The sequence below is a fragment of the Camellia sinensis genome, unplaced genomic scaffold (genome assembly GCF_055761805.1).
Source record: "Camellia sinensis isolate YWXY unplaced genomic scaffold, ASM5576180v1 Unanchor3, whole genome shotgun sequence".
NCBI classification, from domain to species: Eukaryota; Viridiplantae; Streptophyta; class Magnoliopsida; order Ericales; family Theaceae; genus Camellia; species Camellia sinensis.
The window spans coordinates 18,543,680-18,615,768 of NW_028129178.1; the positions used below are offsets into that span (position 1 = coordinate 18,543,680).

The following is a 72,089-nucleotide window of genomic DNA, read 5'->3' on the forward strand; positions in this document are numbered from 1 at the left end:
GCATGTCATGCAGAACAGGTTCAATCATGCAATGCAGCTAGATAAACATAAAGAACAACAAGAGTAAATCAAGAATCTAACCTCAATACACGAATATAACGGGTTGATCTCTAGGAATCAAGCTCGAAAGGTCACTCTCTCACTCTAAAACTTCTTCTTCTTCCTAGAGCTTCTCTCTCTCTCTACAAGGCAAAGATATAATGCAAAATGTATATTTTCTAGGTCTGTCGGCTGACTTAACCCTTTGCAGGGGTACGTGGCAAGGGCTGGTTGGCTCTACTCAAAAAGGTGACTGAGTGAAAAGGCTAGACTATGACAAAGTGTACTCAACAAGCTATGCGGCAAGAGCACTCTGACAAGTAACGACATCGGCTAATAACAAGACTTCGGCAAGCAAGGGGAAAGGACATCGGCTAGAAAGGACAACACTTGGCCTAGCTGTGCCACACCTTGGCCTAGATGTGCCACACCTCGGTCTAGGTCGTACCAATCCAGGAGTAAGGTCACTTGGGTTCAAGGGTAACATCTCGGCCTAGATAATACACATCTTGGCCGCGGCGATGAACACCTCGGCCTAGATAGTGACATCTCGGTCAACATGTCAGAGCGAAGGTGGAGTCAACCAAAGAAAATTCCAAGATGGTCTTAGATGCTAGAGGTTCAAAACTGACCTAGGCTGAGGGTGACCTCGGCTAAACCCACGCCGAGTAAGGTACAAAGCATGCTGTAACACTTAAGTGAACAAAGACAAGACTTGAAATGCAAGCTTAACAAGACAGAATCATATGAATGCATATGAGTATGGTTAGGATAGTATGAGAATTATTACAAGAACTTTTGCAGACATTGGTGTCAGCGTCAAGCCATGTAGTTTGACATTCAGCTCGAGCGTCCGAAGTCACGCTGGGGCATATTAATGAGCTAACCTACACTTTTGCAAACAAAATGGGTCCGCTCGACCGAGGAAACCTACGCTCGAGCGAGGAGCCCAGTTTCAGAAATTTTGTAAAAATGTTTTGTGTTTCATTTTCCGTTCTCTTTTATTTCTAAGCACTCTTAGGCATGCATTAAACATTGTAAATGTATTAAAAAGATAAGAATGAAGCCTAAGAGGGATATATGAATTAAGAACGGATTGAATCGTTTGTGAGACATTATGTTCATGAAATCTGTAGGGTCAAGCACAAGGGCAAACCATCCGGTTGATCACTGTGAGTAATATTTTAGTAGAGATATTTTGAAGTTCGTCATTTGTCCTATTGCTTATTCCTATAAAAGTTTTGTAAGCTTGTTAATATGAATTCTAGACAAATATCTGTTATGCCATATGATTGGGCCAAAGGCCGTTTGACATGAATGATTGGGCCTAAGGCCGTTTGATATGAATGAATTAGGCCAAAGGCCATTTGACATGAATGAATTGGGCCAAAGGCCGTTTGATATGAATGATTGGGCCAAAGGCCGTTTGATATGAATGATTGGGCCAAAGGCCGTTGGATATGAATAAATTGGGCCAAAAGCCGTTTGACATGAATGAATTCAGCCGAAGGCCGTTTGACATGAATAATTTGGCCCAAGGCCGTTTGATATAACTGTTTCAAAGTTCGTTCATGTATCTTCTTAACTTGATATTATTCACTGGGCTTTCGCTCACTCTTATTCATGTGTCTGTAGGTGAGCCAAGAAATGTCCAAACCCAACCTCAGTGAAGTATATGAGAAACAGTCAAAGTTTTGAAGCGTCAGCCCAAACGTCTCACACACAAGACTTGTCTTCGCCTCTTTGACCTTTTGTTATAATTTTGCTATATTGGCAGAATGTTGGATCACTTTTGTATATAAGTTTTGGGTTTGACTGAAACTTGAATGATCCTGTATATATAGAACTTGGGTTATTTTCCTTTTGATGTGAGTTAGTAACGAATAAATGTGAAATCTTATAATATGCCATATAAGCACGGCTCTATGGACAAAATTTTCGGTTGCTTCTGTTTGGCCCCTTTAATCTGATGGAGTGTATTTTATTTGGTTTGATGCCGTAGGTAATCTCTTGATTACTGGCCGGTTATGACCTTAATCCCATGGGGGCGGGTTCGGGTCATGACAGAGTGGTATCAGAGCACGAGTTAATAACTCACACACTTGTCCAAATTAGCAATAAGAGTCTAGAAAAAACTTAGGATGCATTCATGTGGTAAGTTTGAATCTAAAAGCATTAAGAATATGCCTAGATGTTTAAAAGTAAACGATTATGTACTACAAGTTTGTGATTTGCTTGCATTGCAAATTATTTGAATATGTGTGCTCTTTAGTATATGCATACTTGTGAATCTCTGGATAAAGAATAATGCAAGTCTAATCAGATGGTGAGAATAAGAGGTGATGAGATAGAGGAGTCTTCTACTGCCAGAATAGATAGAATGGAAAGATTGATTCAGGAAATAGCAGAAATGTTGAGGCAACAACATCAGTGGTAACAACAGTGGCAACAACCACATCCTCCGCCTCCTCCTCCAGTACCACCTGTGCAAGGTAATCAGAACGATGACCGAATAATAGTTCTCACCAAAGAATTTAAGAAAATGAAACCGCCACAGTTTCATGGGGGATTGGATTCGTTAAAAGCTGAAGCATGGGTTCTCGGCATTGAAAAGCTATTTGAGGTGTTTCCTTGTTCAGAGACACAGAAAGTACTTCTAGCCACCTTTATGCTAGAATATGAAGCAAGAAGATGGTGGATGTTAATGCGTGAGAATCATAAAGACATTGGTTGGGCAAAATTCCTGGAAGTTTTCTACGGTTAGTACTTCCCTCAATGTGTCCGTGACAAGAAAGTATCGGAGTTCATGGAACTTAAACAAGACAGCATGACAGTAGCTGAGCATAAGGCCAAATTTACTGAATTGGCCAGGTTTGCCCCACATGTGATTGATACCGACTACAAGAAAGCGAGGCATTTTAAAGGTGGGCTTCGAGGTGACATTTTAGAAAGCGTAAATGTTCTCAAGATGGAAACCTATATTGGGGTGCTAGACCGGGCAATAATATCAAAGGCTAACATAGCTAGACAGGCCAAATCAACAACTAACTGGAAAGGTAGTAAAAGACAGGGCATCTTTTCGTGGAAGAAATTTTCAAAGAAACAGAATACGAGCTCCTCGAGTATTTCGAATTCTTCCCGAGATACATCTCCAATGTGCAATATCTGTAGTGAAAGGCATCGTGGAGTTTGTTACCGTGTGCCAGGAGCCTGCTTTAAATGTGGTAAAACAGGGCACATGGCCAAAGATTGCAATCAAAACAGTGGAAAATTAGCTGCTAGCTCAATGGCATATGTCCCAAAACCAAGAAATACTGTGAGATCTACTACCACCGGAGATACCGTGAGGCAAGGGAGAGTTTTTGCGCTTGTTCCGGGTGATACACGGAATGCTGCAGCCGTTGTCTCAAGTACTATCTCTATATGTAATCAGGATGCTTTTGTACTAATTAACTCTGGATCAACACGCTCCTTCGTAACTTGTGCATTTGCACCTAGACTGAGTAGACCTCTAGAACCATTGTCATATTTGCTATGTGTATGCGCTCCATCCGGGGAATCTGTATTGTTTGAATCTGTATATCGTTTTTGTGACATGCGTATTGGGAATGTTATTCTGCATGTAGATTTGTTGCCCTTGAACTTTAAGCACTTTGATATAATTCTGGGCATTGATTGGTTAACTAAATATTGTGTCACCATTGATTGTGTAACAAAACGGGTTGTGTTTAAACCACCGGAACAGGAAGAAATTGTGTTTGTGGGTAACGGGATAGTGCCTCCACCTTACTTAATATCTGCAATGAAAGCATGTAAATTAATCAAGAAGGGGTGCTAGTGTTACTTGTGTTGCGTGTTATCTAAACAAATTGTGACTGATAAATTAAGTAGCATCCCTATTGTTAGTGAATTCCCAGATGTGTTTCCAAGTGAATTACCAGGGGAATTGGTGGATAGGGAGATAGAGTTTACTATTGAAATTGTGCCAGGCACTACCCTACAGAATGGCTACTGCTGAAATGAAAGAATTGAAGGAACAGTTACAAGATTTACTAGATAAAGGGTTTATTCGACCTAGTACTTCACCATGGGGTGCACCGATATTATTTGTGAAGAAGAAAGATGGAACCTTGCGTTTGTGTATTAACTACTGAGAACTGAATAAGGTAACAGTAAAGAATAAATATCCCTTACCTCGTATTGATGACCTATTTAACTAGTTGCAAGGATCACAAGTGTTTTCCAAAATTGATTTAAGATCCGGGTATCACCAGCTGAAAGTGAAAGTAGAAGATGTTGAGAAAACCGCATTTCGGACAAGGTATGGCCATTATGAATTTCTTGTTATGCCATTTGGGATGACTAATGCTCCTGTAGCATTTATGGACCTAATGAACCGAATATTTAAGACTCACCTCAATGATTTTGTTGTGGTCTTTATTGATGATATCTTGATATATTCAAAGAATAGACTTGAACATGAACATCACTTAAGAACTGTCTTGCAAACACTTAGAGAAAAGAAATTATTTGCTAAACTAAAGAAATGTGAGTTTTGGTTAGATGAAGTTATTTTCTTAGGGCATGTTATCAACAAAGAGGGGATTTCAGTGGACCCGCAGAAAATAGAGGCAATTGTGAATTGGCCTACACCGACAAATGTAACAGAAGTCCGCAGTTTCATGGGCTTAGCTGGGTACTGCAGGAGGTTTGTGAAAGACTTTTCGAGAATAGCTGTGCCTCTTACCCAACTAACACGCAAAGGGAAACCATTTGAATAGAATGACGAAAGAGAATCTGTCTTTCATGAACTAAAAACGAGATTGACCACTGCACCAGTTTTGACACTACCATCAGGTATGGAAAACTTTGTGACTTATAGTGATGTGTCTTATAAAGGTTTGGGTTGTGTATTAATGCAGAATGGAAGGGTGATTGCCTACGCCTCTCGACAGTTGAGGCCACATGAGAAGAACTATCCAACATATGATTTAGAGTTGGTCGCAGTCGTATTTGTTTTGAAAATCTGGCGGCATTATTTGTATGGGGCAACGTGTGAAGTCTACACAGATCACAAAAGTCTGAAATACTTCTTTACACATAAAGAGTTAAATATACGACAGAGAAGATGGCTCGAATTGATAAAAGACTATGATCTTGAGATTCAGTATCACCCTGGGAAAGCCAATATAGTTGCTGACACCTTGAGCAGAAAATCAACAAAGAGTTTGGCTTGTTTACTCACCGAACAGAGAGAGATTTTACAAGATTTTGAGAAGTTCGGAATTGAAGTGGTATTGTGTGAACATGGCGGATTGATGGCCGCCATTTCAGCCGAACCAGCAATTATTAGTGAGATTAAACAGAAACAGAAGGAAGATGAATTCCTTAAAAAGATAGTTGGCAAACTTGAAATGAATCCGAAACCGGAATATAGTGTCGTAAATGGGGTGCTGAGATTCTAAGACAGATTGTGCGTTCCAAACATTCTCGAGTTAAAGAAGAGAATTCTAGATGAAGCCCATAAGTCAGTATTTGCTATGCATCCGGGTAATAATAAAATGTATCGGGATTTGAAACAAAGCTATTGGTGGCCCAAAATGAAGAAAGAGATTGCAGAGTATGTGTCCAAGTGCCTTTAATGTCAACAGGTTAAGGCTGAACACCAGAAACCAGGCAGTCTACTTCAGTCTCTCCCTATTCCTGAATGGAAGTGGGAGCATGTGACTATGGATTTTGTCGTTGGTCTACCTCAAACTCCTCGAGGTATGGATTCTATTTGGGTTGTAGTTGATAGATTGACTAAATCTGCACATTTTCTACCAGTTAAAACTACATTTGATGCTTATAGACTGGCTACTATATATGTTGATGAGATTGTCTATTTACACAAAGTTCTAGTATCTATTGTGTCGGATAGAGAACCAAAATTTGTATCCAAATTGTGGAAGAGCCTACAGAAAGCTATGGGAACAGAATTGAGATTCAGTACTGCATTCCATCCACAAACAGATAGACAATCAAAACGGACCATACAAACTTTTAAAGACATGCTCAGAATGTGTGCTTGGATTTTCAAGGGAGTTGGGAAGATTATTTGCCATTAGCAGAGTTTGCATACAATAACAGCTTCCACTCTAGCATCGGTATGGCACCATACGAGGCTTTGTATGGTAGAAGGTGTAGATCACCAATTTGTTGGACAGAAGTCGGGGATAGGGCTCTTCTTGGGCCTGAAATTGTGCAAGACACTTTTGAGAAGATCGAAACTATTATGCAAAGGCTCAAAACAACTCAGGACCGATAGAAGAATTATGCAAATGTTTGAAGAAGACCTCTCGAGTACGAGATTGGTGACCATGTGTTTATCCGTGTGACTCCAATGAAGGGCCAAGTAAGGTTCGGTAAGAAAGGGAAATTGTCACCTCGTTACATTGGGTCGTTTCAGATTCTGGAAAAACTTGGTCCAGTTGCTTATAGAGTTGCTTTGCCACCGGGATTCGAGCAAATCCATAATGTGTTTCATGTGTCGATGTTGAGGGGTTATTTTTGGGATCCGTTTCATGTGATTGATTATCACCGGATAGCTCTTGATGAAAATATGGAATACGCAGAATGGCCGGAACGAATCATTGACCGGCAAGTGAAACAGTTAAAAAACAAGTCCATCCCGATGGTGAAAGTGGAATGGAAAGAACACTATGGGACGGACGCTACATGGGAAAAAGAAGATGAAATGCGACTACGCTATCCACATTTATTCCCGACGAAGGTAAAATAAGTTTGGAGGACCAAACTTCCTAAATGAGGGAAGACTGTGATAACCCTGGTCCGTATTATGCTAATTAATCTTAGTTATGATTGTGATTATGTGTTTGATATGATTTTGAGTGCCATTTATATGAATATATGTGGTTTTGAATTTCTATCTGTTCATCGTAGGAAAATCTGTTTGATTATCTGCTTTAGAATTTAAATTGAAGGCCTTATCGGCCACAGAAACCAAAATTGACTACGTCATTACGATTGGCAAAATTTTTAGAACCTACGGTGAAATTTAATTAGAAATTGATTCGGATCAAAATAATTAGATTCAGAACGATTAAATTAAGCCCAATTGCTTAGCCTTAATCAATTTGATTAAGAGAGCCTATAAATAGGCCTCTATATACACTTAATTCCTCTCCTTTGAGTTCATTTTTGTTGAGATTACACTCTGTAGAGAGAGTGTGTGCCTTTTAGAGAGAGAGAGAGAGCTCAAGTTTGAAGACCAATTCAAGAATTAACCATAATCTGGGTGATTAGAGCTCCTAGGTAAGCATTTGAGTATAAATTCATGTGTATAAGTTTGTAATTTTGTGAATTCAAAGTTAGATGGCAATCAAGAGCATGAGTTGTGTTGATTATGATGAATTGGGTGCCTATATGCACATGCATTTATAGAAATTGCCATGATTTTACACATTCAAGCATGGAGCATGTCGAACATGATGAATTGGGCACCAAATCTCACATGCATGCATAATTCTCATGAGTTTCATGATTATAAGCATCATTAGTGCCAGTTGAGATGGTATTGGAGTCAAAAATTTACATGCATGCTTGATTGATGGAGATAGGAGGCTTGTGTGAAGTTTGAATGCATGAATTTTGGTCATGCAATAGAAATGTTGATTAATTTGAGAATTAAATCATGATTTGAACAATTGGTCTCATATTGCTTACATCCTCATGATACATAATGCATTTCCACGTTTTTGAACCAAGAACATGAGTTTTGGGCCTTTGAATGTCGAGTTTGAAGTTCAAAACCAGTTCTAGAAATTTCAGAATTTGGCATGTCCGCTCGAGCAGGAAAAGGGCCGCTCGAGCATGGAATGTTGGTTCCCAGAACTTTTGCAGACATTGGTATCCACTTGAGCGGGAAGATTCATGCTCGAGCGTCAAGCCATGTAGTTTAACATTCAGCTTGAGCATCCGAAGTCACGCTTGAGCGTATTAATGAGCTAACCAGCTCTTTTGCAGACAAAAAGGGTCCGCTCGAGCAGGGAAACCTACACTCGAGCAGGGAGCCCTGTTTCTGAAATTTTGTAAAAATGTTTTGTGTTTCATTTTCCGTTCTTTTTTATTTCTAAGCACTCTTAGGCATGCATTAAACATTGTAAATGTATTAAAAAGATAAGAATGAAGCCTAAGATGGATATATGAATTAAGAACGGATTGAATCATTTGTGACCCATTATGTTCATGAAATGTGTAGGGTCAAGCACAAGGGCAAACCATCCGGTAGATCACTGTGAGTAATATTTTAGTAGAGATATTTTGAAGGACATTATTTGTCCTATTGCTTATTCCTATAAAAGTTTTGTAAGCTTGTTAATTTGAATTGTGGAAAAATATCTGTTATGCCATATGATTGGGCCAAAGGCCGTTTGACATGAATGATTAGGCCTAAGGCCGTTTGATATGAATGAATTGGGACCAAAGGCCGTTTCAGATGAATGAATTGGACCAAAGGCCGTTTGATATGAATGATTGGGCCAAAGGTCGTTCGATATGAATGATTGGGCTAAAGACCGTTGGATATGAATGAATTGGGCCAAAGGCTGTTTGACATGAATGAATTCGGCCAAAGGCCGTTTGACCTGAATAATTGGGCCCAAGGTCGTTTGATATAACTGTTTCAAAGTTCGTTCATGTATCTTCTATACTTGATATTATTCACTAGATTTTCGCTCACTCTCATTCACGTGTCTGTAGATGAGCTAAGAGATGTCCAAACCCAGCCTCAATGAAGTTTGTGAGAAACAGTCAAAGTTTTTAAGAGTCAACCCAAACGTCTCACTCACGAGACTTGTCTTCGCCTCTTTTGTCCTTTTGTTATAATTTTGCTATATTAGCGGAATGTTGGATCACTTTTGTATATAAATTTTGGGTTTGACTGACTTAGACTTGAATGATCCTATAAGTATAGAACTTGGGTTATTTTCCTTTTGATGTGAGTTATTAACGAATAAATGTGAAATGTTATGATATGCCATGTAAGCACGGCTCTATGGATAAAATTTTCAGTTGCTTCCGTTTGGCCCCTTAACTCTAATGGAGTATATTTTATTTGGTTTGAGGTCATAGGTAATCTCTTGATTACTGACCGGTTATGACCTTAATCCCATGGGGGCAGGTTCGGGTCATGACATCGAAGCCTTTGGAATGGTTTTCCAACTCTTCCAAAACAATTTTCCAACCCTTAACAATGAAGAGGGGAGGCGTATAAGGGAGGTGTATATATAGACTTTTTGAGGCAAAAAAAAAATATCTATGATATTTTGGGAAAGATATTTATGGAGTTATCTACAATATTTGTGGAAGATATTTGCGGAGGCAAAATATCTCCGGAAAATATCTCTAAAATATATCTTTGAAAATATTTTCGAAAAATATCTCTAAAAAATATCTTACATGCATGGAAGCTAAACGCAAATTATCTAGATATTTGTACAAAGCTTATAGAGGCAGCTAAATGTGAAATTATCTTGGATATTTGAAGAAAAAGCTAAAATTTTTGAAAATGCTCTGTACCCGAACAATTTAGTCGGTCGGGCGCACCATTATTCAACTGACCGACTACATTTTGTATCCGGTCATAAATTGTTGGATGTCCAGATAAAAAATATATCGTTAGGTTAATAGGGTAAAGTTAGCATGATTTGACATGAGAAACAGGTATTTTAGAGGATTTCACCCCTTCCATCTATTCTCACTATATCCCTTGCTCGGTCTACTGAAAAAGACAACATTTGGAGTTTGAAAAGGCAAGCCTCAAAACATTATAGAAATGTTTGGAATTGCACAAGCAAAATATTTTAAAAAACAAAGGTCAAAAATAGTTTCCAAAACGGGTGTAAGGTTGGGATTAAAGCTTGAACCCGGCTCTCTTACTGAGGAATTCGTAAAATAACACATTTCAACTTTCGTCATCATGTGTTCGGAAGAAACTGCCCAAGTCTTAGGGCCGGTCAAAATTGGGCGTCTACAACTTCCCAGGATACTCTCCCTATGTAAGACCCTCATTGTCACCATTATACCATACATAATCTGTTAAACAGCCATAATGCCTCCTGTGCCATATCAGGGTATGAAAAAACACTTGCACAAGGCTTAACTCCAAAGGAAATGTGCTCCAACTCTGAAAGAACATGTCCTACCAAATTTTATTGCAACATCAACACTTACAATTTATAATTATATTTCCAAAACAATACTAAAACATTACTGGTGAACACAAGCCAATTTACCGCATGAGGATCCTCTCCTTGCAGCTCTTGTACTTGCGCCCGTCCTTGCAGGCCTTTGGGTCTACTTTTAGGCCTAATTTTGATAATCCGAACCGTTCATATTTTATGATTTATTCAGTATATCATACCTGTAAAAAATCAAGTTGATCGGATATCAGAAAGTCTGTGTTCGAAAAATTGAACTAAAAACTATTTTTTAAAGAATTTAATAAACAGTTTTCCGAACATATGCTTTCTGATATCCGATCAACTGGATTTTTTATAGGTATGATATACTGAATAAATCATAAAATATGAACGGTTCGGATTATTAAAATTAGGCCTAAAAGTAGATCCGAAGGCCTGCAAGGACGAGCGCAAGTACGAGACTGCAAGGAGAGAACCTTGGCTCCAATTTACCACCCCAATTAGGCTTCCTCTTTCGTTAAGTGTACGGTGAAGCACAGTTAGCAATGACAAGTAAACAATTATATGAAAAGTAAGCCAACTAGAACATAAGTAAACAATGATATGTTAAGGGCCCAATTAATATCATGGCATCAATTCAAATATGAAACAAGGTATAACCACATTACATCTCGAGGGCACACAATTATACAAGTACATGCACGAAATTTCAGCAGTGATTTATATGAAAGAAAATTATGAAATTCATACCAAATGAAGTCCGATCACAATATTTTTACTGGAGCTAGTTCAGTTAGTTATGAAGATATGTCTAGAAGAACTCCAGAGCTAAAACTGATTTTAAGATAGGGATTTTAATTTCGGGAGAAAACTGGTCATTCAAGCAGTGGTTTCCAGCCAGGTTCAGAATAATATCCCGGTTTAGAAAAATAAATAGAGGTATCAAATGACATCAAAAAGAGGTGAGGTCTGATCCATTTGAAAGATATTTAAGTTAGTGATATTTTATGAGCTCGAAGCCAAAAAATCACAGAAAAATGGTTAAAATACTGTTTCAAGCAAGGCCAGTTTGTTTCTGTCCCATTTTGGTAAAATCGTCATAACTCTCTTAATACTGAATAGTTTTTGGTAGCAGTTGTGGTCATAGAATGGTATCTCATATATCTAAAATTTGGCACTAGTATCACTCAAGAAGGAGTTTTTTTAAAGAAAATGGCATAAGAACAAAGGGGTAGCTGTTACTTTTAGAAATCTGCAAAGTTCAACCGTAAGGACAAGAGGTTTTCAAAACCCAAAACACCTCCCATGATCTTACAAAAATTCAATTATACAAATAAAACTTTCAGAGCCAAAGGATTTTTGTGTGAAGTTTAGAAAATCGGCCAAGTTGCTGCATATGCACAGAATCTGTGCAAAGTAGGCTGAAAATCATATCAAGATGTTATGCTCTACTCCTATTCAATCAAGTTCACCATAGAACATGCATAATACAAAAATAGACAACCCAAATAACAAGATAGAAGAGGTGGTAAAGGAGAAAGGAAAGGTTTAAAGGAGTTCTTACAATGTTACACAAGCTCTCTTCTTTTCTTTTTCTCTCTTTTCTTCCTCTCCTTCTCTTTTCTTTTTTCTTTTTCTTTCTTTTTTTTTTTTCCTTCTCTCTTTTACTCCCATTTGGCTGGTTATACAAAAAAAATGAGGGAATCCTCTCATATTTATAGCTAAAAAAAATGGTGAAAGGTCCTAAATGCCTTTGGTTGGAATTGGATTTGGATGGAACAAATTTGCGTTTAATTTGAATGAAATGGGGTGAAAATGGATTAGGGTGTTAATCAAGGCTTTAATTAGGGATTTAAACATACTTTGGTTGGATGGAAACTAAATGGATTAAAGGGTACAAAACATGTTCCCATAAATTGAGGAATTGGGAAGACTTTTGGAGATTTTCTTCTTCTTTTATTTTTTGCTTGGCCATCAGGACAACAAATTCACTATGTGCAATATATATATATATATATATATATGTATATACTAGTGAAAAAGGCTCACGTAAGGCACGGGTTGGTATGACTTTTTATTTTAATATTTTATTGAGTTTATTAAATGAAATGGGATAATATGCATTTTTTTTTTTTGAAAATATTTATTTTATATTTGACTCATTCAAAAAATAATAAAAAGTATATTGTAAAAAAAAATATTTCATAGAAAACAAAAAATAATCATTTCATTCCATTGCACTTTATTCCATTCCACTGCATGAACTTTTGCTCCAAAAATAAGATTAGTTTTTTTATCAAATTAAATAGAATCAATGATTAAATATATGATAGAAATTTTAATTTCTATTATAAATTACAATTATGGAATAAATAGATGAGATAAAATTTTAGTTCAAATGAGTGAATTATTTTTTATTATTTTTTTTTTAGGATAGAATAATCGAATGGTGATATTACACGCCAGTGATTATATGGCGTTACCGTTAAACTTTGATTTTGTTTCATTTATAAAAATATATATATATATATATATATTTGTAGACCTGTGCCAGGCACATACTATTCCTATGATAAATTTATATTTCCATAATGCAAATCTAATAACAAATTGTTTTCTTTGGTTCGATTTTTTAAAAATTATTTTTAAATGAATTTTCATTTGTTTTAATAATTTTTTTTCGTATTTTTTTAAATTGCTTATTTTTTATAATTTGTTTCTATTTATTCTGTTAAATTAAAAATTTAATAACGAATAGTTGTAATTTCTAGCATTGTAGGGACATTTCATATTTTAAATAAATCTCAGGAGTGTATTTGTAATTTATCCAAAACTAACATATTTGTGTGTCATAACTGATTAAGAATCTTTGCATTATTACAAAAAACCCTTCACTCAAATTAATTCCATCAATATTGTTAAATAATACCAAAGAATAGGGTAAAATGGGAAAGTCAAATTATAGGTTACTTTTAGTAAATTATACAAAATGAAAGGGCAAAATAGGAAAGGAAACCTCAGGGGTGTATTTATAATTTGATGATTCTACTTACACCACTACTTTACCTCTTTACACCCTCCATATGAGTTTTTTTTTTTTTTTTTTTTTTTTTTTAATCCATGTGTGAAATTACATTTAAGGATAAAACACTAAAATTAAAAATATTTTGTTATCTCATTACACCCATTGGTCTTCAATCCCTACTTCTCTTTTTCATTTCTTAATTTTTCTTTTCTCTTACATATTTCTTTTCAAAATGTGAGAATCATAGTATTTTGATCATTAAAAAAAGCAATGGATAAAGAAACGGTGGTAAAGAACTATCAAAAAGTGAAATGGTGAGTTTTTTATTTATTTGGTAAGTTTTTGTTTGGTTTTTCAAGACTGGTGTTCGATTTTCGTTCGGTGGTTCGAAATTGAATAAACTAAAATAGTCCGACATCACATTGCCGAACAAAAAATATAAGTCTGGTAACCAACTATTGAGTAAAAGATACATTTTCGGTAACCCCAAACCGAATTTTTTTAATTTGTTTGACTTCTCATTACCATATATTTTCAGTTTCATTTTTTTTTATATTTTTTATTTTTTTGCGTAGAAGGATTATACTTATACTCATTGCAACAACACAAGTACTGCAATATTAGTGGATTCTAGTCATGAATTCATTACAAATGAGATTTGTTAAGTTTTTTTTTATTATTATTTTTTTATTTTTTATGAATACGATTTTTTTTATTTTTAATTTGTATTGAGTTTTATTAATAATTTGACGTATGAATATATTTATTATCTTTAGATTTTTAGTAATCATGAAGCATTAATTAAATGGGCTACTACGTTGGGAAAAAGATTAGATTTGTCATTGTTATAAAGACATCAGATGCTGGAGGCAATGGCAGAAAATCAAAACTTACACTTGCTTGTAAAAAGAAGTGGTTACTATAAAGACAATAGGAAGATCAAGGGAGAACAATTAAAGTTGACAAGTTCTGAAAAGTGTAGAATTCTATTTCTATTAAGGGAAAAAATTACCTACAAATTATTAAGACGAATTGTGATAACATATTTGATTGATGGATGTAAACTGTAATGATCCAAAAATAAAATATATATGTATGTATATATATATAAATAAAAATAAGTAAATAAATAAAAGTCGGGATCACGAATGATGATTTAAGGGAGCACACAGATGGCATTTATTAAAAGGGAATTTGAGGGGTTGACGGAAGGCATATCTAAAAGAAAAAAGAGAGACAATAAATAAATAAATAAAAGGGGGAGACACACAGGTGTTAAAATAAAGAAAAGAATGGAAAGTGCATGGAATGGAAGGCATAGACCATAAAGCTTCATCAACAATTGACTTTCCTCTTTTCATAGCTGAGCAGGCGTTTAATAATTGTTTTTTTCATTTTGCGGTTTGAGGGAAACAAAAATGGTGTGGTGGGAGGCAGTTCTATCACCAGCCCTTCAGGAGCTGTTTGTTCGACATCGAAATCGGAATCGCAGGTTGTCAGTGACAGTCTCCGAAAAAATATGAGGACCAGAATCTGAATGAGCCGCAGCCGGCGGAGTCGCTCCGGCAATTCACTGCCTCTGCCATTCTTCTTCTCGGTCTTGGCATACGTGTCTGCGCTCCTGCTGCCTCTACCCAGACTCCGGCCATCGCTGTTGCAGATCGTCCAACAGTCATTGCAAGGGTAGCAGGAATTGAGTTGCCACAAAAACAATGGCCTGAGTTGATAGGATCACTCTTGTCAATTATGCACCAGCTTCAGGTTCATGTCAAGCAAGCCACTTTAGAAACCTTGGGGTATTTGTGTGAAGAAGTTTCTCCAGATGTTGTAGATCAAGATCATGTGAACAAAATCCTTACAGCTGTGGTTCAGGGGATGAATGCGTCAGAAGGCAGTATTGATGTTAGGCTTGCTGCTACCAGAGCATTGCATAATACTCTGGGCTTTGCTCATAGGGGTGGGCGCGGGTCAGTTGCGGCCACGAAACCTCCAATTCGTCATCCGTTCGCTAGATTGGTAGATTGGAGAAAATCAATCCATATCCGTCCGCCAATCCGGCGGATGTGGATTAAGCGGATTGATGGTTTGGCGGATAGATGCGAATTGGTTTGGCGGTTTAAAATTTTATAAAGTTTTAACATAATTCAACTTGTGCACTTTCTAAAAAAAAAGAAAAAAGAAGAAGAAGAAGAAAGTATTACAATCAATGACTTAAAAAAATATTATAATCATTGCATGTCTCATCCAAAGTAAGAAAGTTTAAAACTTTAGAATATCATAATCACTGCATGACTCATCCACATAAAGTATTACAGTCTGTGATTCTTAAAATATAAAAACAATTCAAACCACCAAAACCATGAACAGAGCAGTAATAGAGATTGTACGTCTTTGTATTGTTACATCTATATATGTTTTTGAAAACAAAAACCAACCAGCATATATCATATTTTCTATTTATTATTTTTAGAGATAGATTTAAAAACCAAAAAATATAGATAAATAATATATTTATTTTTTTCAATTCAAAAAAAATATTCAAGTTGAAAACTTTTTTTTAACAGAATATTTAAACTCTTTTGTAATTGAAACACAAACAGAATATTTAAATAAACTGAAAACACAAAGTCTTATAGATTAGTAGGGGTGCTCGCGGTTGGGCGGTTTGGCAGTTCGATTGCGGCCAAAAGAATCTCAAATCCGCCATCCGTCCGCCAAATTGGCGGATTGGAGAAAATCAATCCGTAACCGTCCTCTCGTCATCACGCATCCATCCAAAAGGCGGCGGATCGGTTCGGTTCGGTCGGTTTTGACGGATCGGTATATCCACTGCTCACCCCTTGCTCAGGTCAATTTTAGCAATGTTATGAAGTGTGATGGTTGTGTTAATGATGGATTTAAGGTGAACACACAGAGTCATCTTCTTCCAGTCTTGGGTAGTCATTTTCTCTCACAAATGGGGGAAGAATATTCCTCTCTCTCACTCTGACATAGCATATGTGTACGTACTGTATGTATAGTCCTTCACTACTAATAAGTATTATATATTTGGTCCATTCTGTGAGCCTACTCGTTCATGTTCTGCTTCTGAAGTCTCTGCATCTGCTGTAAAAGTCACTTGGACTCACTGGGCTTACGCAAAGGACTTCGGCATTGTACAAAAGCCAAACGTCTACGTGCATGACATGGAAAAAATGTGGTGCACCAATTGGATATCATAAGTGATCTGCTTGGCACCCCCTCTAGTGAATCCATTGCAAGGATTCATAGTGGAAAGGCTTGAAGATATTTGAATAGCATGAGGAAGAAGACACCAGTCCCTTTCTCACAAAAATTCCCTAATGCAGATCCATTGGCTCTTAGTTTACTTGAGCGTTTGCTTGCATTTGATCCCAGAGATCGTTCATCTGCATTTTCGGATTAGCTCTTCTTTAAACTTGAGGTAGAGATTTTCTATACTCTAATATGGCTTTTAGCTTAGTTATTTTCTATTGTGTATAGATGATGAGATTTGGTAATGGTTTGGACCAATTGAAGATTTGGATGTGAAAGGAAAAGAGGGGTTTTTGATGAATATGAGGTACATGAGTATGGAGTTTGAATATAAGATCTTGGTCTACCAAAATAGTTGATTTTGGATGTTTGGGTCAATATTAGAAAAATGGGGATTTTTGCCCTAATTTGATAAATGATTATTTTGTATAAATAATTGAAATTAACATTGAATATGTTAAATTGGATGGTTATTTATATAGGTGGTGAAATTGGTTATGTATTATCTCACACCTTTGGAAGTTTTAAATAATTATTTATCTTGAGATTTCATATATGTCTAGAGATAAATGTATTGGGCTATCGGTGGAGGATAGTCATAATTATTGTAGAAATTGTATGAGGATTAGGTGATTTAATACTAATCTATTGATTGGTTGTCATTGAATATGACCGTGCTATAAATACATTGTATATGTATGTTTATTGGAAGAGATAGGGGATGTACTCCATATGTGATTATGTTTTTAAATACATTGTATATGTATGTTTATTGGGAGGAGATACGTGATGCACTCCATATGTGATTATATTTTTAAATACATTGTATATGTATGTTTATTGGGAGGAGATAGGAGATGTACTCCATATATTATTATGTTTTTAAATACATTGTATATGTATGTTTATTGAGAGGAGATAGGAGATGTACTCCATATGTGATTTTGTTTATAAATAGATTGCGTATGTATATTTGTCTGGGAGAAGAAATGTGATGGACTCCATTTAAAAGCAAGTTGGCCGGAATGTCCAGAGTGAAAGACCTGAAATTTTATATATAAATGGGTGTCGATTCTTTCGGATGAAATATCCATAAAATGGCAAGTTTGAAGTGTTTATGTGTGTTTTGCACAAATGAAAAAAAAAAAAAAACTATTGAGTTGTAATCTCATATTTGTTGTTAAAAGATAAAGAATTTAACACATGAATTAAGTAGTGCATATGAATTGAAGAAAAATGGAATAATATTGATTTTAGTGGCATATGAATATGCAGGCCTTGTGAATACTTTCATATCGGTATTGTTTATATGTAACGACCCCTACTCTACTCTAGTCATGCTTGCATATATTACATGATCTTGTCTTGATATGTTGCATCTTTGCAAACCTTCATTCGCCTTGCTTAAGTGTTTCTCGCATGTTTAGTCTAGGTCATCTTTAGTCTAGAACTTCCTTGGAACCACTTTGAGTTAAGCCGAGGTTATCTTTAGTCTAGAACTTCCTTGGAACCACTTTGTTTAACCTCGGCCTTCGCCCTGACATATTGGCCGAGATGTCATTATCTAGGCCGAGGTGTTCATCACCAAGGCCGAGATGTGTATTATCTAGGCCGAGATGTTACCTTTGCACCTAAGTGATCTTGTCCTGGAATGGTATGACCTAGACCGAGGTGTGGCACATCTAGGCCGAGGTATGGCACAGCTTAGTCAAGTGTTGTCCTCCCTAGCCGAGATCATTGTTCCCCTGCTTGCCGATGTCTTGTTATTAGCCGAGATCATTACCCGCCAGAGTGTCTTTACCATCTTGCTTGTTGAACACACTTTGTCAAAGTCTTGTCTTTTCACTCAGCCACCTTTTTGAGGAGAACCAACCTGGTAGTGCCACGTGTCCTAGCTGAGTGTTAAGTCAGCCGACAGACCCAGAAAATATACATTTTTGGTATTACATCCTTGCCTTGTAGAGAGAGAGGCTCTAGGAAGAAGAAGAAGTCTTAGAGTGAGAGAGTAGACTTCCGAGCTTGATTTCTGGAGATCAAACCGTTAGATTCGTGTATTGAGATTAGATTCTTGATTCACTCTTGTTGCTCTTATTGATCATCCAGCTGCATTGCACGGTCGAACCTGTTCTGCACGTTATGCATTGGTTTAAAGTTGGTTTTAGAAAGAGAAGATAGTGTTCATGTGTTTTTGAAGAAAAAGCCTCGTTTGATTCAAAAGTTTGCATTAAGGCTCATGTTCCTGTGTTTGTTTTGATAAGATCCTTGAGTGTGGATACCCAGGTCCATGTTTGTGTTTGTTTTGATAAGATCCTTGAGTGTGGATACCCAGGTCCATGTTTTTGAATTCATAGCATGAAATCTCCGCTTTTGTAATAGCAAGTTTTGATCTTTGCATTCATCTTCCTCATGTCCATGTTCTTCATGTTCGTCATGTTCTTCAAGAGAGGGAAACCCAGATTTTCCCGACCTCATTTCCTTGAATGTGGCCATCGAGGCAACACCTCGGCAAGGAGGTGTGGGACCTCGGCCTAGACCTGGTAATCGCCGAGCATGTTTTCCCGAGATGGGAAACAGTGTTTTGTTTTGGATCGCCTTAGTTTTGAAAGAATGCCGAGGTCACTTACATTCATGTAAAGCTTGTTTGATAGTGCATTCAATGGGATTTGTTATGTGTTTGTAGGACTTGGACTTGCCTTGACCCCGACGTCTGAAGAGCTATGTGAGTGGTATTTTTAATAAAGTTATGTTATTAAGTTTTGATAAAGTTTTGCCTTGCTTGTTTTGGAAAAGTATTTTGTGAAGCATGAATGATGATCCCTATCTTGTATACCAAGTACTAGCCTTGTTTTGAATGACAATCTTGAAAAGTCCGTACGTACTAGGGGATTATAAGCATTTGTAGCATAATCTTGAAAAGTCTGTACGTGCTAGGGGACTATAAGCATTTGTATTACAACCTTTGTTAATGTCATCCCTTGGAACTTGAAAGCCTTGAAAGACTTTAATTGTCGAGACTTGGAAGATTTGTTAGATAAACTTGATTTGCCCTTGGATTTTGCACAAGATGTGTTATGCTTTGATTTGACAAAGATTTCGGATATCGTTCATGTAAACCCTTTTATTATTTGTACCATTCACTGAGTATCCAAGCTCACCCCTCTCTATATATATATGTAGATGACGAGCAGGACGGCGGTGACGCCTAGATGTACTTGCTACTTGTTTTGGATTTTGCACTTTTGCAGCATCTTGAAGATTATGCTTCTTAGTTGTACTTTATTGTATTTTGTATTTGATGGCTGAGAAGCCTTTTGGTCAAGATGTACTTTTGTACTTCATTGTTGTATTAAAGCTATGTAAAGATGTATGCCATTCCTTTTAACTTATGCACAGCTCTTATGGACCACATGTAATTTAAATTATTGCTTCTGCATTTGTGAGCCCCATATATTTATACTCTGATTGTGTGTGAATTTTGAAAGTTGGCCTTCGGTAATCTCGGATTACTGGCCATCACGGCACCAAACTACTAGGGGCGGTTTGGGATCGTGACAGATTGGTATCAAAGCACAAGTTCCTCACAGTACGTTATTCACACACCTTGAGTCCTAAAGAGCATAGGATTTCCCTTAGAAAGATGTTAGGATTGCATCATGCTGCTTGCTATTTGACGAAGTGAGCATCATCTCGGCTTGACTGTTTGTTACTTGCATACATGTCTATTTGATTGTTTTGTTTTAAAGTCACGTTTTGCATACTCTTAGCATCATGAGAAGGGGTAGACCACCGGTTGGCCGAGATCACCCGGAAGACAGATTGGACAGATTATAGAGATTGGTCGATGGTTTGGTCCGCGAGTTAATATAACCTAGGCCACAAGACACTAGTACCACTTCTACCGAGGCCGAGCAGACAAACGGCCGACATGCAGTTCCACCTCCGCCTCCTCCAGTGCCGCAAGTGCCTCCACAACAAGCTTTATATGGGGATGGCACCATAGCCTTGATCAGAGAGTTCAAAAAGATGAAACCGCCGAGGTTCTCTGGGGGTATTGAACCGATGAAGGCCGAAGCGTGGATCTTAGAAATGGAGAAGCTGTTTGAGATCTTTCCCAATACCGACGCCCAGAAGGTGTCATTGGCAACATTCACACTAGACGACGATGCACGAAGATGGTGGATGATGACCCGAGAAAGCAACCCAGGTCTGACTTGGGCCAGATTTTTGGAATTGTTTTACAACAAGCATTTCCCCCTTAGTGTTCGAGACCGTAAGACCACAGAGTTTCAGACTTTGGCACAAGGCAACAAGACAGTGGCAGAATATGACCGTGCTTTTACCAAGTTGGCGAGATATGCGCCTCACATGGTCGATGATGAATGCAGAAAGGTTAGGAAGTTCGTAAGTGGATTGCGCGGACCAATTCAGGATCGAGTTAACATGCTTAATATGCCGACCTACGCCGGAGTGTTGGACAAGGCCATCTTGGCAGAGGCTAACTTGAACCGATATCAAAACTCAGGAGAAAATCAGAAGAAGAGGCAGAACTATGATAATTGCTGAGCTCCGTTTAATGCCAAGAAGAAAGCGAATATGGGCAGCTCCAGCAACTCGAACCAAGAAGGTAACACTAGGCCGACATGTGCAAGCTGTGGGAAACCGTATTCCGGAGTTTGCCGTTGGGCATCGGGAGCCTGTTTTGAATGTGGTGAAATGGGTCATCATGTGAAGGACTGTCCGAAGGCAAGGACTGATGATGGTAAGAAGAATGGGAGTAGCTCGGGCTCTGCGCAGAGAAATAACATCGGGAGGGCCCAGACGAGACAGGGCAGAGTTTTTGCATTGGTACCAGGAGACACTCAGAATGCTGAGACAGTAGCGTCAGGTATACTCCCAATTTGCTCTCAAGATGCATACATATTAATTGATTCGGGTTCTACGCATTCATTTGTATCTGCTAAGTTTGCCGAGAAGCTAAATAGAGAACAAGAACCCCTTAACTATGTGTTATATGTGTCTACTCCATCTGGGAGAACTATGATTGTTGCATCCATTTATAGGGTGTGTGTTGTTGTGATTGAGGGTGTAGAATTATTAGTCGATTTAATGCCGTTAACCATGGCTCACTTCGATGTCATATTGGGAATGGATTGATTAGTAGCGAATCATGCATCCATTAATTGTGTTTCGAAGAATGTTACACTGAAACCCCCAAACCAAGCCGAGGTTGTTTTCCAGGGTAAGGGAGTAGTGCCGCCACCTTACTTAATCTCATCCATGAAAGCCTATAAGTTGATGCAAAAAGGGTGTCAGCGTTATTTGTGCAGTATACTAAGTGATTTGAATGGAAGTGTTGAGTTAGCCGACATACCAGTTGTATAGGAATTCCCCGACGTCTTTCCAAATGAGTTGCCTGGCCACTTAGTCGATAGAGAAATAGAGTTTACTGTGGACATCATGTCGGGAATGCAACCTATCTCCAAAATACCCTATAGGATGGCCCCAGCTGAACTTAGGGAACTGAAACTGCAATTACAAGAATTGTTGGATAAGGGATTCATTAGGCCGAGCACTTCACCATGGGGAGCACCCGTTCTATTTGTTAAGAAAAAGAATGGCACACTTCGCCTTTGCATTGATTACAGAGAACTTAATAAGGTAACCATCAAGAACAAGTACCCATTGCCTAGGATTGACGATTTGCTTGATCAACTACAAGGAGCACGAGTCTTTTCCAAGATTGACCTTAGGTCGGGCTACCATCAGCTGAAGGTTAAAGCCGAGGATATTGAGAAGACTGCTTTTCAGACAAGGTATGGCCACTACGAATTTTTGGTAATGCCTTTCGGAGTGACCAATGCTCCTGCAGCGTTCATGGACTTGATGAATAGAGTCTTTAAGCCGTATCTAGATGAGTTCATAGTTGTTTTTATTGACGACATACTGACCTATTCCAAGAGTACAATTGAACATGAGAATCATCTGAGACTTGCCCTGCACATCTTGAGAGACAAGAAGTTGTACGCCAAGCTGGGCAAGTGCGAGTTCTGGCTTTTCAGCATTTCATTTTTAGGGCATGTGATTAATGAAGAGGGTATATCAGTTGATCCCAGTAAGATTGAAGCCATTGTGAATTGGCCGACGCCGACCAACGTGTCCGAGGTTCGCAGTTTTCTGGGCTTGGCAGGTTATTACAGAAAGTTTGTGAAGTACTTATCAAGGATTGCAGTACCATTGACACAACTGACCAAGAAGGGAACAGCATATGAATGGACCGATGACAGAGAATCAGCCTTCCAAGAGTTGAAGACGAGGTTAGTTACGACACCAGTTCTTGTACTCCCATCAAGTAATGAGGAATTTCAGATTTTCAGTGATGCTTCACATAAGGGTTTGGGTTGTGTATTAATGCAAGGGGGCAAGGTCATAGCATATGCATCTCGTCAGTTGAAACGTCATGAAAAGAACTATCTAACCCATGATCTAGAGCTAGCAGCCGTGGTGTTTGCTTTGAAGATTTGGCGTCACTACTTGTATGGAGCCACTTGCTAAGTTTTTACAAATCACAAGAGTTTGAAGTACTTGTTCACTCAAAAGGAACTAAATTTGAGGCAGAGAAGATGGCTTGAATTATTGAAGGACTACGACATGCAAATTCAGTATCACCCAGGTAAAGCGAACTCGGTAGCCGACGCATTGAGTAGAAAGTCAGTGGGAAGCTTGGCATGCCTAGCCATGATTTCAGTGGAGCCGATTACTATTGGGGAAGTAAAGGCAAGGCAAATGGAGGATGAATTCCTGAAGAGGGTAGCCGACGAGATTATCACCAGGCCGAGGTCAGGTTACATCCTTGAGAATGGAGTACTTAAGTTTGAAGGAAGATTGTGAGTGGCCGACGTCCCAGAGTTAAAGAGAAAGATTTTGCAAGACTCTTATGGATCTAGATTTGCAGTTCACCCAGGGAACACCAAGATGTACCAAGATGTAAAACAGGCTTTTTGGTGGCCTAATATGAAAAGAGAGATAGCCGAGTTCGTATCCCAGTGTTTGTATTGTCAACAAGTGAAAGCAGAACATCAGAGGCCAGCAGGACTTCTCCAACCCTTGCCGATTCCTGAGTGGAAATGGGAACACATCTCCATGGACTTTATGATTGGTTTGCCAAAGACACAGAAAGGAATGGATTCGATCTGGGTTATAATCGACCGATTAACTAAGTCAGCACACTTCTTGCCTATTAAAACTTCGTTTAATGCTGATCGACTTGCTGTGCTGTATATGAATGAGATTGTTAGACTTCATGGTGTGCCGATGTCCATTGTGTCAGACCGGGATTCAAAGTTTGTTTCTAGATTTTGGCAGAGTTTACAAAGGGCTTTGGGGACCAAATTGAGGTTTAGTACAGCTTTTCATCCCCAGACCGATGGCCAAATAGAGAGAACGATTCAAACACTTGAAGATATGCTTAGACTATGTGTATTGGACTTCCAAGGAAGCTGGGAAGAGCATTTGCCATTAGTCGAATTCGCTTACAACAACAGCTATCAAGCTAGCATTAGCATGGCGCCGTATGAAGCCTAAGTGCAGATCGCCGATATGTTGGACCGAAGTAAGAGATAAAGCTTTGATCGGCCCCGATCTTGTCCAAAGGACAACTGAAAAGATCAAGCTTATCCAACAGAGAATTAGAACTGCTCAGAGTCGACAAAAGAGTTACGCCGACCAGAGAAGAAAAGAGTTAGAGTTTGAAGTTGGGGATCATGTATTCCTGAAGATCTCGCCGATGAAAGGAGTTTCGAGATTTGGGAAGAAGGGTAAATTGGCACCCCGTTACGTTGGGCCTTTTGAAGTTCTTGAGAAAGTTAACCCAACTGCCTATAGACTAGCTTTGCCACCAGAACTAAGTCAAGTTCACAATGTGTTCCATATTTCGATGTTGAGGAAGTATATTCGAAATCTACTGCATGTAATTGATTATATCGGGATTGCGGTTAGTGACGATTTAGGCTACGAAGCGAAGCCGATGAAAATTATTGACAGACAAGTGAAACAGTTGAGGAACAAATCTATACCAATCGTGAAAGTCGAATGGAAAGAGCATTACGGCAAGGATGCTACATGGGAAATGGAAGAAGAAATGGAAATCCATTATCCGGGGTTATTTATAGAGCAAGGTAATTTAAGTTTGAGGACCAAACTTCTTCAGGGAGGGTGGGATGTAACGACCCCCACTCTACTCTAGTCATGCTTGCATATATTACATGATCTTGTCTTGATATGTTGCATCTTTGCAAACCTTGATTCACCTTGCTTAAGTGTTTCTTGCATGTTTTGTACCTTGCTTGGTGTGAGTTAAGCCGAGGTTATCTTTAGTCTAGAACTTCCTTGGAACCACTTTGTTTAACCTCCGCCTTCGCCCTGACATATTGGCCGAGATGTCATTATCTAGGCCGAGGTGTTCATCACCAAGGCCGAGATATGTATTATCTAGGCCGAGATGTTACCTTTGCACCTAAGTGATCTTGTCCTGGAATGGTATGACCTAGACCAAGGTGTGGCACATCTAGACCATGGTATGGCACATCTAGGCCAAGGTGTGGCACAGCTTAGTCAAGTGTTGTCCTCCCTAGCCGAGATCATTGTTCCCCTGCTTGCCGATGTCTTGTTATTAGCCGAGATCATTACCCGCCAGAGTGCCCATGCCATCTTACTTGTTGAACGCACTTTGTCATAGTCTTGTCTTTTCACTCAGCCACCTTTTTGAGGAGAACCAACCTGGTAGTGCCACGTGTCCCAGCTGAGTATTAAGTCAGCCGACAGACCCAGAAAATATACATTTTTGGTATTACATCCTTGCCTTGTAGAGAGAGAGGCTCTAGGAAGAAGAAGAAGTCTTAGAGTGAGAGAGTAGACTTCCGAGCTTTATTTTTGGAGATCAAACCGTTAGATTCGTGTATTGAGGTTAGATTCTTGATTCACTCTTTTTGCTCTTATTGATCATCCAGCTGCATTGCACGATCGAACATGTTCTGCACGTTATGCATTGGTTTAAAGTTGGTTTTAGAAAGAGAAGATAGTGTTCATGTGTTTTTGAAGAAAAAGCCTCGTTTGATTCAAAAGTTTGCATTAAGGCTCATGTTCCTGTGTTTGTTTTGATAAGATCCTTGAGTGTGGATACCCAGGTCCATGTTTTTGAATTCATAGCATGAAATCTCCGCTTTTGTAATAGCAAGTTTTGATCTTTGCATTCATCTTCTTCATGTCCATGTTCTTCATGTTCGTCATGTTCTTCAAGAGAGGGAAACCCAGATTTTCCCGACCTCATTTCCTTGAATGTGGCCATCGAGGCAACACCTCGGCAAGGAGGTGTGGGACCTCGGCCTAGACCTGGTAATCGCCGAGCATGTTTTCCCGAGATGGGAAACAGTGTTTTGTTTTGGATCGCCTTAGTTTTGAAAGAATGCCGAGGTCACTTGCATTCATGTAAAGCTTGTTTGATAGTGCATTCAATGGGATTTGTTATGTGTTTGTAGGACTTGGACTTGCCTTGACCCCGACGTCTGAAGAGCTATGTGAGTGGTATTTTTAATAAAGTTATGTTATTAAGTTTTGATAAAGTTTTGCCTTGCTTGTTTTGGAAAAGTATTTTGTGAAGCATGAATGATGATCCCTATCTTGTATACCAAGTACTAGCCTTGTTTTGAATGACAATCTTGAAAAGTCCGTACGTGCTAGGGGACTATAAGTATTTGCAGCATAATCTTGAAAAGTCCGTACGTGCTAGGGGACTATAAGCATTTGTAGCACAATCTTCAAAAGTTTGTACGTACTAGGGGACTATAAGCATTTGCAGCACAACCTTTGTTAATGTCATCCCTTGGAACTTGAAAGCCTTGAAAGACTTTAATTGTCGAGACTTGGAAGATTTGTTAGATAAACTTGATTTGCCCTTGGATTTTGCACAAGATGTGTTATGCTTTGATTTGACAAAGATTTCGGATATCGTTCATGTAAACCCCTTTATTATTTGTACCATTCACTGAGTATCCAAGCTCACCCCTCTCTATATATATATATGTAGGTGACGAACAGGACGGCGGTGACGCCTAGATGTACTTGCTACTTGTTTTGGATTTTGCACTTTTGCAGCATCTTGAAGATTATGCTTCTTAGTTGTACTTTATTGTATTTTGTATTTGATGGCTGAGAAGCCTTTTGGTCAAGATGTACTTTTGTACTTCATTGTTGTATTAAAGCTATGTAAAGATGTATGCCATTCCTTTTAACTTATGCACAGCTCTTATGGACCACATGTATTTTAAATTATTGCTTCCGCATTTGTGAGCCCCTATATTTATACTCTAATTGTGTGTGAATTTTGAAAGTTGGCCTTCGGTAATCTCGGATTACTGGCCATCACGGCACCAAGCTACTAGGGACGGTTTGGGGTCGTGACATTATATACGTGGTATTTATACCTTTGCTAAACCTCATATATTGTGTTAGATTATTTCTACTGGGCTGTTGACTCACCCTATACGGGAAAATCATTTTCAGGTGCAGGTGAAATATTTCCTCCAAGGCAATAGCATGGGTGGACTTTTGGAAAGCAAGGGCTTCTTATTTATGCCTTATGTGTGTATGTTTGTTATTTGTAAAGCCGAAGGCTTAAGATGTAATGAGTGAGACTCAATTTGTGTAACCAAGTAATGACTTAAAAAGATGTAAGCCTACATGGCATTTAACTGTTTATTAAACAGTAAACTCTGATGTATGAAAGTATATTGTTTCTCATATTTAATCCGCATATGAGTTATCTTTATAGTATTATCTTGGGGGCGTTACACAAACAATGATAGATTTTATGGATACTTTATGGATATTCGTACACTTGATATTTTTTATAAATAATGTTATGGATACTTTTTATGTATGATTTTATAGATGCGTGTTTGATTTGTAAATTTTTTTATGGATGTTTCAAGGAAAAAGTAAATCCTTCAATGTACAATGACGGGGGCCTAGACAACTCTATTGTAGTTTGGCAACATGACACTAGAGTAATCCTATTTGTATAACAATGTATCACTGAACAAGCACTTCACAAGTGGCCCAAATTAATTTCTTGTTATCATCTAATTGGACGGCAACATAATGCTAGGAGAAAAAATATTGTCTGGTAACATAACATTGGAGTAATTCAAATTAATTAGTGTTGTATTACCGAACGGGCCCACCACAAATTAAAAAATCATTGTTTGGAAGAAAGTGGCTCTGTAAATGTATAATAACAAAATGCTGGAGAGATCTATTTTTTCCAGCAGCATGACACTGGAATAATATATATTATTTAGCACCGTGTTACCAAAATTAGTGGTGTAAAGAGATGAAATAGTTAATTTAGGGTTAGTTTTGGCAATATATTGCGGGTGTAATGAGAATTACATTTTTTTAGGGGTGTAATGAGACAGAAGGTGTAAAGAGGTTAAATAGTGGTGTAAGTAGAATCACCTTTTATAATTTATCCAAAATTAAAATATTTATGGGGTAATTCTATTTCCACACATTATTTACTCTATATGCACACACTTAATGAATTAATTTTTTTCTTATAATTTTACCATTAAACAAAATGACTAATATGGATACCAATATACACATCAATCCTTAAAACTAAATTTTCTTAGTACACATCTTTTATATGGAAATTATGAGTATACATTTTCATTGCAAAAATACACGCATCCCTTCATTGATCATTGTTCACGTTACTATTCCTTCATTGTTTCTCATAGATTTGACCGATATTGCTCAAATTTTCACTTCTTATCCATTGTTTATAACATTGTTCCATTACACCCCACCGTTATTATTGATTTGTATGATGGAGGATTTACAAAACAATGAATGCTTAGATGTAAAAAAAAAAAAATTTGAAAAAAAGAAGAAAAAAGATTGTTAATAAAAAAATTAGGCAATGAATGAATAGGTGAGTTTTTTGGTTCGGAAGTTTTTTTTTTTTTTTTTTTCATTGTCGCAATTATCATTCTAAAAATCAGTTTTGAAAATGTTGCACCTATACAAAAATTAACTTTTGAAAGCATTTCATATATTCCAAAACAAAACTTAAAAATAGTTATATGTCGAAAATTTATATTTGGTTCGAAAGTGTAGAATCAAAAACTGTTGTTTGATTCAGTTGTTGATTGTCGAATTTGTTTAATGTATTTGGATAACCAGTACTAAATTATTTTCATCTTGTTGCCAGTCAATATGGAATGAATAATGAAAATAGTATAATAATAACTTACACTCAGTTTGGTTTTGAGTTTTGAAAAGTAATTTTTGAAAATTTTAATCCATATTGTTTTATTTTAGTGAACATTTTTAATATTCTAATTTTTTTTTTTTTTTGGATTCAATTAATTTAGATACACTTAAAAAGCATACAAAACTATAAAAATTCAATAAATATTTTTTTTGTGTTTATTATTTTTTTAAAGATTTTTGGAAAATAATTTACTTTTTAAATGTATCCAAATTAAGTTATTCTAAAAAGTAAAAGGTTATTAAATATGTAAAAAGTTTACTCAAAACAAAAATAAAAAATAAAAATAAGATTTTAAAATTAACAAAAATATTTTTGAAAACTTAAAACTAAACAGAGCATTAGTTTTTGAAGAATAATAGTAAAATAATACAAAAAATTATTGATTAAAAATTTTTTTTTCTTTTTGTTTTGCATACTTGAGTAAATATGGTTGGAAAATTGCTGGAGTGTGCCGAAAAAATGTCATGCGTGTAAGGTACGGTTTAGGTTTTGACTTAGACTTCGGTCAAGTTTGGGAAGACTAAATAAGTGCACTTTTTGTCTTTTTAGACTAAAAAGTTGAGGTTGAAAATATGAATGTTTGGGTTAACTTTTTGACTTTTTATGGAAAAATGTGTAATAAAAAATTGTAAAAATTGATTTGTAGGAGAAAATTAGAATTGGGAGTTGTGCAGCCGAAATTGTTGACTTTTGGTGAATAGTGATAACTTTTTAACTTTTTGAGTAATTTTTTGGCTTTTTGGCTTTTTGGGGTGTTCCCAAACTTGGCCTTCGGGTGTGGTAGGAGTTTATGTTTTATGTGGTGTGTATACATAATGTGTTAGAATTTTTGTACACATTATATGTTATAGCCATATTTGAAACATTTTGTGTGTAGACTGAGTAAAACAAAAGATAAACAAATTCATTCAGTGTGTGCACTAAGAAAAATGTTGACAGAGTGTAAATAGTGTGTGGAAATAGAAATACTCATATTTATGTTTTATAACTAACCAAGATTTTTTGCATAATTATGGGAAAAAAAAAAAAAAAACCTTCATCCAAATTAGTACCACCAATATTGATAGTACAAAATAAAAGGGAAAAATGGGAAAACTAAATGCAAGCCTATAATCGTAAATAATTCCAAATCAAAGGGAAAAATCGGGAATAAAAAAATGCGAACTAGCAGGTAAGCGCTTCATATATATATATATATATATATATAACAATTAGTACAAGACAAATAATAAAATAAAGAAGAAAAAAATTGCTATCAATAAGAATTAAATTAAAACCTAGGTTTTGAAATAAAATAAATTCAAATGTAAGAGACTATTTTTAAATTATAAAATAGTAAACAAATATTATTCATTTATGATTAAAAGAATGTATAAAATATTTATATATTTGAAAAATGCTTGGGAGCACTAATTAGTGCTCCCACTAATTAGGTGGCAGTGGGTCCCGCCATTAATGATGTGATGTTTTGGTCTTGGAGTTGTGTTTTTTTTTTTTTTTTTTTACTTTTTTAATGCATTAGTGCTATTAGTGGTGATGTTTTTAGTGGGATGAATCATTGTTGTTATATATTTAGGCCCCACAAGACTAAATTGCAAAGTTTGGCAAAATCGAGTGCTAAAATGAAATAAACAGAAACTTACGGTGTATAATATAATTTATAAAAATTAGGATCTCTATGGCCTCTATTTTCTGAGATCTTTGTTGTAGGGTTGTTTAGCCTAGCTTTGTGGGTGTTCATAGCCCCCATTCCTATATATTTGGTCCATGAACACTTACCCTTATAGTTGCTGGCAGTTTTTAGTTCGTTTTGTTTGTTTTCTTCCTTCGGTTCTGTTTTGCTCTGTATAGTTTGTTAGGACCTGGGAGATGCCTATTGTATTCTTGTATTGTTCTCTTATTTTATTTTATAACTTAATTCACCCCCAAAAAAAAAAAAAAAATTGAAAAAATGGTACTTATTCAAATTTTTAGAAGATTCGTTGCTGAAAACATCCTCCAAAAAATAATCATCGAAAAAGTTACTCAAATGGTTGAACTTCTATTAAAGTCAAATCTGAACCTGTGAGAATTTGAAGGGACCACAAAATCCACATATCACGTTTTGATAATTCAAACTATTTATTTTGTATGACCCTTCGTGTATATCATCTATGAAAAAAATTAGGTCGATCCAATAGTTATAACCACTTTATTTTATTTGTGTTTGTCTCAAAAAAAATTGATGGTCTATTTTTAAAAACATACTTATCGTTTATGTTTTCAGAGACAAATGCGACAAAATAAAAATGTTATAATTATCAAATTAACTTAATTTTTTTCATAGATGATTTACATTGAGATCCTTACAAAATGAATCGCTCAGATCATCAAAACAAAACTCGTGATGGATCCTATGAACCTAACTCTTACCGGAAAATGGTGGCCCATAGCCAGCGATAGTGGGTAGTATGCGAGTAGAGGGGGGGTAGACAGTACAATGATTTTTTTTTTTTTTTTAAACATATTTTGAAGAGTAATGTTATGAATTAGAAAAAAAATATCATAGAAATATTTCATAAAATTTTTTCATTCTTCGAATATAAAAGGCAGCCTCTAAAAATACCTATGTTTAAAATACTCAGTAATTAAGTACTTATATTTTGTTAATGTGTGTTCTCAAGGAAAATGTTGTACATTAACATGAAATTGAGTACATTAAAAAATATACAATACTTTTTTAGTTTTCTTAACATTTGTCGTAAGGGAAAACGTTTAACAAGATCCATAAATAAATAAATAATCTTATAATGTAAAACGTGTGCATCAAATTTATTTCAAGTTATTCACCCCAAAAAAATTTATTTTAAATATAACCTACGATATGTCAAAAATAAATAAAAGGTACGTATGTCATACATTCAAAATATATACACTTTTTTAATATATTATTTCTAGGTACATGACATTTTGGTCACCAAACAAAATGGCCGAGTCCTGACGAGAAAACAGTCAAGAACTTTCCTTTATACTGTGTTTGGTTGGAGGATTTTGAGAGGGATTTGGAAAGGAAAATAGAAAAGGTAAGTAAAATGTGAATAAAACATACTTACATTTCATCTAGTTTCATACACATTTTCCCTTTTTCTTTCCCTTTCCAAATCTTTTCCCAAATCCCCTAACCAAACATAGTGTTAAGGTGGCAAACGTTCATGCCTAACTTAATTTGTCTTCCCATCATATGTCATGGAAGAAATTGTGCCACCATCATTTAATTAAACTGGGAAACATGAGTGCTTGCCTTCTTGGCCGGCAACTTCACTATTATTATTTACCCAAAAGAACTTCACCATTACTCATTTACGTTGTGTTTGGTTAACAGATTTGGAAAGAAAAAAGAAAAATATGTGTGAAATTAGGTAAAATATAAATGTTTTATTCACATTTCACCTATCTTTTTCATTTTTTTTTTCTAAATTCCTTCTCAAATCCTCTAACCAAACACAATATTAGGAATGCACAACTACCACCATTACGATCACCTTGTGAATTTTCTCCTCCTACAACTACTCACCATAATGTAGATAACAATTCTCAAGTGCCGTAAAACATGTGCAATTTTGAAGTTGACAACTACTAGTATAAAAGGTGGCAATTAATATGAAATGTAGAACAACAAAAGCAACCTTGCCTTTTTTTTTCTCTAGGGGGGAGCGGGGGTTGAAGTACTGATTGTTAGAGAAAAAATGATTTATCACCATTAATTTCCGGTAATTTTGAGCTATCATTAATGTAGGTCCCACACCTCGGTTTGGGTGGGTCCGAGTGGCAATACGTTTATTGCCATGGGATGAACAAGAATATATACTCAGGTGGTCGAAACCATTTACGAGTGAATGAGAAATTGATACCGAAGTGAGCCTTAGAAACATGAAAATGTTTGGTATGGTTCCCATGGGTTGGTATCTATAACCTTGTCCCACATAGGAAACATAAAAGAGTTTCAATGTGTTTATAAGCTCTAAGTTGGAGACCTTGGGTTGGGCCCCAAGGGGTACCCAAGTTTTGTAGGAGGAGGAGTTATGGACAAACCCAAAACCATCACCACACGCGCGCGCCGCCGCCGTCCGGTCGGGGCGAGTGTGGGTATGGGTCTAACTCGTCCTTTATTTTTGCTCCGAAATTATATGAATTTTTCCAAATAATTTTCAGAGGGAAAAAAATTCAAAATCTGATATTTTGATTTTAAATTTTTCGGTTGCAACTTTTCTCCTTCTCCAACAGTCGCGTCTCAACTTGGTGACTGTTCTTTTCAACGGTCATCTGTTCCGGTTTAGGCACTTCTCAGCCTATATATATATCAACCCTCCATTCCAGATAGAAACATAGAATTTTTCCCGTTTCAGTCTTCTCCATTCTTTGTAACATACATTCGTCATTTTGTATCTAGTGTGAGTTCGAAATACCACAGCCTGGTTCGCTGTACAATCAGTTTGCAGTGCTGCGTCTGTTTGGGGTGATTGTTGAATCCTGGAGGCAGGACGTCCGTAATTCTCAAGCACCTAGGAGAGGACGAATTTCTGTCTTAAAGACACAGTGTCCAAACATTGGCCTCAATCACAACATTTGATTTAAGTTTGATTCTGAAGAAAGTTGTAAGTGAACACTAAGTTCTGTGTTTAATTATTATCTGTTTTATTATTCTATTAAGATAAAATTTTGCTCATACTATATTATCTGTTCTGTTTTATTATTCTGTTAAATTAACTATTATCGAAGTAATATTTGACCAACAATTTTAAGACAGAAATTTTGCTTCTCTTCTTTAGTTGCTGTTTTACGTGTGTAATCCAGTATAAATATTCTTCGGTTTAAAAAAAAAATGAATTTACAGTATATTGAAGTAGTCTATGTGTTTATCTTCCAGACAGAATAATAAAATAGTCTGTGTATAGATTCCAGTTTATTTGGGATCCACTGATGAATGATAACATTTTGAGTGGTTGTTTTATTCTTTATTTCATAACTGCAGAAAGTTCCGTTTTATCACATGCCTGTTGAACAACATGTTTATTCTTTATTTTATTAGAGCACTAGTAGTTTTATCACATGCCATGTGTGTTGATAAGTTTTTTAATACATGAGTAATCTGTTTGTTTCTGGTTTATTGACTATTATGTATGATTAGAATTTTGGTTTTTTGTTTTTTTGTTTTTTGTTTAAACAAATTCGGATTGCTACTGTATTTGGTTATCCATTTATTTGTTTTCTTGGAGCATGATTAGTTTGTTGTTAACCAGAAAAGAAATATACAGAATGTAAACATATTGTACTGTATGTAGATAAAATTAAATTTCTGTATACAATTGATTTTTCTTTAATACACAGTATATGCTCTATAATTGTTGTTTTATTTAGTCATATTACTGTTGGTCATTATAATTTGATTAATTTGATAAGATAATTCATTTGGTGAAATTAATTGATTCTCTGAAACAGTTTGTTTGTTTGATTTAGTTTATACTACTTATTTTGTCTGTTTCCAATAAATATATATTCTTGATCTTCTCATATTTATTTGTTTATTTTCCTATAGAATATTTTGTTCTAGAATTTTGTTAGATTATTTATTCTATTGGAAAATAATTTTTGTTTAATTAAATTGTTTTATTAATCAGAAAGATGGCAACTGAGAGTACTGTTGTTACTCCTAATCCCATTGTGCCTCCACCGGTGGTTTCTATTCCAGTTGTTACTCCTGCTCTGACTCATGGCCCGGGTCATGGACATGTTCCAGTGAACCATGGGGAAAAACCTGAAAAATTCAGTGGTACCGATTTTAAAAGGTGGCAACAAAAAATGTTATTTTATTTAACCACCCTAAATTTGGCAAGGTTTTTACGAGAAGATGCACCAACACTGAAAGAAGATGAGAGTGATGCACAAGTTGTCGCTGCAGTAGATGCATGGAAACATGCAGACTTTCTCTGCAGGAACTATATCCTCAATGGATTGGACAACACACTTTACAATGTGTATAGTCCAATCAAAACAGCAAAAACGTTGTGGGATTCCTTGGATCGCAAATATAAGACAGAAGATGCAGGAACAAAGAAATTTGTTGTTGGCCGCTTCCTGGATTTTAAGATGGTGGATTCCAAGACGGTGAACAGTCAAGTCCAAGATCTACAACTTATCTTGCATGAAATTCATGCAGAAGGTATGTCTCTGAGTGAGTCTTTTCAGGTAGCAGCTATGATTGAAAAATTACCGCTGTCTTGGAAGGATTTCAAGAATTATTTAAAGCACAAACGCAAAGAGATGTCACTGGAGGACTTGATTGTTCGGTTGAGGATTGAAGAAGACAACCGTGGGTCTGAGAAGAAAAATGGGCATCATCCCATGGAGGCCAAGGCTAATGTGGTGGAACAGAAGCCTAAGCACAACAGTAAGAAGAGGAAGTATCCTAGTGAGAGTTCAAAACGTAGCTCTGGTTCAAAGAAAAGTGAAATTCAAAACTTCACAGGCAAATGCTATGTGTGTGACAAGCAAGGACATCGTGCCAAAGATTGTTACAAGCGTCGAACTCAACGAACCTTGAAAAAGAAACCTGCTCAAGCCAATATAACAGAGGAGGAAAATCTTTGTGCAATGATTTCGGGATTACATGTGTCTGGAATGGTGTCTGAAGTGAATTTGGTAAACAACCCCAAAACTTGGTGGGTGGACACAGGTGCTACACGTCACATTTGCTCTAAGAAAAAGATGTTCTCCACATATCAAATGGTAGATAATGAGGAACAACTTTATATGGGCAATTCTTCTACCTCCAAGGTTGAAGGCAAAGGACAAGTAGTACTCAAGATGACATCAGGCAAAGAGCTTACTTTGAAAGAAGTGCTACATGTACCAGAAATTTGGAAGAACCTGGTATCTGGATCATTGCTGAGCAAGAACGGGTTTCGCCTTGTGTTTGAATCTGACAAATTTGTACTCACTAAAAATGGGATGTATGTGGGGAAAGGATACTTGAGCGATGGGCTCTTTAAACTAAATGTAATGACAGTGATTCCTATTTCTAATAAGAATAACACATCTTCTGCTTACTTTGTTGAGTCTTTATATATGTGGCATGGTAGATTAGGACATGTTAATTATGGTACCTTGCGTAGATTAATTAACTTAGAATATCTACCTAAATTTCATTTTGATGCAAATCATAAGTGTGAAGTATGTGTTGAATCAAAATTGACTAAAACATCTTTTAAGTCAATTGAAAGAAATCCTAAACCTCTGGATCTAATCCATAGTGATATATGTGATTTGAAATTTGTTCAAACACGAGGAGGGAAAAAATATTTCATAACCTTTATTGATGATAGCACTCAGTACTGCTATGTATACTTGCTGCGAAGCAAAGATGAAGCCTTAGAAAAATTCATAGAATTTAAGGCTGAGGTTGAGAATCAACTTGGCAAGAAAATAAAGACTATAAGGAGTGACAGAGGTGGTGAATATGAAGCACCATTTGGTGACTTATGTTCACAATTGGGAATAATACATCAAACCACTGCACCTTATACACCTCAGCAAAATGGAGTTGCTGAGCGAAAAAATCGCACTTTGAAAGAAATGATGAATGCCATGTTAATAAGTTCAGGGTTACCTCAGAACTTGTGGGGGGAAGCTATTCTTTCCACTAATTATATTCTCAATAAAATTCCTCATAAGAAGTCTCATAAAACACCCTATGAACTGTGGAAAGGTCGAAAGCCTTCCTACAAATACTTGAAAGTGTGAGGGTGTTTGGCTAAAGTGGCAATACCAGAACCGAAAAGGGTTAAAATTGGACCTAAGACTGTTGATTGTATTTTCATAGGATATGCAAACAACAGCAGTGCCTATCGGTTTTTAGTACATAAAAGTGAGAACACAGAGATTCATGTCAATACAATTATCGAGTCTAGGAATGCATCATTTTTTGAAAATGTGTTTCCTTGTAAATTGACACAAGAGGCTAAAAGGACATATGATGCTGCTTTTGACAATGATCAAAGGCAAATTGAGGAAAACCCAGAGGAAAAAGTTGAGGAGGAACCCAGACGTAGTAAAAGAGCTAGGACAGAAAAAACTTTCGGTCTTGATTTCTTAACATACTTACTGGAAGAGGAGCCTCGAACTTTCAAAGAAGCAATGTCCACTCCTGAAGCTCCTTCCTGGAAAGAAGCTATCAATAGTAAAATTGAATCAATTCTGCTAAATCATACTTGGGAATTGGTGGATCTTCCACCAGGCTGTAAGCGTCTTGGTTACAAGTGGATTTTTAAAAGAAAGATGAAGCCGAATGGTTCAATTGATAAATACAAGGCGAGACTTGTAGTTAAAGGTTACAGGCAAACAGAAGGAGTAGATTATTTTGATACTTACTCACCTGTAACACGGATAACGTCTATTCGAATGTTAATAGCTATTGCAGCTTTGTATAATCTTGAGATCCACCAAATGGATGTTAAGACTGCATTTTTGAATGGCGATTTGAATGAGGAAATTTACATGGAACAACCAGAAGGGTTCGTGGTTCCAGGGCAAGGGAAAAAAGTGTGCAAACTTGTGAAGTCTCTTTATGGTCTAAAACAAGCACCCAAACAATGGCATGAAAAATTTGACAATGTAATGATGTCAAATGGATTTAAAATTAATGAATGTGATAAATGTGTTTATGTGAGAAACACAGAAAAGGGATATGTCATTGTTTGCCTATATGTAGATGATATGCTCATCCTTGGTAGTAATAATGAAATGGTCAAAGCTACCAAGAAGATGTTGAACTCTAAGTTTGACATGAAAGATATGGGGATAGCAGATGTTATACTTGGAATAAAAATTACAAAGACATCTGAAGGATATACCTTGTCTCAAGGACATTATGTTGATAAAATACTTGAAAAATTTAACAAGCACGACGATCGTCTCGCTAAGACCCCTATAGATGCTAATCTTCATTTGATGAAGACTTTAGGTGAAGGTGTATCACAAATAGAATACTCCCAGATCATCGAAAGCTTAATGTACCTCATGAACTGCACTCGCCCAGATCTAGCATATGCAGTTAGCAGATTAAGTAGGTATACAAGCAATCCAGGAACAGACCACTGGACAGCAATAGTTAGGGTACTTAGCTATCTAAAGTATACTCGAAACTATGGGCTGAACTATATGAGATATCCAGCAGTTTTAGAGGGTTATAGTGACGCTAATTGGATCTCAGACACTAAAGACTCCAAGTCTACTAGTGGTTATGTCTTTTACCCTGGGAGGTGCAGCAGTCTCATAGAAGTCAACCAAACAGACATGCATTGCAAGGTCCACAATGGACTCCGAATTTATCGCTTTAGATAAAGCAGGTGAAGAAGGAGAGTGGCTTCGTCACTTTCTAGAGGATATCCCCATGTGGCCAAAACCTGTGCTAGCCATTTGCATTCATTGCGATAGTCAAGCAGCAATGGCAAGCGCACAAAATAATATGTATAACTGTAAGTCTCGTCATATTCGACGTAGACATAATATTGTTAGGCAACTGCTCTCAAATGGAGTTATCTCCATTGAGTACATAAGGTCAAAAGATAATATCGCAGATCCGTTAACCAAAGGTTTGACCAGAGAGCAAGTTTTAAGATCATCGAGGGGAATGTGATTAAAGCCTTTTAACTAAAGAGTCACCTTAATGGAAACCCAACCTAGTTGACTGGAGATCCCAAAATCTAGGTTCAAAGGGACAACCGAATTATGTGCGACTCGTTAGTATCACTAAGAGAAAATTTTCCTACCCTTTCCTATGATGACATAGTGATGTCTGTAGCGCTAATTAGGTTAAGCTTTGCTTTTAATGATATTCATATCTTGGAAATCCAAGTGGGGTATAGCAGAATACTCTTAATGAGAATCACCTATATGAGTGTGAACTGGGCCGGTTCTATGAGAATTGGAAAAAAAAAGAAAAAAAAAAGGCTAAATCTCTAGAGCACTCAGGAAAACCAGGAATTGTCCAGGGCCAAAATGGGCACAACCGATAGAACCAGATTGTGTAAGGAAATAAAACTGTGTGACAGACTGTTGTCTCGGTTTACACCAATGGCAGAATAGTTCAAGACATCATGTTCACTAATCAGCCAGTAAACCCGATCGTCTTTCACAAGGGAAGGTTCAAAGCCAAAAGCTACCTACCCACCCTTTGCAGGATATTTTCAGTTTTGTACTCTCAGTGTCTGCATGTTGTTGCATATTCGTTTTCAATTTCATTCATGTGGGGGATTGTTAGAGAAAAAATGGTTTATCACCATTAATTTTCGGTAATTTTGAGCTATCATTAATGTAGGTCCCACACCTCGGTTTGGGTGGGTCCGAGTGGCAATACGTTTCTTGCCATGTGGTGAACAAGAATATATACTCAGGTGGTCAAAACCATTTACGAGTGAATGAGAAATTGATACCGAAGTGAGCCTTAGAAACATGAAAATGTTTGGTATGGTTCCCATGGGTTGGTATCTATAACCTTGTCCCACATAGGAAACATAGGAGAGTTTCAATATGTTTATAAGCTCTAAGTTGGAGACCTTGGGTTGGGCCCAAGGGGTACCCAAGTTTTGTAGGAGGAGGAGTTATGGACAAACCCAAAACCATCACCACACACGCGCGCCGCCGCCGCCGTCCGGCCGGGTCGGGGCGGGCGCGGGTGTGGGTGTGGGTATGGGTCTAACCCGTCCTTTATTTTTGCTCCGAAATTATATGAATTTTTCCAAATAATTTTCAGCGGGAAAAAAATTCAAAATCTGATATTTTGATTTTAAATTTTTCGGTTGCAACTTTTCTCCTTCTCCAACAGTCGCGTCTCAACTTGGTGACTGTTCTTTTCAACGGTCATCTGTTCCGGTTTAGGCACTTCTCAGCCTATATATATATCAACCCTCCATTCCAGATAGAAACATAGAATTTTTCTCGTTTCAGTCTTCTCCATTCTTTGTAACATACATTCGTCATTTTGTATCTAGTGTGAGTTCAAAATACCACAGCCTAGTTCGCTGTACAATCAGTTTGCAGTGCTGCATCTGTTTGGGGTGATTGTTGAATCCTGGAGGCAGGACGTCCGTAATTCTCAAGCACCTAGGAGAGGATGAATTTCTGTCTTAAAGACACAGTCTCCAAACACTAGCCTCAATCACAACATTTGATTTAAGTTTGATTCTGAAGAAAGTTGTAACTGAACACTAAGTTCTGTGTTTAATTATTATCTGTTTTATTATTCTATTAAGATAAAATTTTGCTCATACTATATTATCTGTTCTGTTTTATTATTCTGTTAAATTAACTATTATCGAAGTAATATTTGGCCAACACTGCATTCCTACACTAGGCCGTCCCTGTAAGGGGATCAGACTCGTTATCCTCTATCATAACAACATCTTTAATCTCTCATTTTCAATACTTGCCACATTGTGGGTCTTTGCTCCGGTGGCATTGCACTATAAGCTATAGCCACCTCAAAAAGCATTCCCAAACGGTTGTCTTCTCCTCCATCGTCTTCGCTGCAGGACCTGACCCAATTAATCAAATCACTAGGCGTTAGATACAGATGTTGTGATGGTGGCTTCAAGTAAAAGAACCTCAAATGAGTAGACGTCAGACTTGACCGGTACGAAATAGATTTATAGATTGTTATAAGGGAGAAGTGGAAGTGGACTTTTCGTTGCATGAAGTTCGTTCTTATGCATTGTTGTGATTTCTACTAGTGTTCAAAACAAAGAAATATTGCTAGATCGCTTGTACTGTACATCTACGATCAAAAAATTAGATGCAAGGTATTAGGTGTGATTGGATTTGCCAAATCAATTTAAAGCACTTCCTCCCATTCTTCTCTCACAAGTCACAGCTGACCAAGTGACCCCTTCAAAACTCAAAAGAATACCAAATGACAGTTTTAATGAAACCCTTATTGAGGGATTTGAAGTTGTTTGATGCTAAACGAAGAGTCATTAAAAATGTGACTTCTGAATCAGGACTTACCAAACGAACAGTCATTAACAATGCCCTAATTTTCTTGTTTCTCATATGGTAAAATGATTCACAAACATATTTTTTATACATAAAATTCATCCATAATAATATAATAATGACATATGATCTGAGCCAAAATGTTACACTTTGAGACTCCCTAACTTATGTTTTTTAGTCTTTTAGCTTATAATATTTGATAAAATAAAGTGTTTTTCTTTCTCTTCAGACTAATATCACTTCGGAGACGAAACATGGCAAAAAGATGTGAAAAGAGAAACTTTCTTGACAGACTCAATCTGCTCGAGTAGAATTCAGTAACTGCATGAGTAGAATTTCGTGAACATGTTTTCTCCTTGACTCAATCTGCTCAAACAGAATATTTAAATCTTACGTCTTGTTTTGTGTGCACATATTTTTTTATTTGACTGGAGATGATAAAAAGAGAGTTTGGAACTTGTTTTAGGGATCTGAAACCCTAGAGACAATGACTAAAGAACTAGAAAAGCAAGATCAATCATCAATCCATGGCGTTCTCTTCTACTCTTGAAGTGTTCAACCTCTCCATGAGCGCCTAACATTTCTTCTTAGGATCGAGATGAAATTCTAATCAAGTATTATATAATTTTGTATTTAAATTCTAGTTTTTCTTTAGATTTAGATAATTATTGTATGATCGTTTTAGATCTTTTCTTCAAACAATTTTTTCATTCGATTTATGTATTCAATTTTCTGTGATTGAGAATGCATGATCATATAACTGGTTTACTTTTGTATATATACAAACCGTGAGACGAGTCATACTTAGAGAAAATGAGTCGTGCCGCAACCCTAATTTAGTGTGGACAATTCATGCGAACTGAAAATAATTCGTGCCTACTTTTTGAATATACTCATCTTCTTGGTGATGTTATCAAAGCTTGTAGTTAAGATACATCATTATTATCCAGGCCACTAATTTACTAGAATTGGATATTTAAATGATGTAATATGCGATTAGTAGTATATTTGAGATCTTAAGTCTCTCTCCAAATTCGAAACAACTCATTTTTATTCACACAACTAATTTAGTTTTGATTTAAATTCTTATCAGTTAAAATCAATCATCCTCTCTTCTCCAAATAAATTTGGAAATTACCAATCGAATTGTTACAACTCAGCTCACAGTCCCTGTGATACAATACCTTAACAATCTATTGTTCCACAGAATTAGTGTTTCGTTTAGTTCTTTATTTTTTATTAAAAGATGACCTATCAACATCTTTATTAGTCAAAATAGAGGATACATTGATTTGAACCTTTAGGAGTAACTCATCAAATTGATTAGATCTTTAAAAAAAAAAAGAGTAACTCAGGGATGGGTCTCTCCTCTTGAACTAGGACCATAGCTCCAGAATTAAATTAAAAGATCACAAAAACCCACATTCTTTTATGTAATTTATATACAAAAATTATGTTTGTATAGCATAACCTTTCTTGTGTATACCCATAGCCACAGCTACACAAAATGAGAGAATCATAATTTCAATTTTCTAAACAACGCCAAAAAAACCAGCTCCCAAAGAACTCCAGATTCTTTCATTAGATCAAAACTTGTAAGAATCTCAAGCAAAATAAACTAGAATGACATTCTAGTGTCGCAAGCAAGTGATGCATTACAGATTACTTATAAACTCTTTCCAAACCCTCCAGTCAAAAACAATATCACATTTCTGATCAAATAAAATAAAAAAGAAAAAAAGTATATATATATAATCCAATCAAATTATCATACAAAGAATATACCATACCCAACATGTACAATAGAGAAACTCTGTCAAAATGTACACATTTTCTGGTCACTGCAAGAAACTGCCCAAAAAGTAAAGGCAGCACACAACATCAAGGATCACATGTACCAGCATTGATGGGAGATCATGTTGACTTGGCTGCATGAGCAGCCTTCCTTCTGCCCAAGAACATGAAAATCCGAGGGAAGAACGACCTCTTCTTTTTCTTCGCAACCTTAACGTCTGAGGAAGAATCGGTTTCAGTGTTACTTTCAGGCGGAAATGCCTTATGACTCAGACTCTGATAGATAGATACAGCATCTGGCAACTGGATAAAGTTCTTCGATTCATTCTTTTCCTCAAAGCTTGTCCTTGGACTCCTAATAGGATTCACTGCCACGTGACCAGAATCACCAGCTTTTCGTTGTTGCTCATGCTCAGCCCTCCACTTTCTCAATTCTTGTTCTACACCCAACTTCCCTTCCTTCGCATTCTCAGCCTTCTGCATTGCAATTTCCAGTGCTTCCTTTTGTGCACCCATTTCACAGCTAACTTCCTCTAATTTTTTCAAGCTTCTCAACTCAGATTCCTTGGCTACCTCAATTTGGGTGATGGCAGTGGCCACCCTCACATTAGCCTGTTCTTCTGCGTCATGGGCCTGCTTGCTGAGTTCATAGTACTCTTCTAGAGAAAGAGTTACTCCAGCTGGCAAATCCATGTCATTGGTGCTTTGAGCTGATTCGCTCTCTTTCAGAGCATTGATAGCTGCCAATGCCAACTTCTCCGAAGCCTTTGCAGCCTCTATCTCCTTTCTAGCTGCAAGTAGTCTACTCTCCAAGGTACTTGCTCCAGCCTTTGCTTGCTCTGCTACTTCCTTTGCCTTGCATAAATGCTCATGAGCCATTTGAGCAAATGACTTGGCTTCATCTGCTTCTTGAGCTGCCTCCTGTAATTGCTTGGGCAGCTCTACCATCTTCTCTATTGTTTCTTTCTCCTTAATCTGAACAACAACAATCTCTGACTTAGTCTTGCTCAACTCTGCTTCAAGAGATACAACTGCTACTGATGCCATTCCTTCTCTCTGCCTAGTGGTTGCAAGAGCAGACTTTTCACTTTCCACCTCCGTCTCTAATGATGTGGCTGTCACCTTCAAGCAATTTACTTCAGATGTGGCTTTCTCAATGTTGAGTTTCACTTCTTCAAGTTCTTTCTTGGCCAAAACAATTGCTGCTTGTATCTCTGTGTGTGTCCTCTTCTCCAGTTCCTCTTCCGGGTCACCATTCAAGTGCTCTTCATCATTATTTTCTGGCTTCAATTTTGATTGCATATAAGCTCCTAATTCATATTTCAAGTCTGCAAGAAAAGCTGCAGCAGTATCTAGCTTTGATTTGAGATCCTTTGCTGACAAAATATGCTGGTTTAGTCTCTCCAGCTCCCCTTCTGCATGCTTCAATTCCTTTTCCCAATTGACAGCATCTTGCTCTCTTACTATAGCTACACCAATTCTTTGTTCTTCTACCTCCAGATGAGCAGCATGTGCAGACTCCAAAGATTCCTTTGTGGCAATTAGCTCAATTGTCAATTTCTCCACTGTCTTCTCAACTTCTTTGGATGCAGAAACAGCCTCAACAGCTCTCATAACAGCTAGGTCTCTCTCAGTCACCAATAAAGAATAATCTTTACGAAGTTCTTCCAACTCATCTTTCACAGTTTTCAGCTCAGAAACAGCAGATGCATGCCTGGCACGGGCAACCTCAAGCTGTGCCTTTGCTGCCACACTAACCTCATCAGCAATCCCTTGTTCCATCTCTTCCACTCTGAGCTTGGCAAGTTCAGAATCCTGTTTTGCTTGTTGCTCTTCTGTCTGTGCTCTCTCAAGGTTGAGTTTCAATTCTTCAATGAGTCTCTTAGTGCCATCTAGGTCCTTTAAAACGCGAATTTTGGCATCTTCAGCAGCCTGAGACTGTGTCTTATACATTGGAATCTCCTCATGTGCTTTCTCAAGCTCCTGATCTATAATCTTGCGTTTCTGCATAGTGATGCGGACAAATATTGAGTTATTTTTTTGAATATGTATAGATGCATCTCTTCAAAGGGAACCCACAGTCTTGTGCATTGCCACGATAGTAAGGATACTAAGGAATAAATTGGCCTATCAAAGCCAATAATTTACTTCAAAAAAAAAAAAAGACAATATTTGGAAGTGAGTAAAAAAAAAATACATTACAATTTCTTCATGTAATAAGAAATACAAGACATTTTACATTACCAAAACTTATAAAATATTTTTTCTTTGTTCTCTGGCTGCTCTAGCAGCATTGGAAAAGGTAGATACACAGAGATTGATACATGCAATGATGTAAATAATTTCCATGGTTAGAAGTTAGTCGAACTTGGTCAAACTAAAGGACTAACTAGACAACCAAAGCTACAATAATATGGTTAGAACAGAACTATAAACGGAAGGAATAAACCTGGAAAACAGTATACCTCCACAGCCTGGACTTTATGTGCCTTCCAATCAACAATTCCACCAAACTTGGAAACAGCAGCTTTCACAGATTCAAAAGGCGCTGCTGTATCTATCAGACCTTTGTTTGTGTTGATCCTTTTAAGATGTTTAGAAGGGTCGATGATCTCTGTTGTTATAATGGAAGCCTTGGCAACATCAAATTGGGGCTGACCAACCTCATTTGATAGCACCACACGATGGTCATTTTCGATGTCTTTCACTATAGGGGATGAGGCAGATTGTATAATTACATTATCAGCATGAACATGGGAGCTGGTAACAGAACCACCTTCTATGGACTGCTGCAAAGCATTGTTTGGTTTTGCATTTGAGGTATATGATGGAATGGATTCCAAGAGAACTGTTACATTTTCCTGTTTTTGAGGCTCCAATATGTTTGGTTTCTTGGCTGATGCAAGGGAGGATTCCTGCTCAGGTACAGGTCCATCAAAAGTGTCATTCGGTTGCATATGGGAACTGTGAACAGAATCAGCATGAACAAATTGCAGCAAAGCATTATTTGGGCTTGCTTCTGAGGCAAATGATGGGATGGATTCTGAGAGGCCTATTACATTTTCCTCTTGCCAAGGCTCCAATATCACTAGATCCTTGTCTGATAGAAGCAAAGCCTTCTGCTCAACTTTGGGTCCATCAAAAGTATGTTCCATAGCAGTAATTTCAGGATCGTCTACCAGAGTCTTGTGATAGTTGTTGTGTCCTGTTTCATCTTGTATTGCTAATTTGGAATCATCCATTACTGATCCCTCACAGTGAGGTTCCGATTTTCCATTTATGCCTTCATGGTTTATTGGAGCTTCATTGTTTGAATGATCTTCATTATGGCAGGATAACGATGGTACACCAGAGGACTCAGGAGGACAAGTTTCTGTTGCATTCTTCACATCCACCATTCCAACAAAGTGCCAAGGAGAACCAAATATGTATCTGAAATCAAAGTACACGTCACCAGAACTAATTTAGTAATTTAAAAAAGATAAAGCTTTTGGTATGAAGATCTGAACAAAAAAAAAAATTGGGTGGGGGGGAATCATTGCTTAACCGCACCCCATGTCTGAATCAAAGATAAGAACCAAAGTAATGTCCAATTGTTTGAGAATAAGGAATTTAAGTTGAACAACAGCACTTAACAGCCATAATCAGGACATCTTTTTCATTTAATATTTATTATAAATTAGTATGATCCGGCCTTCTACAAGTTGAACTTTGATAAAATCATAACAAGTTTGTTCCATGCCAAATAATTTGTCATTATTACATTGTTACATATAACGATTATGCATCTATTGTTTACATAATGCGGTCAAAAATTGTGAAAGCAGGACAACCAAACTAGCTTTGGGGAAAGAGAATGGTTCCTTTTAGCCAAAAAAACAAGTACAAAAACAAAAACAAGTGGAAATAAACTTTAAAGAAAAAAGTTGTTCAAAATGACCATTCATCTACTCAAAGTCTTGAGCCCATGTCCATTCTGAATGGTGAGCCAAGTAGAAGTAGTTCCCCAGCAACCTTCCAAAATGCTATGCTCGAAAATTTTCTAAACTACTATGTTAAACAAGGTAATACTAAACCCCAAGAGATTGGCATGTTAGTCAAGGACTAGGGCCTAGGGGTGTGCTCACTTCATGGTCTCAGGTTTGAAGCCTCTTAGATGCAAACAATTTCTTAGAGCCCGTCCATATAGGACTTTGCCCTTGCTTTAATTGCAACAAACCCCCCCCCCCCCCCCCCCCCGCGCTAGTGGGCAGTGAGATTTGTCAACTGGATTAGTCTGCCCTGACAAGTTATCAAAAACACAATAATACTACATACCCAAAAATTTTACCTAGAAATACCAATATGTGGTCCACATTCATTCCACATATGAACCCCACAATACACGTATTTAATCTTGAGAAATATTAGAAATCCACAATTTAGATCCCCAAATTCACCCACAATAATGTGACAAGGAAGATGGTCCCTATATCGATGAGTGTATGACAGATTAAAAGTTGAAACCTATCATGTTGTATCGTTGTGGGTCAAATTGTGAGAGTTGTTTTAGGGATTTCGAACATTTTCATTCAATCTCCACCATACGCTATAATTCTCGGCTTTAATCTGTTCCTAGATTTTGGGTTGTCATACTTAATGGTGTTCGACATCGTAGTTATTCTTTCAACATGCAATCAGTGTCTTTACCCCAGGATCATAAATATCTTTGACTTTTGGGAACATGCTAATAATTGTAATTTAGTTTTTAGCTAAGACCTTATTAGCAAGAAGAAGCAACACTAAACATTTGGCCAAATTAACGGCATAAAAAAATAGCATTGGCACTGCCAAGTTGTGCCAACATCTAATAATAAAACATACACAAATTACTTTTAAACTCTTCCAATATGCGAAGAATTTTTTTCATTTCAATCCTTTTTAGTACTGAGTGTACACAACCATGAATCACCTATTGTCATGACATCCGTTACATAGATTGAATAAATCAACATGAAAAATATGCTTTAATTATTATAACATACACTTTCTATCTGCCCAGTGTTGTATGTCCAGCACTCTACCAAATTAGTGAAATACCCATCTCAGACCCTATTTATTAAGGAAACCAATAGGGCTCACTCTTATATGGATATAAGAAAATAAAAAATAAAAAATTCCTAGGTGGAATGAAGATTACAATATTTATTTATTGTCAAGTTTACAAGTACATAGATTTAAATAGGCTCATTTAAGCTTTAGTTTTAAGTATATAACATAATTGACAACAATAACAAACTATATGCCCAATCATTTAAAACAATATTATTCAAATACAATGGCCCTGTATGGTAAAACTGCTTTTGCAGCTTTAACCCCAAACTCAGCTTCAAAAAGGTTGGTCTTTTTAGCTTATTTTGAGCTAAAAACCTAAAAAGTCATAGTAAACACCACATGTTGCCAAAGTACATCAGGCAGCAGCAAACAAATCTTAAGCTAAAAAAGCAGCAAAATTTGTGAAACGGGTCCTTGTCACATCAACAAAGTGTGTCTCACAGAGTTGTCAAATAGAATAATCCCATCTTTTAGAATTTTGACTTGTCTTGCTGGTCTATGCTTTAACATAAAATAAATGTGTAACCTATTAGGTAACTATCACAGGATCATTTCGTTTATAGTAGAACCTTGCACTCATGTGCAAAACATATTGATTGCAAAAATACCTTCAACCAGAAAATACAAAATAGTGATAATGATAAACAAGTAAAAAGGAAAAACACTTGTTATTCAAATAATGACTTCATTACTGAAAGTTTACACTTATGTGTTATTAAAAAACAGTAAACATTCCAAAATGAAGCACGCTCAAGCTGGCAAGTCAGTGTGGTTCAAAATACATACTGATTCATAATTTAATTGAAGCATTGTAGGTACATTGGTCCACCACCGCTAGATGGCACTGCTTCATCACCTTTTGATGGATAATCTTGCAAGTAGTGTACGTCACGTGCTATGACACGTGGTTCAATTAGCAAACTGATCTACACTCGGCCTTGCCAGACTGGTTTGCACTTGATTCTACTCAACACTCAGGTGTGGCCCGCTCGGTCATTTGGCTCACGGGTAGTCCCACCGAGCAAGGTCACAATCCTAAAGAATCAAAACATTCCAACTGTGTTACTTGGGTTGGGACCAAGGCCCTCGTACTCCGCTCAGGATCACCAAAGGACTTATGGATTGGAGGATGGAATTCAGTGGTTCATTACGGCATTCGTCGAGCTCCCCTCCCCCTCGGGGCAAGGAGCACACAAACCAATTTTAGAGAAAAAGAGGTTTTAAACAGGATGTGATGCCTCGAGGTCCATATCGTACCTACCTCTATTGAATGCATCGTACCTATCTCTACCCATGTATGATACATCCCCCGAGCTAAGTTGACCCAGCTCCATACATTTTGTCTAGCCCAAGTGGTTGAGCCACCTGTCCTTGGTTGAATTGGCTCAGCCCGGCTCATATTGAGGAAGTTCGCCTCACAAATGGAGGCATCCACTGCATCTCTTTTTCTCCTTCGGCAAACAAACTATCCATTGTAACCCTCTCTCTCTCTCTCTCTCTCCTTTGCTAAGCCTCCCCTTGGCTCTCTTCCACTGGCATAGTAGTGCCCTTCATCTTTCAAGAGGGCACTCCACAAACAACTAACTCACCCATCATGACCAACACACACTCAAATGCTTTTCTTTTCATGTTCTAGTTCATCAAGTAAGATACTTCATCAATTTCAACCATCAATTGCTCTCCATAATGACAACATTTGATGTTTTGATGTGAATTTATCAAAATTTCCACTATTTCCCAAAATTAAATTCACCATTATAACAGTCAAAACTTGATCCCAATAATCATACTTGAATATTTTGTACAAGACAAATACATTGAAAACTAAAAACCATAATAATGAGAGAGAGAGAGAGAGAACTAAAAACTCCATTTTGTGTTGTTTTCTCATACAAGGATAAACCTTTCGCGTATGATTCCTAATTAAAGCTATTTTCTCTAAACAAATATATTTAATTTATTATCCAAGTAAATTGTTGATTAATTTGGATAATTTCTTAATCTTTTTTTCTTTTCTTTTTTTCCCGTTTCAGTAATTGGATTAAATTAGGAAATTATTTTCTCTAATTGAATGGATTAAAGAGTTTATGATCCGTATTTTGCTAAACATCCATTTGATAGCCAAAATTTTCGCAAAATAGGTAAATACATGAAATTCCAAAACAAGCTTGGATTGTTTAATGAAAACCAACCTTCCTTCCATTTCCAGCATCCAAACAAATCATAAACGCATCTATCTATTTATATATTATATAAGGAAAATGAGGGTTGTGGGAGCTTCAAAACTCCAAACCAATTATGTTGATTTTTGGCTATTTCTTAAAAAAGAAAAACATTAATTGGCTACTAAAAATTGAAATTTTAAATTTAAAAACAAAGCATTTAATGAATATTCGCCTATGATTTAGAAATTCAAATTTGAAAATTTGATACCTAACAAAATACACATGATTTAAAGAATTGCTTTCCGTAATAAAAAAAACAATACTATATATACATATATATAACTTAGTTAATTAACCTTTTCTTTCAGAAGGAATTAATTTTTTTAATTTTAAAATTATTTATACAAAAAAAAAAAAAAAACACTATCGGCTAATTTATTGGTTAATTCTCATTTAATCATATAAATAAAATTCTAATTATCCCATAAAGAACTCTTTAGTATCCCATAAATTATGACTTTTAAATGGAAAGTTTGCTTAACCATTTCAAAATTTAAATTATGGAAGCAATTCACTAGAATGTAATTGTTCCATAACTTATCACTTTTAAAAAGAACATATATTTTTCCATTTCAAAATTTAATATGATAAACCATTCACTAGAATTTAATTATCTATCTATCTATCTATATGTAAAGCCAAAGAGTTTTTTTTTAACTAAGAGCTTTGTGAGTGTTCTATTTTTTATAGTAAATTTTTAATTTTTTAATAATTAAAAATAAATTATAAAAATGCTAATCTATTAAACTATCAATTTTAAAAATATAAATAATCCCATAATTTATGGTTTTCAAAAAGGAATGAAAAAAAAAAAAAAAAAAAACCTTTCCTAATCTCCCCAATCTACCTAAATGCATTGGCTCTCACGAATTTGAAAAGAAAATAATCATTTTCAAAATTTAAATTTCGGTATACTAAAATATAGGAATCAAGTGCATTATTAGTATTATAGACCTAGATGTTTCGGTATACTTAAAAAAAAAAAAAAACCTTTCTTAATCTACCCAATCTACCTAGATGTTTCTCTTAGTATTATTTAATGGCTTCAAGTGCATCAAAATTTTAAACAGATTTCAATTAAAACATTAACTACTAGAGTACATGTTTCTTGAAGAAGATCCCTCTCAAATCTCTAACTACTTTTCAAGGAGATTTCTCTCTAATATTTAAAATTTGGGTAAATTACATATACCTCTCTCGAGATTTAGCTAAATTACAGATATCCCTGAGGTTTCGGAATTTACAAATACTCCTGAGATTTATATTTTCATAACAAATTGCCCCCTGAGGTTTATATTTTCATAACAATTTGCCCCCTAATTTGCTATGCAAATAGTACTGTCAGGGGTATCTGTAATTTCTCTAACCTCAAGGTATCTGTGATTATGCTAAACCTCGAGGGTATATGTAATTTGCCCTTAAAATTTCGTATGTTTGTTTGTATCGCCGCATATTCAATAATTATTTTGATGTCTAAAGCTTTCATGCATGTTTATTTGATGCAAGTGTATTTTTATGAAACAAATCTCTAATCTCTTCTCCCTCACAGTTCAATGGTTTCAAATGCATGTCTATCAATGGTTTAATCACGAATTACGTACAGATAGTTCTAGCTCCTGCTAATTAAATTTAAAAGAAAAAAAAAAAAGAAGAATCATGAAATATAGAAACAAAAATGAAATAAGCAGAGGAGAGAGGTACCCGGAGAATCGCCAGAGTCAAAATAGAGGAGGAACTCGAATCGAGACGCTATTCAATGGTCGCTGGATGTAAAACAGGAGCTGAGATTAAAGACATTAGATATCGAATTATCGTTATTGTTAGCTTACAATCACTGTTATATTTAGCAAATAAGAGAGAGAGAGAGAGAGAGAGAGATTGTAACAGCTGTGCATGGAGCCTGGTTCTTCTCATAGACATCGATCCATCTCGTACGTAACCTGTTTTCCTCGGACTTTAGATCCCATCTCACATTTACCTTGTTTTTCGTTAAATTCAATTTTTTATTATTATTATTATTATTACTATTATTAGTTAAATTACACTTTCTCCCTTATATTCGAGCACTTTTCCACGTTTAGCTTTCAAGTTTTCATTTTGGACTTTCACATTTCACATTTTTTCTAGTTTACTCATAAAATTAATTTTTGTATAAAATTAAATAAGAAATAACACATTAATAATCACATGACATAAAAATATTTTATTATATATAATTGACATTTCTAACACAAACTCAAACCTAAATTTAAAAAAAACAAAAAACAAAAAACAAAAAAAAAATGTGAAAAAAAAAATTGAAAAATGAAAAAGTAAAATTTTTTGAAAAGTAAATTCTGAAAATAAAAACCAAACAAAGTGATTATTGTTATATTTGAAAATTTTGTGGTTTTATAGACATCATGAGATTGTTTTTCTATTTTGAACGCAACTCAATCTGCGAGACAAAGCAGCTCAATACGAAAATCTTTAACTTCTCTCTCTCTCTCTCTATATATATATATATATTCATATCTATCTATCTATCTATCTATGTATTATATAAGAAAAAAGGGATTTGTATAGCGATCCTTATTTAGATCTTATCCATTTATTGCTTTTAAATTCGGGAAACCACATCTGTAGCGGTCATTCTCCTTTCCTTTCATGTTTGGTTTTGCTTCTAGGGTCGACACCATGGTTTCCTGGGGTTGACACCACCTTGCTGCCTTACTCTTGGTGTCTCTACTGGTTTTTAGGGTCAACACCACCTTGCCACGATGTCCTAGGAGTGGCTATTGGTTTTTAGGGTCGATACCACGGGTTCAAAGGTCGACCCCCTTGTCTGTTGCAAACATAAGTGTCTTAGCATTTCTTCTTGAGGGTCAACACCACTGTTGTCACGACCCACACCCACCCTTAAAAGTTTAGGTCATGACCGGCCTGTACTTAGGCCTCAGAGATAAAATTTCAAAATACTCAAATCATATCAGGGCCTAAGGCAGAAGCAAATAAATAGCAAAACGTCTATTGAGCAATGCTTATATGCCAGGATCATCAAACATCATATTCAAATAGTTCATATACACAGTTTATATATATACAACCACAAATCATGTACGTTAGCAATCCAAAAATTACATATTCACAAGTGTCTAAGCAACAAGCTTCAAAAGACTTAACAAAATGTGAAGACAATTTCCAAAAAAAGACAAAAGGCTCCACTTTGAAGGCTAAACAAAACCGGTCCATCAAAAGGTTCCTGAAGCTGACCTAGGGCTGGCCTCCAAGCCGATCACCTACATAAATATATATATAAAAAAAAAAAACAAAGTGAGCAAAGCTCAGTGAATAATAATAATGTAAGGAGATTCGTGTGAATGTGCATATGTCTTGGAGAATATTTATCAAACATATACATGTCTCCATAATCATATTCCAAACGGCCTCGGGCCCACATAAGAGGGAACGTCCCAGGGCCCAACGTAAGACGAAACGACTTAGGGCCCAACGTAAGACGGAACAGCCTTAGGCCCAACGTAATGCACAACGGCTTTAGGCCCAACATAATACACAACGGCCTCAGGCCCAACATAGTACACAACGGCCTCAAGCCCAACACGGTACACAACGGCCTCGAGCCCAACATAATACACATAGGGTAGATGGAACATCAGCATATCTCCATCTCCCTCGGCCTTAAAGCCTTTAATCATATCAATTCATATCATGGTAGGGTAAATGGAACATCGACATGTCTCCACCTTCCTCGGCCTTAAGGCCATTATATATAATGGAAACAGAACAACCTTTGGCCCATTTCATATGCCATTGCTCGATCGTTTCCATCAATTTATAATTTATCTAACGTATGCCATTCATAATCAAAAGTGTTACATTCATAATCAAATACATGAATTAAATCACCATTTAACTCAAATATGCCATTCACGTTCAAGATACATAATTCATAAACAAAAATACATAAATAAACATATCGTTACACTGTTATTACTCATAGTGGTTTAGTCGACCGACGGTCACTTCTTGCAAGTGACCTACACATGACACACACACACAAGTGGATAATCAATACATTTTTTTCTTAGCTTCCATTCTTTAATTATTCTTCCGTTCATTCACTTCCTATTCATTTTAAAGCATTTTAGAGGGATCAAATAGACACATTAACAAATTCAGAGGGTCAAAAAGAGCAGAAGAAGTTGATAGAATTTTTCTCCACTGGCCGAACATGTGGAAGTGCCCCACCGCACGTATGGAAAGGTGTGTCGCACGTGCAGCTCAACATGTGCTTTTTATTTCAGATTGTTCAGTTTGCCTCCCCTGCTTTCCGCACGTGCAGCTATTAGCCCCGCATGTGCGGCCATGAGCCTCGCACGTGCGGCCATAAGCCTCGCACGTGCAGTCCTAGGCTCTGTTTGAGCAGTCCGAAACTTCAACAAAATCAACCTCTTCAAAGGCATGTCGAGGCTCTAATTCAAGCAATTTTATTTAAAGAACATAGTATATAATCATAATAACCGTGAAATTCAAACCCAATGAGATCAAACTTCTTTTAATCTGACATATAAATTTCTAATTTCCATTTTTCCTTCACTTTCTTCATCTTTTCATGATATATATACACACATACTCATACATATATATACATGAGTTCAAAACATGCCAAAACTAAAGATAATAAGGCAATGGCCCACAATCTAACTCAAGGCAACTCAAAACACAAGAATCAACCCTTTAATTAGCCAAATCCAAATATTACATCTTCAATTTCATGAAATTGGTTAAGTTAAGATCATAACCCAAAACCCTAACTTTATGAGTGTAAAAGCTTCATCTTAGGGCTTGATGTTAATCAATTAAAGGAAGATTGAGAGTAATCTAGTTGATTCACACTTACCTTGAGCTATAATCTTGATTCCCCCCCTTCAATTCCCAAATTCCAAGCTCCTATGGTGAGCTCTCTTCTTTTTCCCTCTTTTTTCTTCTTCTCTCTTTTCTCTTTTCTCTCTTCTCTCTCCACGTTTTTGTCTCTCCTAAGGCTAAAGATGAGCTCACTTATATATAACAAGTCATATATATCTAAATAGGCCAACTAAACATAACTTAATGAAGCAAGCGAAATTAATTTTCAATTAAACTGCTCAAATGGCTCTAAAAATTCCCATTAGCATATCCATGTACTCAATTTTGGTTCCTGAACTCATTAAAGTTGTTAATTTCAGTTTCAAAGTGTTAGCTCTAGGAATTTTAGCCAAATAAAACTAATTAATTCATTACGAATCAAATTTTTACAAAACTTCATATTATGTCCTAAAAATCATAATAATCATAACTTCCTAAAAATCATGATAATCATAACTGTAAATTCAATTCCTGGTTATCACGCCTCTAAGGCTTTCAATTTGTAGTCCGAAGGTCGTAATTTCAATAGATTTTCTTATAACCAATAGGTACAATCTCATAAGCACATAATTTCACACATTTAAACATGGAATTTCACATCAAGCATATAATCACATATATAATAACACAGATAATGAGGGAATTAGAGCATAGGCAGTATATGAGAGAGTTGGGTTATTACAACTGCCTTGGGTCTCAACCCTTACGACTTATTTCCAGATTTTTGGGTTCGATTTGAGCCCTATTTTTGGAGGTTTTTGACTTATTCTTTTCATTAACTTTAGGGCTACTGTTATACCACTATAAATAAACCTCAAACACACTTTCCTCATTCATTTATTCTCTCTCTCTATCTCTCTTCTCTCTTTGAGCCATGAATCTCTCTCTTTCTCTCTAAACTCAACTTTTCTCACATAAATCTCTAGATCTACTCGGTTAGAGACATCTTTTCACCTTGGTCTTTGAGAAAGGTTGTGGATCTCATCAAGGGCTTTCTTTTGATCCAAGAGCTTCGTATTTTCGTCGACGTTGGCCTTTAGGGCTTTCTGGCTTTCTCGTTTTCCGGAGTTGAGGTAGGGTCTATTTCCTTAACTCAATATGAGTTCGGTAGCGTATTTGTGGCATATTTTGTTATTTATATTTGGTAGTCATTTGGTTGATTTTGAAATGTTATTTTGGGCTTGAGTGTTTTGTGAAATTTGGGGGGTTTTGGGCTATAGTTATGCTACTACGGTTATTTTCGGTATACAAATTGCATATGGATTTCCAAAAGTGGAAAAGCCCCAATTTGTAGAAAAATCCTAAATGATATTGTTTTGGGAGTTGGATTGATTTTTGGTAAATGGTTTGGTTGGAAAGAGATGGAAAGGAAATAGTTGTGGGATTTTGAAAATGGGTGTTGTTACTCTTTTGGAAAAATATATCTGTATTGTTATCTATTAATTATTTCATTAGAAATAACTGTTTTGGCTAACAGTAGAGGATAACATTGCCGTGTGTTAGAAATTACATGTGGATTAGGCAAATTGAAATCATTCATATCATGGAGCATGTAATGGATTTTTGGAATTTGAAACCGTATGTTTGGAAAGAGGTTTTGGAAATTCTCTTATTTTGTTTTGGAGCATTTACATTGTTTTGGAAAACAATACTTTGAATCACATGTATTGTGCTATTGGAAAAAGGTAAATAAAGTGGTAAAGCTATGGGGGGTGTTAAAACAGAATTAAGTTGGCCCATGTGTCCATGGTGAAAGACCTAAACCCACGCAGTAGGTGTCGAGTCTTCCGGTTAGCATTGGTAAAAATGACGTTATGACTTGTATAGTTACTCATATGAACACTAGCCCTGGAGATTTACCCATTTTATTTATTATCATTTTGGCTTGAGATGATGTGTTTGAAAAAGGTTCTAGCAATGTGTTTGCTGTTGTTTAGCGATGTATTCGCATTTGATTTAGCAATGTATTTGCTGGTTGGTATTGAGATGCCTGGATTGGTTTTTGGAAAGGGATTTTATATCAAACAGATGTTTTGAACTCGCAAAATGTTTTAATTAAACATAATGTTTTGGTAATTGGAAAGAAGAGATTTTGTTGAGAAATCAGATGGGTTTGAAAATGCATTTGGGCATATTGTATATATGTATTGCATCATGATCATTTATGTTGGTGGAGAATGTCTAGTTTTTGAAATATTCTCTACTAGGCTCTATGCTCACCTTACGTGGTTGAAAATGTTTTTCAGGTGTACATTTATGGATGTGGACTGAGATGCGATGCTATGTTCAAAACCGTATAGGTTGGTTCTGTTATTTGTAGGCCATGGGCCATTTATGTTGTTTACTAGTCATGTGCCATTCTTGTAAGGGTTATACCCTTTCTGTATGATATAAGTCTCAGGGCGTTTAATTTAATTTATAACATCTGTGTATATTTTTAGTTACAGAACATCCATTCAACTTAGATGTTGTATCTATGAATGTATGAAATTGGATAAACGCATGTATTGTGTGACTATATTATATTTATTTGTATGAGAGTTGTTATCTATTGTTCATCGTTGGGTGGTTTAGTTACGTGAGCCGGACCATGTAAATCTGGGCGTGACAACTTGGTATTAGAGCTAACCGGGTTTGAAAACCATGGGCTCATGAGAAGTGGTTAGCCATAATGGGTTTATCATGCTTGGTGAGGACATTTGTATGTTGTGTGCTAAATGATAACATGATTATGTGTTGCATTTTATGTGGACATGGTGTTGAGACTTATTGATATTATTCGGTGTCTAATTGACTAACTTGGAGGTCTTATTGTAAACGCGCTTGATCGACGTTGTTTCTAATGAGAATTCTAAAGGAGCGCTGCGACGAATAATTATCTTTGTAGGCTTAGCTGGATTATATGTTACGTGTTATGTGGTAGCTGATGTGTGAGTTGATTCGAGTCTAAATGTGGTTGTTTGAGTATTTGCTTATATGATAGTGTTGTGTTAGTATTTCGATAAAGGGTACTCATGTTGTGTATTCTAGGTTGCGTGTTTTCTCTTTAATAGCGACGTTTTCAATGGTGGTAGTAAACGTTGAGTGGACACCTCAGTGTGTGCCATATAGGTGATATGTTGCGTATTTGCATAGGTTGTGAGTTTGTGTTAGTTTGTCCTTAATGATAGTTAGCATGTCTTTGAGAGGCAGTAGTGTTTCAAGTCCTTTGTGCTTGGTGGTTGGGTGGAGTTGTTATATTCATTTAAGTGACATCGTGTAGGTTCAATGTTGGTTGTTAGTCTGTGGACTAGTATGTGTTAGAGTTAGTTATGACCTTGAGGGGTCGGAGGTGTGAGGTGTAGTGTGGGGTGTGTCCCCTAATTGAGTGAGTTGTTTTAAGTTTTGTAACTTGTGGAAGGGTGTTGGTGGTGTTAGAGTTTCTAAAACATGAAGAGTTGGGATTGCCCTTGTAGATGTGGGTAGTGTCAGTGTATAATTCAGACTATGGTGTTAGTGACCTAGAAGTCCATATTGTGGAGTGAGGTTGGTTGGGATGTGAGTGGTGGTTGACTTTTCTCGGGGTTGGTGGAGTTCGTTGGGCCACTTAGGCTTGGGATTTCTCTTTATAGATAATGGGTGTTTGAAATAGATGGGTGTCACGATCTAAACCCACTCCTATAGGTTTAGCATCGTAACCTACCAGTAATCTTAGGAGTACCGAAGGCCTCTAAAACAGATTAACAAAATTAAAGCGGTTGGTGGAAGCAGATATCAAAATACAATGTCCATAGAGCTATGCAAACGTATATGAGACGAAAAATTTAAAATTGATTTACATATATATATATATATATATATGTGACATCTATTTACATTAGTCTTACATCACCCATACACAGAAAAAACAAAACGGAACTTAGCCTTATTTATAAAATATACAGAAACTTGTCCAACAAACAAAAGAGAATAAAGTTGGCGTTGATTACACAAAACCTAAAACACTTGGGAACCTCATCGGAAGGCACGGGGGTTGGCTTGACAAAATAGTACCCCAGGCTAGCAACTTAAGCCTGGCCCTGCATCTGATCACCTACATACACAAATAATACAGTGAGTTACAGTCCAGTGAATAACAACAAGGTAAACGGGTTTATGAATGATGTCCATCACAGATTCATAAATCAAAATTCATATAAGAAACCGATTCATATTCACATACTTATACAGATTTCATAAACAATTATATGTGGTACATGCATTAGCTAACATATCATATTGGTCATAAAGAGCCATGTGCATAGTCGGTACCGACGACCATAAAGGTCAATATCTTTGTGCACATATAGCCATGGTATTGTTACCCCTAGGCGAGGGCCACGTAAACATAGGCCAAGATATTGTTTCTCCCGAACGAGGGCCACATGAACATAAGCCACGGTATTGTTTTCCCTTGGCGAGAGCCATGTGAACTAAGGTTGACTTGGACTGGGGTGTTATGGTTGTGAGATTGAGGTTGCTGGTCGTCAACTTCTTTTTGTTTTTGTATTGCTAGACAGGTTGAGTTTCGATGTCATTTTGGGTATGGATTGGTTATCCTTGCATGGTGCTGTTATAGATTGTTACCATTAGATAGTACGGTGTACACCTCAAGCGGTGACTGTTTGTATTTTCTAAGAGACCGAGCTGATAGAATTTTGTCGCCGGTTTTTGACCCTCGTGGTAGGGGCAAGCTTAGTTGTCTTCTTTCAACACTCTTGGGTAATGAGAGTGATCTGGTCCGAGTTGAATTGTTGAGGGTAGTTTGTGAATACTTGAATTTCTTTCCCAAGGATCTTACTAGTTTGCCACCCCACCAAGAGATCGAGTTCTCTATTGACTTAGTGCTTGGCATGGCACCGATTTCCATGGCACCGTATAGATTTGTACCCGCTGAGTTGCATGAGTTGAAGATTCAACTCCAAGAGCTGTTAGATAAGGGCTTCATTCGCCCTAATACATTGCCTTAGAGAGCACAGGCTCTCTTCGCTAAGAAGAAAGATGGCACCTTGCGACTATGTATTGATTACCGGAAGTTGAACCGGGTAATAGTTAAGAACAAGTACCCATTACCTCGCATAGATGATTTATTTGACTAGTTGAAAGGGGTCTTGTTGCTTTTCTAAGATTGATTTGAGATTGGGTTATCACTAGTTGAGAGTGAAGGAGGAGAATATTCAGAAAATGGCATTTTGTACGTAGTATGGCCACTACGAGTTCTTAGTGATGCCTTTTGGGCTAACCAATACAATAGCTTCGTTTATGGATTTGATGAATCGAATCTTCCGTGAGTTCTTAGACCATTTTGTGGTTGTCTTTGTTGACAACATCTTGATCTACTCACCCTCTGAGGAGGAACACAAGGAACACTTGCGGGTTGTACTTGAGTTGCTTAAAGCACACAGTCTTTATGCTAAGTTCGGGAAGTGCAAGTTTTGATTAAAAGAAGTTAAGTTCCTAGGCCATGTGGTATCCGGGGAAGGAGTGACGGTAAACTCTTCTAAGATAGAGGCAGTGTAAGATTGGGAACAACCTAAGAATGCCTTTGAGATTCAGAGTTTCTTGGGCTTACCGACGTTTTGTAAAAGATTTCTCTAGATTGGCCTCACCATTGACTAGATTGATGAGGAAGGGGGTGAAGTTTGTGTGGAGTGAGACTTGTGAAAAGTCATTCCAAGAGCTTAAGGTTAGACTCACCACTGCTCCAATATTAATTATTTCGGAGAGGGATTTAGGCTATTTAGTTTATTATGATGCGTCACGAGAAGGTTTGGGTTGTGTATTGATGCAAGAAGAGAAGGTGGTAGCCTACAGTTCGCAGCAGTTGAAAACTCACGAGAGAAACTATCCTACTCACGACCTAGAACTAGCAGTAGTGATTTTTGCCTTAAAATTTTGGAGGCATTACTTATATGGTATGAGGTTTGAGATGGTCTCCAATCACAAGAGTTTGAAGTATCTATTTTCACAAATAGATTTGAATTTGAGGCAGAGAAGATGGATGGAGTTTATGGAGAATTATGATTTTGAGTTGCACTATCAACCGGGGAAAGCCAATATAGTGGCCAACGCTTTGAGTAGGAAGACAGTAAGCATCATAGCTAGCATTGCCATTCGGGAATGGAAGATGTTGGGTACCATTGGCGAGTTTAACTTGCATTGTGGCGAGTTCGTCGACTGTTTTGTTTACTGTAGTTACACAACCTACATTAGTGAGTCAAGTCATAGAAGCACATCGGGGTGATCATGAGGTGGAGGCTATCCGAGGGAATATATCCAGTAGGAAGGTAGAAAAGGGCTTGAACGTGCACTCTGACCCAAGTATGGGGTATTTAGATCGTCTTTTCGTGCCAAAATCTTGTAGGGAGGAGGTACTCTAAGATTTTCACCATTTACACCTTGCGGTACACCCGAGAGGCACAAAGATGTATCACGACCTTAGCTGCCAGTTTTGGTGGAGAGGGATAAAGAGAGGCATGGCCTTGTTTGTTTCAAGGTGCCTTACTTGTCAACAAGTGAAGGCTGAACATCAATGACCAACGAGTTTGTTGCAACCTTTACCTATAGCCGAGTGGAAGTGGGAGCATGTCAAGATGGACTTTCTTGTGTGTCTTCCAAGGACTCAACGGGGTAATGACGTCGTGTGGGAGATAGTCGACCGGTTAATTTGTACCTATGCACATGAGTGACTCGATAGATTATCTTGTTAACCTTTTTGTTAAAGACATAGTTTGACTTCATGGGGTCCATGTGACTATTATTTCGGATAGAGATCCACGTTTTACAGCTCGGTTGCGGCAAAGCCTACAAAATGCCTTGGGTACTAGATTGACATTTAGCACCGCCTATCATCCTTAGACTGATGGACAGTCCGAGCACACCATTAAGATCTTAGAGGATATGCTTCATGGTTGTGTTCTTGATTTTAAGAGGTTAAAGGAGAGGCATTTACCTTTAGTGAAGTTTGCTTATAATAATAGCTTTTAGGCTAGTATTGATCTGGTGTCGTTTGAGGCCTTGTATGGCCAACCGTGTAGATCTCCAGTGTGTTGGGCCGAGGTGGGTGATGAGCCTATGTTAGGTCTTGAATTAGTCCGAGAAACAACTGAGAAGGTCACACTTATCCATAAGAGGTTAGCTTCGACTTAGAGTCGCCAAAAGAGCTATGCCGACCGTAGGAGGAGACCTTTATCTTTTGAGATAGGAGATCACGTGTTCCTAAAATATCATTGAGATGTGGTTTAATGAGGTTTGGGAAGAGAGGGAAGTTGTCTCCTTGATTTATTGGGCCTTTTGAGATTCTAGAGCGGATCGAGGAGGTAGCTTATTGCTTGACCTTGCCACCCCAACTTTCTAGGGTTCATGATGTGTTTCATATCTATATGCTATGGAAGTATGAACCTAATCCTTCACACATATTGAATTGGACCGAGTTAGAGGTGGATGAGGATGCCTCGTATGAAGAGAGACCGGTATAGGTTTTAGACTCTCAGGACCAAGTCTTGCGAGGCAAGACTATTCCATTGGTTAAGGTGTTGTGGCGACACCACATGGTTGAGAAGGCGACTTGGGAGCATGAGATAGAAGTCCGTGAGAAGTATCCGGACCTATTTGTTGATATTTGAAACTTATGTTAAAAATTTTCTAAATGTTGTAATATATGAACATAATATATGTTTTAGGAAAATTGAACTATGATAGTTGGTGTTGAGAAACTCGATGTATCCCTGTTACAAATCTGGATGATACGGGAATTGTTTTGTTTTCTTTAAATGTTAGTTGATTTTAAATTTTGGGGACGAAATTCCGCCAAGGGGGAGATTATAACAATTTTGGTTTAGACTCGACCCATTTGTGGCTTTCAGATCTGAGAACCTATGTACTTAACTATTGCTTATCGCACTTCCATCTCGTTACTTGTTGAGTTTGGCTATTAGGAGTTTTGGTTGTGTTTGAAACATGATGGGAGGTTAGTTTTTCAAAGAATTGTTGCCCAGAATTTTGCTTGTTTGCTCGAGCGACCATTCATGCGCTCGAGTAGTCTTTTATAGTCTGTAAAACTACTGAGAGTGTGATGATATCTGCACTCGAGTGACACTTGTTGTGCTCTAGCGATCTTTTGCAATCTGCAAAACTACTGGGAGGGGGTCATTGTGCGTTCGAGCAATAGTTTTGGTCACTCGAGCGGTGTCACTTAGTGTGTTTGTTCGCTCGAGTGATCATTCTTACGCTCAAGCGGTTTGTGTGTATATCAGTCCGAGAGGAAGCCACTTTCAGTCACTTTTTTTTCTCTCTCTCTCTCTAAACACTTCAAAGCCTTACATCTTCACTTTCTCTCTAGTTCTTGAACTCTAGCTCCAAATGCTCTCAATCTATGGGTTTCCTTACACTAATACTTTGGAGTAAAATATTGAGCACGTCAAGGGTTTCGTTTTAATCGGAGAAGTTAGTGTTTTCGATTTCATCAAGTTCTACCCATTGTTTCTTCGTGTCTTATACTTTGAGATAGGGATTTCTTTGACTCTTTTATATGATTTTAGCTTAGTTATTTGCTCTTGAAAAAGGGTATTGATTTGGGGATTTTTGGGAAAACCTAGGGTTTGAGAGCTTAAGGCTTCATTTTTGCGCCCTAGACTTAAACAAAATGAGTTTCTACCTTATAATTTTTCTTTACAACCTTTGGATTGATTTGTGTAAAAATTACTATAAAAAAGTTGAATATCATAAGGTCACATTGTTAGTCGTCATTGTATACATGATGATATTGATATTATAACGAGGTAATTTTCTTTAGGTAAATAATTGCTATGTACAATAATAATTCAAATTTAACAAGTCTTTTAATTTTTTGTTAAATACAATATTTCCTTTAGCATACTTCCACCATTGGCCCGCGTCCCCCTTGAGGTAGTAACTCGCAAGAGTCACCTTAAGCTCACTATCCTCAATGTGAAGCATCTCAAAAGTCTTCACAGTTTGTTCGAGCCATTCGTCTGCCTTCTTTGGCTCGGGGCCACCATGGAATTCATCTAGCTTGGCCCGTAAAAACTCCCTCATGAGGAAGCTCGCCCTTGTCTCCACGGCATTATCCCTAGCTTGGGTCTCTGCCCTAAGTATGTTCATGGACTCCCTCAATGCCCTCGCCATTTCTTGGGCTAGGGCCCCCATTGCGGCTTGGCCCATTTACCCCACTTGTTCGGCCATATTAGCTTGGCCTAAACCCTCTTCTTGCACCGGAACCTCATGGACCGACACCCCTTGCACACCCCGGCCCCGACCATGCCTTCCACCTCAACCACCACGAGTTTGAACCCTTCCTGACATCCTAATTAAGGAACAAGATAAACAACTTAGCACATAACTCCAAATGTATTCGCAACTTGCCTCACACGTTAAGCTATAACAATCATACATATTCTATCACACAATAATTCAATTCACTCCACATAAGCACTTAGTCACATAAACACATACGAATTATCCTTTCGTGATGAGATTCGTCCCATGAAAAATCAAGAATTCTTAGTAGAATGAGTATTGATCAAGTATCCTTCTAATCAGACCTCAAGGAATCTAATAGGTGCAAATAAGATCCCAAAAGTCCAATCTCATACCCATATAGTCACATAAGCATGCTATCACATAATTACGTAAGGCAAAACATTTCTTAATCATGCGAAATGAACCCATTGTGGTAATACAACCACTTCCCGCGAGCCCCAAGTATTCAAACCTGGTAGCTCTGATACCAAGTTGTAACGCCCCAAAAATAATCCATCATGATGAAAATACTTTAACTAACATTCACTATATAAATATAACGAAAACCTTCAACCTTTATATCATCAATCACCGATTTTATACAAAAGTTCCACATGTGAATTATACATTCAAGGATGTTGCATACATGAATCTATAGCATGTAGAGCGTCAAGTTTCAAAATAAATAAAGTGCCCTCATGGGCTACAACTTCCAAGGCTTAAGCCCGATTACACAAAAGTGGCCTCTCAGACCCATACAAGAATAGACCTTGGCTAGTAGTTAAATCACAACAAAATAGAGCTATTTACTCTTCACAAATTATCCTCGCCCTCAACTTGGCGGGATCACCACGTCTTTTCCTACACCAAAATCCCATAGGGGTGAGCATAAAGCCCAGTAGAGAATTCTTACAAAGTATATACTTTTATGTTAAATGCAAATGCAAATGTCATGCTATGCCAATTTAAAGAAAATTTCATTTCATGTCCTTCTCGAAAAGCACCGTATTTCATTAACAGTTTGCAATCTCAACAATTTTCGAAACTTCCAATTTTAATCAAAAGGGGTGGTAAATACGACACAGGTAATCCCTAGGTCAATGTCTGCAAGTAAGCTCAACAAGCACTACCAATAACCCCACTTTACCAGTTGCTAACCGGAAGGGAAGTGGTACCTCCTTCGCGTGTGTTTTCGGTCTTTTACCCTGGACACTCAGGCCAACTTATCAAATTCATTTACACCTCCTAACCGGACATACCTACGTATTTACCCCATAACATTAAAATAGTTCTCATTCAAAATATTTGATTCTCAATGTAACATTTTCCCATCTCAATTCAAGATGCACAATAATAGTGATAATAATAAATCGAATGAGCATATGATGTAATAACTAATGCATTATAACATTTCTCCATTTCCCTCCATCTAATCGTGTTTCACAAACAACCATGTACACAACCAAGCTATCAACACATAGCAATGTGTTCTCATTATGCAAAATTTATAGCAATTTAGTCCCTTCAAGACTATATATATAATGTTTCTGAACATCAATTTCCAAGACTTCCATTTCTCATGATCCATGGTACACAACAACTTGCCATCTCACAACCATACATGTTCATGCCTTTAACAATAGTTTTAAAGCAAATTCCCTATTCTCATATATCAATAAGGTTGCCATTTTTGCTAAACCACATCATGAAAACCTACACTTCATTCTTTTACCACAAGTAAAGAAAGAGCTCCATAGGCATTTCCATACTTTCCAAAATCCCCAATTTCTAGGGCTTTTCATCAAAACCAAACATTTTCCCATTTTCTTTGGTGAAACCCTACCAAAATCATCTTTCTTAGGTTTAATAAAAAGGAAAATCCTCATGGATTAACCAGGGTTGAGATTTAAACCCTCTTTTAAAACTCTCTACACGTTTTTTTTTTGTTTTTTTTTATCTCAAAATAAAAATCAACGTAAGAGCTTCAAGAAAACTTTAAAATCAACATCAATGTGGCAAAACATGTATATATAACTCAAGAAATCCCTACCTCAAGGTTTGATGACGAAATGAAGATGAAACCCTAGATTCAAGATGGAAGATTCTTCAACTTCCATTACACCAAGAGGAGCCCTAGCTTTGATCTTCAAGATTAGTGAGAGATGATGACTCTAGGCTCAAAGGATCACAAGAAATCAAAGATTTTGGGTGCTAGATGAGAGTTTTTTAGAGAAACGGAAGAGTAAAAATGTTTTTAGAGAGAGAGAGATGTTCAAAACAATGAGACACATTCAGTCCTAAAAGATAAAAAAAAACAGGGTTTTCGGACTGCCAATCGTCCCGCACGTGTGGCCTTTAACCCAGCACGTGCGGCCTTCGCTTGCCGCATCTCCTCCAACACCTGCATATAAAGCAGTGTGCAGCCCCAAACCTCCCCTGAATTCTGCACGTGCGGCCTCACTTCCTGCACGTGTGGCCCCTCTCCCGCACATGCGGCCCCTAGTTTCCAGCCCAGAATTTTCCCTGCTCCAATCTAGGCACTTTGGACCGGACCTCGCACCCTCTGGAACAAGTGGGAATCAACACTAAAGAAGCAAGAACAAGAATTTCGAGAAAAAACTTCTGAGCGCAACACCCCAGACAATTAACAAGGCTTCAAGTGAGACCCGACACACTAACGTGACAAATCCGAGGTTAAACAAGGGAAAAAAGACGGATGACACACTAGGTCGTCACACAATGTTAGCATTATGGTCAAAGACAATACTGGTTTAATAAATCTCACTGTTCAAGATAAACGGGTAGAGTTTATCTTGCGATGTCACTCATCATATTTGAAGAATATGTGATTAAAGGTAGGAAACTATACAATTTATTATAAATAACTTATTCCTACCATTTCAAGCACAATGTTATAATTCCAAAATATTATAGGATAATAGAGTTAGAATGATTAAAGATTATATTACGTCATGCCAAGACTGTGCCTATGCATTTATCATACCTGTACCAATAATGAAACGTCAACTAGATTGTGTACCGTGCGGGACCTTTGTTTTAAATATAGATTAGTCTGAAAAATATCTATACTTTTTCGAAGGTAAAAAAAAAATATATATATATAATATGTAAGTATAACATTTTTATGTTAAATACATAATATATGTGTTGTTCATCAATTATAATACTAATTATCATGTTGACAATGTAAGAATGTTGATAGAAGACCCACAACAATTTAGATTTTCGTTATAATATATTTTATTTATTCAGTGAATTTCGAACAAATGTAATAAAGTTTTATTTTTATTACTTTAATTATGAAATGTCAACATTTTCTTTCAAAATTACGTATATTTTATGCTATCAATTTAAAAATATGTTTGACATAACCATAAATAGTTTTTTTTTTAAAATCCAATCTCGTGCATAGCACAGGTGATATGCTAGTATACTAGTATAGAAAAAGTGACTTTCATGGTTGCTGCAGTGGTTCTTAGATTGCGATATACTTCCATTAGACTGTTAATTATGATAATTGACCGTGACAGTTTCATGTGACTCCATCCAGATCTTTCATGGGATAGACCTTTTCCTCCATTATGGTTTTTGTTGAGTGGCTATGGATGTCACGACCATGAGGAGAGAGATACTTATTAGGCTCTATGTTTTATCTGTGGTAGAGACTGAGAGTTTGTGAGGGCCGTTATCATATCTTGATTAGTTTTGGTGGGCATTTAGCTTGTTTATTTCGTTTAGTTTGTATGTCTATTAGATTATTATGTATGTTTTGTTGTTTCATGTTGTATACTTGCCCATATATCTTCCTCAAATTTTTATCTATTATCTTTGATGGTAGGAATGATTTGGGGATAAAAAGGATACATGGGCAAATTTTTGGCTTTACTTGTGATTTTCTTTTAATTTCCCAGTAATTTTGGGGTTTGTTATATTTTGTTTTCTCTCCCCTCTCTTTGAGGGACAGTGTTAGATTTATTGTATTACTAGGGATATATCCCTTGTAAATGTGTACATTCTTTGTCTTTAATTTATGACTTATCCACCTATAAAAAATAAAATAAAATAAAGTAAAGAAAAAATCCATGCAAAGCACTAGTTAAAGGTTCTAATGAGATAACTTCATTGAAAAAATAAATAAATTAGATTATTTAAGGTGGTATTTGATAATGTGATTTAGTATTTAAATTTGAATATATTAAGTTATAATCAATTAAACCTTTTTCATAGTCACAAATAATATCACTTAAAAATTTAAGTGGTTCTAAAAATGTAGGCTAAAAAATAAGAAAATTTTAAGTAATAGATAACTTATTTAATTCTAATTGAATTTATAAATACTTATACATTAGTATCAACATATATTGTTATGACTTCACGACCTGCGCCATCACCACCATCACCATTACTGACCACCATCACCACCAGCCACCACCCTTTCACGACAACCACCTTCACTATCATTGTTACCATAAAAACTATTTTTTCACTACCACTACTATAGTTTTCATTGCCATCACCACCACCGCTGCAACAATTATTACAACCCTTCACATCCACAACCACCACTGTTGTCATAACTATCGCCATCATTTTACCTCCACAATAACTGCCTTATTCATTCCACTACTTTCATTACATCACTGTTGCCACCCAATTTTCATCACCACTACATTACCTTTCCATCATCACCACAACAACTATCTCTCTATTTACACCAGCATTGCCATTGGTACTGTAAGACCGTTGTTGCTTCCACCACCACCATTTACCCATTATTACAATATAAAATTAAATAAATATAATTTTAAAATAATAAATTTTAAATTTAATATTATATATGTCAAACAATTTATTTTATTTTAGCATTTATATTTTTATTAGATAACTTTTTTAGATGTAAGGTTTATCAAGTATGTTATTCATATAAAAAAATCAAGTTAATCAAAAATGTGTAATTCCATGTTTGGCTTCTAATTGTTTAAAAAAAAAAATTACCAAAATCATGTAAATCGTTTTTTTTTTTTTTTTAATTTTAAATGTGCTCTTGTTATGCAGCCATAGATGTCTAATCAATTTATTTTTTTGCATAGATAATACTTTGAGACCTCTAACCTTTGGATTTCCCTAAGACCCTTATCTTTGGATTATTCAATGACAACCCTCGATTCCATGTTTACTTCTAATTTTAATCCTAAATCAAGAACGCGTCCCAATTGAAACCATGCGAACCTTAATCAATCTTAGTAAGGAATCATTTCTAATACCCTAATACTAATCAATTAACCCCTTAATTATAGATTGATCACTCAAAATTCTAGATTTCCGGTTCTCATTATGTTCGTTTGATTGGTCGTCTTTTAATTTGAAACAAGAAACTCGAACTGAATTGGATAATCAAGCTGCCCTTCAGCAATCTATGGTTGATCTCCGGAACGACTACCAGGCTGACCGGGATTATTCACGGGCGACATTTGATGGGTATCAGTAGTCAGTTGCCTCTTTGCACACTGACTTCTATGCATACCGGGATTCGAGTGGGCAGCGGTTTGATCAGTTTGATCAGCGGTTTAATCAGTTTGATCGGCAATTTGATCAGCATGGTACTAGGGTTCATGATGAGGCGTTCGAGACTCGGACACTGATGCATGCCCTATTTGAGCAGTATTTCCCACCACCACCACCAGATTCACATCAGTGATTTCTGTATATTTCCTTTATTTTCTTTCATTTCATTTTGTTTATTTTCTTTTCCTTTCTCTTTTATATGTACTTAAAAAAATATATATATATCGAAAACTGTGTTTGGGTGTCCTTGCCTCGCTGGATGTGCACCCATGATGTCTGGTAAGATCCTCTCTCTTATTTTACTATCTCATGTCTACTTGCTTACATTGAGGACAATGTTATATTCCAGTTGGGGGGTGAGGGTATTTGTAATAAATATTCACGTCTGTACTTGCTGCACTTGATTTGCACCACTTCACTTAATGTTTACTTTGTGCCAGTATGGTAATGATATGAACATATGTTAATTGGGGAACATAGTGGGCTTGTATGAAAAGGGTTTATTGGGTAAATACTCACATGTGATGGTTGCACTAGGATAGTTGTTTGTGTTTGTGGTATTAGTACACTTGTCATGAGTATACCTTAATTCACATGAACACACTATCATAGCAGTGACCTCTTTATTATAATCCCTGGTGTACATCATTGATAATGGTTGAGGTTGCAGAAAAGAATAAATGAGTAGCCAAGATTCTCTCTAAAAAAAAAAAAAAAAAACTTGACTTGTTTGGGTTCGTAGTCTCTTTAACTCGAGTTATTAAGCCCGTAGGGGTGTCTCTACACCTAGTGCCCTAAAACTGTCTGGTTTGGGAGTCATTGGCCCAATACTTGCTACATGGGTTAATTAGAAAGCTTAAGAGACCTAGACATTGCACAGTTAAGGAAAAATAAAGAGAATGACTAGTTCGGATTCGTAGCCTTTTCAGCTCGAGTTATTAAGCCCGTAGGAGTGTCTCTACACCTAGTGCCCTAAAACCGTTTGGTTTGGGAGTCATTGGTCCAATGCTTGTTACATGGGCTGAATAGAAAGCTTAATGGATCAGGACATTGCACAGTCTTTCATAAATAAAAAAAAAAATTAAAAAAAAATAAATTTGAGAAGCTTGGTTGCAACAGTTTAGTTTTCTGTATATGTTGAGTGTTATTATGAGTTACACTGGGCTATTATAGTGAACAGTTAACTAATATGGTGATTGCACTTTACACTGAGGGTACTAATGATGTGTCTACTAGCATTCACAAGTACAGGGGACTCTACTTTTGTATTAACGGAATTGTGGTTTAAGCTCAACAGATTCCTTCATACTTGTCCACTATGCCTTTAATGAATCATCATGTTTTTAATATCACACTGTAGTGGCACATAAGTTGGTTGTAGTGTGGAGTAGTGTGGTTAATTGTTGTTGAGCAGATTTGAATATGTTGATGTTTGTGGGTATCATTTCTGAAAATCCTCACGATACTATACTCGTCCACTTGGGGTAACCTTGTGGTTTAAAGGCTTGTTGCATATGCTAAATGCAATCGTGTTCCCTACGAAAGTGACTGAGAGTATTTTAATTTTCTTATTTCTTTTGTTTTGCTTGAGCACTAGCAAAATGTAAGTTGGGGGGTGTGATGTAGGCCGAAAGGTACCACATTGAGGCCACTTAAGTTACATTTTTTGTCTTTTAATTTTATCTATTTGGTGGAGATGATGTGTTTCATGCACTTGTACAGATTTGACAGGAAATATGAAAATTCAATCAAAAAGGGGCGCGAAATTAGATTCTCCTAGCGAGACATCGAAAATCCGAGTCCACCAAGCCACCGCACGTGTGGCCAAGTTTCACCGCACGAGCGGCCCACACCACTGCACGAGCGGCCCACTTAGGGACACGTGCATGGACTTTTTGATCTATTTTGCTCCAAATAAAAGACAGAAAATCAGTCACAGTTAGGGTTCGAAAATTGAATACAGAAAAGAGGGAGGCTAGGGTTCCAAAGGGGGAGACACTACCAACGCTTATAAAACACTTCCATGGGGGCTTCTTCCTCATCTTCTTCCTCTTTCCAATCCTCCATGAGTGGCTAGTTGTCTTTTCTAGGGCTTTGATGAAACCCTAGCGATGTAATGGAATTTTTCACGAGCTTTCATTGTAACTTGGTTTGAATGAATGTATGGATGTTTTAGAAGTTTATAAATAATTGTTTCGTTCTTCTCTTCAAGCATTTTACTCTCTGTGATTGTTTAATGTTTTCCATACATTAGTATTCTTTGTGTGTGTATTCAAAGTACGAGACGAGTCATGCTATGAGAGACGGGT

General features: G+C 36.7%; 2 protein-coding genes across 2 annotated transcripts; one reads left to right on the plus strand and one right to left on the minus strand.

The window, feature by feature from the left end:
* The first annotated feature begins 14,684 nt into the window (after positions 1-14,684).
* Positions 14,685-38,248, plus strand: LOC145816115 (uncharacterized). Its single transcript, XM_082912361.1, has 6 exons — positions 14,685-14,771; positions 14,905-15,233; positions 34,528-35,984; positions 36,729-37,145; positions 37,317-37,475; positions 37,584-38,248. Exons 1-6 carry the CDS (start codon positions 14,685-14,687, stop codon positions 38,246-38,248), a joined length of 3,114 nt encoding a protein of 1,037 aa, XP_082768487.1.
* A 4,481-nt stretch (positions 38,249-42,729) lies between these two features.
* LOC145816116 (protein WEAK CHLOROPLAST MOVEMENT UNDER BLUE LIGHT 1-like) lies at positions 42,730-45,492 on the minus strand (the record flags this gene model as incomplete). The annotated part of the gene is made up of 2 exons (XM_082912363.1): positions 42,730-44,695; positions 45,157-45,492. Coding segments are annotated over 2 exons (2,220 nt in total), but the record flags the coding sequence as incomplete, so codon positions are not given.
* Positions 45,493-72,089: the final 26,597 nt, after the last annotated feature.

Bases quoted from the DNA above. Each gene is read 5' to 3' on its own strand.
- LOC145816115 (XM_082912361.1), top strand. From the start codon at position 14,685: ATGGTGTGGTGGGAGGCAGTTCTATCACCAGCCCTTCAGGAGCTGTTT. The intron at 35,985-36,728 runs GTAGATTAGGAC...GTATTTTCATAG, and splicing joins GTCTTTATATATGTGGCATG to GATATGCAAACAACAGCAGT. The intron at 37,476-37,583 runs GTCTAAAACAAG...TGAGAAACACAG, and splicing joins ACTTGTGAAGTCTCTTTATG to AAAAGGGATATGTCATTGTT.